A 72,089-nucleotide genomic window follows, 5' to 3' on the forward strand; every position below is an offset into this window, starting at 1 on the left:
CGTACTCCGCCTTTGACCAAAAAATGGGTTGCTGACCACCTACGCCCTGGTACGCCTAACGTACGCAGTGGCCATGCAAACTCCCCATTAAGTGCTTAATTCGTCCAGTCCAAACGTCCAAATTCCAGATCCAAATCCAAAAAGGTGCTCTTAACCATAAAGTTTCCAACTTTATGGTTATGCATGCATTATTAAGTCCCAAAACCAATTTCCTAGTTTGTCTTAACCACTTAAGACCTCTATACTTTGCATGCAAGCATTAAGTGAGTCAAGAAATCATTTTTATGACTTAGCACAACTCAAATCTTCTTAAAGGGCAGCTCCTTTGGTCTTAGAGTAGCATTTACTCATTAAGTCCAAGAAAAGGGACTAAATTCATAAAACTTCATGTGGCTAGATCTCTAAGAAATACAAGTCACGATCAAGGCTTTATACCTTCTAGAGCTTCCCAAAGAGATAAGGATCTCAGATCTACAAGCTTGCTTCTACACCAAATCTCCTCAAATAATCCTTTCTTCTTTCTTCAACACCAAGAACACACACACTCAAGCTCAACACACACTCAAGGGCTAAGGCTTACAAAAACGTATCAAGGAGAGTGGAGGCTGAAAAGGTGAGGGAAATGAGGCTATAAGGAGGATTATATAGGTCATAAACCTAATATTTAGGGTTTTCTACATTTGATGAGTACGCCCGCGTAGGTTGACGTACGCCCAGCGTACACACGTACACATGGTGTACTCTCATTCCTTCCAAATTACGGTTTTGCCATTAAGGGTTCCAATGGCTACTTCCTTCTACTATAGGGACCAGAAATGACATGAATTAAAACTATAAGGATGAATTTAGAAGTACCTGAACATCGGGGTGTTACAATTCCCCCCCCCCACCCCACTTGAACTATACTTCATCCTCGAAGTCTGCTGTGGTGAACAACTCAGGATAATGCTCCCGCATCTCAACCTCCGACTCCCATGTCCACTCGGAGCCTCTCTGGTGCTGCCATCATACCTTTACCAAATGTATTTCTTTTTTTATACAAAACCTTCATCTTCCTTTCCAGGATGGCCACCGGCTTCTCAACATAGTTCAGGTGCTCATCGACTTGAATATCATCCAAGGAAACCACTACATCCTCATCTAGTACGCACGTTTGCAGCTGCGAAAAATTGAAAGTGTTGTGAATCTGACTGAGCTCCACTGGAAGATCCAATCTGTAAGCGACCTTTCCAACCCTGGCAATCACCCGCAAAGGTCCAATATACTGGGGACCCAATTTCCCCCTCTTGCTGAAGATTATCACGCCTTTCCAATGTGAGACCTTCAGCAATACCATGTCGCCGACCTGAAACTCCAACTCTAATCGACGCCGGTTGTCATAGCTCTTCTACCGACTCTGAGCGGTCTGTAGTCTCTGTCTGATCTGTTAAATGAGCTCTGTGGTCTGAAGGACCACCTCAGTCTGTCCCATAACCCTATGACCAACCTCGCCCCAACAACCAGGGGTACGGAATTTCCTCCAATACAGAAGCTCGAAAGCCGGAGTAGCAATGCTGGAGTGATAATTGTTTTTGTAAGAAAACTCTGCAAGAGGTAGGTAGGAGTCCCAACTCCCACCGAAATCGATGACACAGGCCCGCAACATATCCTCAAGGGTCTGTATCGTCTACTCTCTCTGACCGTCGATCTGCAGATGATAAGCAGTACTGAAGTGCAACCTCGTGCCCATTTCCTCATTGAACTTCTGCCAGAACCGGGAGGTGAACCGATTGTTACGGTCTGAAACAATGGAGACCAGAACCCCATGGTGAGCAACGATGTCGAGGACATACACATCGGCCAATTTCCCGGCTGAAGAACTTTCCCAAATTGCCAGGAAGTGGACACTCTTAGTTAATAGATCCACAATGACCCAGATAGCATCGAAACCCTTTGCCGTCCTCGACAATTTGGTGATAAAATCCATCGAAATTTGCTCCCATTTCCACATGGGAACCTCCAAAGGCTGCAGCTTGCCATGTGACCTCTGATGCTCAGCCTTGACCATCCTACAGGTCATGCATCTCTCAACATACAAGGCTATCTCTCTCTTCATACACAACCACCAATAGCTCAATCTCAGATTCCGATACATCTTGGTGGCCCTCATATGAATAGAAAAGCGAGACTTATGAGCCTCATCTAACACAATCTGCCTGACCCCACCAGTCATCCGAACCCAGACCCGACCACAACGGGTCAATAACCCACGACTATTTGTGACAAATTTATCAATCTCACCTCTAATCCATACTTTCTTCCAGTTCTCTTTCCGAACTCCCTCGGCCTGAGCCTCCCTGATTAATCCCAAAAGCGGGGAATCAACTGATATCCTCATACATGACACCCCAACTGAAGACTCTGCCGACTTGTGGCTCAATGCATCCGCCACTACATTCTCTTTACCCCGGATGGTAAAGGATCTCGCAGTCATAATCCTTGACTACGTCCAGCCACCAACGCTGTCTCATGTTTAGGTTCGGCTGATCCATGATATGCCTCAGACTCTTGTGATCCGTGTAGTTGGTACAACGGACCCCATAAAGATAGTGCCTCCAAATCTTGAGGGCAAAAACCATTTCCCCCAACTTCAGGTCGTGAGTGGGATATCGCATCTCATGCGGCTTCAGCTGCCGCGAAGCATAAGTAATCACCTGTCCTCTCTGCATGAGGACTGCTCCCAAACCGGTGATGGATATATCACATAATACCATAAAGTCCTCAACTCCCTCTGGTAGGGTCAAAACCGGGCCCTCACATAGCCTCTTCTGAAGAGCCTTAAATGTTGACTGCTGCTCAGGGCCCCATCAGAAATCCACCCCCTTCCTCGTCAGATGAGTGAGGGGTACCACAATCTTGGAGAAATCCTGAATAAATCTCCGATAGTACCCTGCCAAACCCAAGAAACTCTTGATATATGAGGGAGATTTCGGAACCTCCCACTGCATCACGGCCTCGATCTTGGCCGGATCGACCAAAATCCCATCCTGGTTAACGAGGTGCCCAAGGAACTGAACCTCTCGTAACCAAAACTCGCACTTCGAGAACTTAGCATAAAGTCGTTCTCGCCTCAAAACCCCCAGAAGCTCGCGAAGATGCTCCTCATGCTGCTCTCTCGTCTTGGAATACACCAAAATATCATCAATAAACACGATAACGGAACGATCGACCATCAGCATGTATACCCAATTCATCAAATCCATGAACACAGCAGGCGCATTGGTGAGCCCAAATGGCATCACCACGAACTTGTAATGCCCATAACAAGTATGGAATGCGGTCTTCTCCACGTCATCTTCTCTCACTCTAACCTGATGATAGCCAGACCTCAGATCTATCTTGGAGAACCAAGACGCATCATGCAACTGATCGAAGAGGTCATCGATCCGCGGAAGGGGATAACGGTTCTTCACCGTTAACTTGTTCAACTGCGAGTAATCAATGCACATCCGGTGTGAACCATCCTTCTCTTGACGAACAGTATCAGCGCTCCTCATGGAGAACTGTTTGGTCCGATGAACTAATTGCCTAGCAGCTCCTGCAACGGAGATGACAACTCCTGCATCTCAGGCGGTGCCAAACGGTATGACGCCTTGGCAATCGGGGCCGCACCTGGCACAAGGTCAATCCTGAACTTGACGTGCCTCTCGGGAGGCACACCGACAACCCCACCGGAAACATATCTGCAAACTCCCTGACAACCGGGACCTCTGAGACTGAAATCGGATCCCTAACACGCGTATCCACCACATAAGCCAAGTAGCTCGCACACCCATGCTGAATATACTGATGAGCTCTGGCCGCTGAACAAAACCCTGATCCCATCCTAATGCCCTCTCCATAGATAACCATTTCTCCCCCACTTGGGGTTCGAACAACCACTCGTTGGCCCTCACAATCAATCATGACACCAAACTGGCTCAGCCAATCCATACACACAATCACACAAACATCCCCTATGGGAATAGGGATCATATCGATCGGATAAGGAACCCCGAAGATCTCCAATACACATCCCTGATACACTGATGACGCAGAAACCCCGCACTTGTTGGCAATGGAAACCCGCAACGGACACTCTAACTCCCCAATAGGCATATCAAACTCCCTACTACTGAAGGATCGTGATACAAAGGACCGACTCGCACCTGAGTCAAACAACACAAGATCAGGCAAAGAGTTCACTAGGAACGTACCTAACAGAGGTATATAATAATAAGCATAACACAAGCATAATAAAAAAATGATGGATAAAAACATATCAGTCACAACATCTAGAGCTGCTCTGGCCTCCTTGGCTGTGAGCTGGAAAACACGTCCTCGAGCCCTCGGGGGCTCCACCCTGTCCTGATTACCATCTGTGATCCTCAAAGTAGCTGAAGTTAGGGCCTGCATCGGCCTCGCAGCAAGAAATGGACACTAGGCCTTCATATGGCCCACCTGATCACAGTGATAATAAAGTCTGATGCTGAAAGCTGGAGCCTACTACCGGCAATCCCTCGCAATGTGACCCTGCTTGCCACATTTGTGGCATCCCGAAGAAGATCGACAAGCCCCATCATGTACCTTACCGCACTTCCCACAAGTGCGTCCCCTCTAACTCCCCGACCTAGAATTAGTGGTCCTAAACCGCTTCAGCGCAGGCTGCGACTGGGTCGGGGCCGGTCTTTTCTCCCCCGTCTGCAAGTCAATCTCAATCTCACGCCGCCTGACGGCCTCCTGCAACTCCAACAACGAACCATAGCGTTGGGTGGATACAAAGTGTATGGTCTCCATCTTGATCATGCTCAAGTAACGGGTCATCTGAGCCTGCTCAGAGGCGACAAACATAGGACAAAACATGGCCCTCTCCGTGAACATCTTGGTGATCTCCGTCACCAACTCCGTACCCTACCTCAAATCCAGTTACTCTTGGGCCAACCTCTCATGCTCCACCAGCGGCACATATCTGGAGCGAAACATCTCCGAGAACTGCTCCCATGACATAGTAGCTCTCTGTTCAGAAGACAATGAACTAGTAGCAAGTCTCCACCAATCCTTCGCTCCGGAACTCAGAAGGTTCATAGTGCACATGACCTTCTGGTCAGTTAGGCAAGAGCAGGTGAAAAAACATCCATCCACATCATATAGACACCTCATGGGTATGATCGGGTCCTGAACTCCATCAAAAGTCATGGGCTTGGTATTGTCGAAAACCCGATACTGAAAAACCCGTCCCGCACCAATCCCTGCAGCCGTGACCGCTGCGGTGGCTGCAACAACAACATCCTCAGACAAAGCAGCATATATGTTATCAAATAACTCCATCATCGTGGTCTTAATAGACCCAAATAGCTTCGGAATCTGCCCTCAAAAAATGGTAACAACCTCCTCATGGATAATCTCTCTGATACGGTCCTCAGTCACTACTGGCACACCCTGACTGCCTGCTCCTGATCCCGATCCGGATCCAGCCTCAAATCGTCTCGTCATCACCATACTGAAAATAAACCTGGGAGATATCAAATAACACGCATATCATATCAGGGGATCCCAACAAAGCCCTAGGGGTTGTGACTTCCTTGTTACGCATATGGGTCATGTGCTTTCAGTAGTACGGGCCCATACTACCTTCCAAAGGAAGGCTAAACATCATGAGACTAGCCGGTTATCAAGCGCATACTCTCAATCCTTACTCCCTAAAGGAAGGCTAAACATCATGAGACTAGCCGGCTAAACCCACACATTTATCCATGAAACTTACACCAACCTCGCATCACTCGTGTATGCTAATCATACATAACACTGGATCTTATAGCCAGTCGAATATCTGATCCTACCCTAATCCCTTCATCAAACAAGAACAGGAAATAAGGACAAACCAAACATTCTCATGCTATAGAATCTTAATTATGTATAACTATGATGCATACACAAAGAAATTACAGTAATGATGTCAGTTCCATTGAAGAAGAACCCTAGGCTATCAGGCATCATATAATCAGGCAATTCTTGTTGGATTAGTGTCTAAGGCTGTAACTATATTTGGTAAGTACTTGACCCGGTTATGCATGGTCCTTTTGGGTTGCCTTCACCATAGCAACTTGACAGGATGATTTGTTAAGAGAGAAGAGATATTATTAATATATTATGAGAATAATATATATTTAAGGAATAATAATATTATTTGATTAATATAAGTCATATATTAATTGAGAATTAATTTGGTGACTTAAAGAGGTTAATTGAATAAAGGGCATAAACTGTCAAATGTGTGATAGTTGTATTTTGGGCTATGTATCCTTATGGATATTGGGGTGGACGAAATTTAGGGTTTGGGAACCTTAAATTCATCCAAGCCTTGTATCTAGAAGGATCTTGGATTGCTTAGGGCCTAAGTCATTCAATTAGGGTTAAAGGAGAAACCCTAATAGCTCATAGTATAAATAGGACCCTTGGGGTGGAGAAATCGGCACTCTTGCAAGCCAAGGAACCCTAGGGCCGATTTCTATCCCTCCTCCCTCTCTCTCAAGATCATCTTCTTGCTAGTTGGTGTTTGTAAGCCATTAGAGGAGTGACAATTGTGACTCTAAGCTCCAAGAAGAAGAAGTATCAAGCAAGTAATTCAAGGTATTTTTCAGATCTGATTTCATATGACTAGATTCAATATATTACATTAGATCTAGTATTGCAAGTCTTGGATTCAATGCATGTTCAATTAGAGAAACCTAGATCCAAGCAATTAGGGTTTGCATGTACACATAGGAAAGTTCTTATGGCTCAAACCCATCAGTGGTATCAGAGCTTTGATTGATTTCTATTGAATTGATGCATTGGTTGATTGCTTGTTGCTTGAAAAATTCGATTTTGTGATTCTGACTGCTGTACTCGGCGAGTTCCACTGTGGACTCGGCGAGTAGCTCCAACTCGGCGAGTCCATAGAGGTACTCGGCGAGTTCGAGCGTCAGAAGGAGGAAGTTTCAGGATTTCTTGCTATTTTACTTGAGGATACTTGCCTTAACTGTTTTGGGTCATTAAAATCCGATTTTAATCATATATATGAGTATATTCTTGACCTAACAAAAGATAATTACCAATTAGTTGAATAATAATTTCCTTATATGATAATTGTTGATTATTTGAATTGAATTGGTAAATTGTTTTGCAAGTAACATTAAATAAGATCAAATTGAGATAATCTAATTAGATGATTTATATTATTTGTTATTTGATCCTTATGCTTTGAAAAAGTTCAAGACTTGTCCTCAAGCTTTGAAATTTTAAATTTTGTGATTAAATGTTTAATTTGGATAATTTTAAATTTCAATCCCTAGAATTTTACAAGTTTAAAATTCAACCCTATACTATTATATTATTACAAGCTTAATATATATATATATATATATATATATATATATATATATATATATATATATATATATATGTATGATTTACAATGCTAGTCTTACCGTTAGTAGGCCTCATTCACGAAGCCAGTCTATAAGGTGGGTATAAGGTTGCTGCCTATAAAATGGCGCTTAATGGGTGTACATTCACACCCACCGCTTGCTTGACTGGTGGAGGGTCGTTAGCCGAACGGGTAGGATAGGGCAAACCTCCTCTCATTAATAAGTATAATGAATCAATATAAAGTAACTAAACATGTTTTATAAAATTCCCAATCTTAGTTACTTTAGGAAAAGTGAATGGATGCAATCCCATGAAATTACACTTTGTACCCTCGCTAAGACATTAATGGAGCGCGTGTGGTTAACCGGCACATTAATTGGGTTCTAAGCAAAGGTGACAAAGGATGACTCATCGTTCGTTATAGTTCAATGGAGCGTGTGTGGTTAACCAACACATTGAATAGGTAACTGTAACAGTGAGGGCACCATGTACATTTGCATGGTTATTCACACCCACTTTGTGATCCTCGGCATCCCAGTCACAAACGAGAGGGGCATATCGAGATTTAAACATGCCATTGAAAGGTTCAATGAATCTCAAAGAAATCTAGGAATTCTCAATACATTTAAAAAAAACTTAAAGCTTATGTTTTTATGGTGAAGAATTAGTGAATCGTCATTCACTTACCTCCAAATTATTTGCATATTGGATTACGGCATCCCTTTTCTAATGTGTAAATAACGTTGTTGGGTCCTAGCCCTAATTTTTCATTTTGGGTGTTAATTAGGGACTTAATCTAATCAAACTTTATTCTTTCTATTTGTAGATGTCTAACGCAAACAACGCAGCTGCTAGCTCATTTCCTCTAATGAGCCTTTGTCAAAAAGTGACATTCGATGGAACGAACTTTAGCGAATGGATAAGATACATTCGCACAATCGCGCGTTACGAGGACAAAGAGTATGTTCTCGATGAGAAGCTCGAAAAGATCAATCCAGAAACTGCTACTCCTGAAGAAATGGCTGTCTTTGAGAACCATGAGCGTGATGCAACGAAGGTCCATTGCATCATGATAGCCACAATGAACTTAGAATTCCAAAGCGCGAGGCAAGAGCGCTATGAACAGAAGAACGTCGCCTGTCACCAAGATTGGAGTGTATTCTTTAGAGCTTAGGAATGGTTTGAATTTAGAATTAAATAATTGTTGCTACTCGCCAGATATGGAAAGAAACATCATTTCTTTTCATGGTTTATTTAGACAAGGATTTAGATATTCGTTTAATAATGAGAATGGTTCGATTTATGCTTATCTAAATGGTGTTTTATATTTTGAAGCAATGCCTTGTAATGGAATTTATGAAACTGTTATGGTTGTAGATAACCTAGGAAATGATGTGTTGTGTATGGATTCTTCCAATGGTATGGATAAAGCATCCTTGTGGCATTGTCGTCTTGGACATGTCAACAAGAAGCGCATAGCCCAACTCCAAAAGGATGGAGTGTTGGAGTCGTTCGACCTTAGGGAAGATGACACGTGCGAATCTTGTTTACTTGGAAAGATGACCAAGTCACCCTTCACTGGCACTTGTGCGAGGGGTGAGGGTTTATTGGATCTCATACATACAGATGTATGTGGACCCTTTAAATCCACCACAAGGGATGAAAATCGCTTCTATGTGACTTTCACAGATGATTATAGCAGATATGGGTATATCTACTTAATCAAGCACAAGTCAGAAACTTTTGAAAAGTTCAAAGAGTTTAAACAAGAAGTGGAGAATCAATTGGGCAGGAAAATCAAGATGCTTCGATCTGATCGAGGTGGAGAGTACCTAAGTCTTGAATTCCACGACTACCTCAAGGAATGTGGAATAGTTTCACAATTGACGCCACCTAGGACACCACAATTGAATGGTGTAGCTGAGAGGCGTAATCGAACCTTGCTAGACATGGTTCGTTCCATGATGAGCGTGCTTCACTACCTATCTCATTCTGGGGGTATGCCTTAGAGATTGCCGCCCATATCCTTAATTTAGTACCCACAAAGAAGGTTGCCAAAACACCTCACGAGATGTGGACAAGGAAAGCTCCCTCGTTGGCACATATCAAGGTTTGGGGCTGTGAAGTTTTCGTAAGACGAGAAACTCACGACAAGCGATGTATATTCATCGGCTACCCACAGAAATCCTTTGGATATCTCTTCTATAGGCCGAGTGACAATGTTGTCTTCGTTGCAAGGAGAAGGGTTTTCCGAGAGCGAGAACTCATAAGCCAAGGAGACAGTGGGAGGCAAGTCGATCTTGAAGAGATTCAAGAATCTAGCGATGAAGGAACCTCTAACACTGGCGCTCAACCCGAGGAGGAAACTCCAGTTGAACCAATTGACGAGTCCTTACCTCTTAGACGTTCCGAAAGAGTTAGAGTTCAACCCCAGTTTTATGGTTTTCATATTACTACCGAAGGGGACACGTATATTAGTGATGGTACACTAATAAATCTAGATGAACCTAATAGCTATGAGGAAGCCATGGCAGGCCCAGAGTCTGTGAAATGGAAAGAGGCGATGGACAGCGAGATCCAGTCCATGTATGACAACCAAGTTTGGAATTTGGTTGACAATGTACCAGGTCGTAAGACGGTCGGGTGCAAGTGGATCTTCAAGAAGAAGACCGACGTGGATGGAAACGTGCACACTTATAAGGCGCGATTGGTTGCGAAGGGTTTCACTCAAACTCCTGGAATTGACTACGACGAAACCTTCTCGCCAGTTGCGAAGATAAAGTCTATCAGGGTGATGCTGGCCATTGCTGCATTTCATGACTATGAAATATGGCAAATGGATGTCAAAACCGCTTTCCTTAATGGGAAGTTGGCTGAGGATGTTTACATGGCTCAGCCAGAGGGTTTTGTCAATGCAAAGCATCCCAATAGAGTGTGTAAGCTTGAGAAGTCCATTTATGGGCTTAAGCAAGCGTCTCGCAGATGGAATCTTTGCTTCGATGAGAAAGTCAAAGAGTTTGGATTTGTACGAAGTGAAGATGAATCATGTGTATATGTCAAGGCCAGTGGGAATATAGTTAGCTTTCTCGTTTTGTATGTCGATGACATACTGCTCATAGGAAACAACGTCCCGACTCTGCAGGAGGTTAAGTCCTGGCTCGGGAAGTGTTTCGCTATGAAGGACCTCGGAGAGGCTTCCTATATTTTAGGAATAAGGATAGTGAGAGAACGAAGTAAGAGACTAATAGGACTTAGTCAGAATACTTACTTGGATAAGGTACTAAAACGTTTTAGTATGGAAAACTCGAAAAAGGGAGAACTACCGATACAGAGTAATGCCAAATTGAGTAAGACTCAAAGCCCGAGTACAGAAGCCGAGATAGCTGAGATGAGCTGAATACCCTATGCTTCCGCAGTTGGCTCAATCATGTACGCTATGACTTGTACTCGCCCTGATGTGGCCTTTGCTTTGAGCATGGTCAGTAGATATCAGGGGAACCCAGGTAGAGCTCATTGGATTGCAGTCAAGAATATACTTAAGTACCTTCGGAGGACCAAGGAATGGTTTTTAGTCCTCGGAGGGAGTGATGACTTAAAGGTACGAGGGTATAGTGACGCCAGCTTTCAGACCGACAGGGACAACTACCGTTCGCAGTCGGGCTGGGTCTTTACCCTTAATGGGGGAGCGGTGACTTGGAAAAGTTCCAAGCAAGAAACAGTAGCTGATTCAACATGCGAATCAGAGTACATTGCAGCGAGCGAAGCGTCAAAGGAGGCTATGTGGTTGAAGAACTTCATTGGTGATCTTGGAGTTGTGCCTACCATAAAGGAGCCTATGGAAATTTTCTGTGATAATGAAGGAGCGGTTGCCTTGACCAAGGAACCGAGGGATCATGGTAGATCTCGACATATCGACAGAAAATATCATTTTATTAGACATCGAGTAGAAGAAGGACACCTCGTGGTAAAGAGGGTATCGTCAGAGGATAACCCAGCAGATCCGCTTACGAAGGGACTTAGCAGGGTTAAGCATTTGCAGCACGCTAGGAGCATTGGGCTAAAGGACAATATTAGTTTAGATTAGATAGTTTGGAAACGTGTAATAGATAAGTGTAATTGACATTTGATGATTAAATAAAGGAGTATTATTTATAAGTAAAGCTACTGTCTTATGTTAATTGTTTAACTATTGTTTCATTTTGCATGTTTTGACTTCCTGAGTAATTAATTATTTGATAATAATCGAATTATTCGAATAGTCCACAGTCGTTCATATGTTGGAAGTAGGTATGAATGAAGACTGTCATGAATTGGTGTGTAGATTGTCTAAAGTGTATTAGACATTGCAAAGGTTTGCTGCAACGTTCATGAGTGCTTATGAACTTGATTTGAGCATTGGAATAAACCCGCACTTGTTGGAATCACTTCATGGAATTTATCACGAGTGATCACAAGATGGTAATATCATATAGTCTTAAAACCTAGATATATGGTTTATTGTTTGTTAATTGGTTATGCATTGATAATGCGCAAACGCATCAGTAACTTGATGTTATAAAACGTATTGTTGTGTGTAACTTGATTAGTGGATAATAAATGCATATAAGTCGAAGTTTATCTGTTCCTTTTATCCTAAGAGGGTAAAAGCGATATCAGGGCCCCTCGATGATTTGATTTGACTTATGTGCCGGGCCCGGTCAGAACTAAATTGATGTGTTCGATTAAGTTCTATGTCAAATGAATCTGAGATCGAGAAACAAATTGCAGGACAATAAGTATGACCATGTTCCATGTAATTGTCCGCACGGTATCTAGAACAGAGGATTATACGATCCCTTATCTAAAGGACAGGATACTGATAAGATCAGAGTTGACAGCGTCTTTGAGAGCTACGATTGCTAATCGGATTGTGTTTGCATATATAGTTACTAGACTTATCCAAGTGCGAGACTGTTGGATTAGTGTCTAAGGCTGTAACTATATTTGGTAAGTACTTGACCCGGTTATGCATGGTCCTTTTGGGTTGCCTTCACCATAGCAACTTGACAGGATGATTTGTTAAGAGAGAAGAGATATTATTAATATATTATGAGAATAATATATATTTAAGGAATAATAATATTATTTGATTAATATAAGTCATATATTAATTGAGAATTAATTTGGTAACTTAAAGAGGTTAATTGAATAAAGGGCATAAACTGTCAAATGTGTGATAGTTGTATTTTGGGCTATGTATCCTTATGGATATTGGGGTGGACGAAATTTAGGGTTTGGGAACCTTAAATTCGTCCAAGCCTTGTATCTAGAAGGATCTTGGATTGCTTAGGGCCTAAGTCATTCAATTAGGGTTAAAGGAGAAACCCTAATAGCTCATAGTATAAATAGGACCCTTGGGGTGGAGAAATCGGCACTCTTGCAAGCCAAGGAACCCTAGGGCCGATTTCTATCCCTCCTCCCTCTCTCTCAAGATCATCTTCTTGCTAGTTGGTGTTTGTAAGCCATTAGAGGAGTGACAATTGTGACTCTAAGCTCCAAGAAGAAGAAGTATCAAGCAAGTAATTCAAGGTATTTTTCAGATCTGATTTCATATGACTAGATTCAATATATTACATTAGATCTAGTATTGCAAGTCTTGGATTCAATGCATGTTCAATTAGAGAAACCTAGATCCAAGCAATTAGGGTTTGCATGTACACATAGGAAAGTTCTTATGGCTCAAACCCATCAATTCTATCATGCAAATTCCTGAAGATCCTTAGCCAATCACTAGTATGATGTTCTAACATATCATAATATCTAATAACAGTGTGGTATTTTGGGGTCTACTTATTGGATCCGGCTGATCGTACACATCACATCCTCCTTGATTATTTTGAAAACCATTTGAAAATTGTTTAAAAATTATATGTCCTTAGTTTGAGACAGGATTCACACGCGTGTTCCGTCAATTCACTCAAACCAAGGCTCTCATCCCAACTTGTAACACCCATAAAATTCATGAAAAATTTAAACTTTTCAAACCAATCCACATATCATCATTGTTTAAAAAATACTTTTCAAAACATGTTTAATATCAGAGTTTTCCCAAAATCATAAAACAAAACATGAGGAGGTGCACGATCACGCCTTCGCCTTCACACGATCATCTGAGGTATTTGAAACATAACCCAAAACTGTAAGCCCAAAGCTTAATGAGTTCCCCTAAAGTACCAACACACGAACAAATAACACATATACAATAACAACATATTATGGGTCCAATCAACCATCGGGTTGGAATACCCATGGCCCCTCAACTATCGGGTTAGAATGCCAACATACTATGGGTCCAATCAACCATCGGGTTGGAATGCCCTAGGCCCTCAACCATCGAGTTGGATTGCCAACATACTATGGGTCCAATCATCATCGGGATGGAATACCCTTGGGCCCATTCAACCATCGGGTTGGTATGCCCCGACTTGTTGGCTTACACACAAAGCAGTGAAGCCTCAGCCACCGACCAAACATGTATACATATAACAGATAATCATATAGCAGTCTACAACCAATCAAACAGATCTATAGATCACTAAGCATTGCATCTTCCTATATACTAGGATATCGATCTAACAGATCACTATAGTACAATAGCATGCATAACAGGATATCAATCCAATGGGCCGACATTGGTGCCTTTGACCTGTAAGTGCAGTGAGGAAATCTCACCTCGCACTGCTAAATCACACTGAAAGTCTCCGACTGCTAGCTCACTAAAATCCTCGTGCTATCACAAACAAAATAATCATCCAATTAATAATTGGATTCCAACCCATAACTATCAGTCCAAAAATTAGTGTAAAAAGCCACTCTACCATTTTTCCTAGTTTAGGCCAAGGCCCAGGCCCAAACCTTCGATCCAAAAGGCCCAAAACCAAGTAATCACTTAAGACCCATATTCGGCCCAATTTTCCAAATTGGGCCCAAACTCCTACTTGGGCCTTACCCTAAGGCCCATCCCCTTCACTTAGTCTAAAACACTTGCACTCAGATGTCCAAAAGATGGCCTAATAAGGGCCCAAGCATCGATGTCCAAAAGATGGCCCAAGCTTGAAGCCTAAACTCGTTAAGCCCAACAGACTTAGTATGCGGGGCGTACTCAGCTGTATGTTAAGCTACACGCATTGGAGCTTGTACGTTGCGCGTACTGGCTTGTACGCCCAGCGTACTCCACCTTTGACCAAAAAATAGGCTACTGACTACCTACGCCCAACGTACGCCCTGGTATGCCCAACGTACGCATTGGCCATGCAAACTCTCCATTAAGAGCTTAATTCGTCCAGTCCAAACGTCCAAATTCCAGATCCAAGTCTAAAAAGGTGCTCTTAACATGAGAAAACTTCTTATTCTTGTTTGTACCATGTCCAATGACCGAGACAGAAGCAGTAGGGTTGGAGCTTTTGGTGTTAGTCAAACTAGCTTCGACGGTTTTCAACATACCATGAAACTCCATAAGGGCCTTGTTGAGATTGTTCATATTATAGTTCATGAAAAACATATGGTATGAACCAGAAAGCGACTTCAATAACATGTTAATGGCCAACTCCTTTGGAAACTCGACACCCAAATTCCCCAGTCTGTTAATGCACAAGTTCATCTTTTGAACGTATGTACACACATAGTTCCCATCGTGATGTTTACATGCCATCAAGGATTTGACAATCTCAAATCTTTCTTGGCGACTTCAAAAATAATATTGCTATTATAACATATAATTTTAAATATTTATATTACATTATTGCATACAACTCAAGTGTTTGAAACTCCTATGCAACTCAAGAGTTTTCTATTTTAAATGTAGTTTTATTCCAAATTTATTGTAATTAGTCATGCCTTTTTATTTTCCACTAAATTCGAAAGTTTTTTTTTAAAGTTATGCTTATTAATGTTTAATGTATTTTTATTTTCCACTTATTTATACACATTATAGCTATATTTGTACTATATATATATATAAGTTTTGATCAAAATATGTTTGAAAATATCTATAATTCAAATATGAAAAGAGTTGAAAAAAATGAGTTTTGTCGCATCAATGGTTATTTCAACGCGGTTTTTTTGTAACAATGTTTATATATATATATATATATATATATATATATATATATATATATATATATTAAATGTATGTTGATTTCTAAATATTCCTTTTAAATGATTTATAAGTGTTTAATAATTTTTTTTGATGTAAATGTTATACTAAATGTTGTAATGTTTTTATGTTGTTAAAAGTTGTAAAAAATTTTCATATTATTTCTTATTTGTTTTATATACAAATCAACAAATGTTTTATATATAGTTGCACAACTTAGAACAGTCTATAAAATCATCAAAAGTTATAATATTTATTTTTTCATACTACTTTTTATTTTATATATATAGAAATCAACATATATTTTATATATAATTTACACAACATAAAACAGTCTATAAAATCATCAACTAATAGTAGAAATAATCAATGATATAAACTTATTACAATTAATAAAACTAATAGGTTAACTATATGTTTTATTACGCTACTGACTTTGGTTTTTGTATGTATAAATACTAAATCACAATTTGTAAAATTTTATTATTTTAATTAAATCAGGGGCGTAGTATCTATGGGGCCAGGAGGGGCAGTGCCCCCCCCCCCCCCCCATGATTTTTGGGTTAGAAGTAGGAATTATAGTTCAAAAAGAATTAGTCATAGGTCTGCTATCTTCAATCTTGGGCTTTGGCCCCTCCCGATTCATCATCAGACTCCACTAGTCCGAATTCTCCAAGCAATGTCAAGAAATCAAAATCAGTTCATCCCCATTTTCCCAATTCGCCATTCGCTGTGTCGCTGTCTCGCCTGCTGTCGTTGTGTTGCAGTCTCGCTGTCTCGCCTGGTCTCACTCTCGCCATCGCCAATTGCCCAAGTCGTCATTCACAGAAATCAGGTATGGAATCCCGAGACCCGAATCCTGTTCTTTCTTTTCTGATTGTTGATTGTTGGTGCTGCACTACTGCTGTTGTTTGCTGTTGCTGTTTCTGAGTTTCTCTAATTCTCTACATCTCTTTTTTCTGATTCTCTCTGTCCAAACTCTAAATTAGGAATTAGAGTTTCTTTTTTAACTTGGCTGTCATTTGCCAATTTGATTTATCAGTTATGAACTTATGATTTGTTTAGCTCTTCTAGTCTTCTTTCAGATTTGATTTAATGTAAGCTCTAGGACACCAAATAGGAATAGAAAAAAATTGATTTGGTTATGCTTAAAACAAAACTGAAAACAAAGATTGCTTTGGTTATTGTTTTGATTTTTTATTTATGTTTTCACTTTTCAGTTTTCACACATTGTTAATTGTTAAATAACTTATTGGTTATTGTTATAATTTTGATTTTAATTGAATCAATTGTTCCTTCATATGATTTTTCTAGATATAATCATGGGAAAGATGAAAACCTTAGATTATTGTTTCAAAAGAAAGGTAGATGATAAAGAAACTAATCATGAAAGTGAAGAGAGTAAACGTCACAAAGCTTCAACAAGTGAGCCACAACCGCAAGAAATGGAAAATCAACAAGAGAATGAGACACAACCACAAGGAAAGGAAAATCTACAAGAGAATGAGCCACAACCACAAGAAAAGGAAAATCCTAATGAAGTTGATTTGAAGAATCTAGAAAGAGATCCCGCTAAACGAAAGCAAATGTGGGATTATCCGGTCAATTTAAGGGAACAAGTGAGATGAGCTTATATGAATTTAGGACCTTTCCAAATACGTCTTATGGAGTATCAAGCTAAAGGTTCAACGAAACATCCTCATAGATTCTAATATTCTTGGTTCAACATTTTCCCTAATTGGCTAGAGTATTCTCCAACAACACATGCTTCTTATTGTTTTATTTGTTATATATTTAATGATAAACCAAGTGTGTGTCATGGTTACGATGCATTTACTGTTAAAGGATTTGATAATTGGAAAAAAGTTAATGATGGGAAAAATTGTGCGTTCTTGAAACATATTGGTTGCTCACAACATAGAAATGCTATTGCAATTGCTGAAAACTTGATGAACCAAGCAACACACACTGAAAATATCATAGTGAAGCAAAATGAAGCGCAAAGGGGAATGGAATGGATTACAAGCACTTGTTCTTAAGGATTGTCCTTATGCATATTATGTTCACTGCTTTGCTCATAGATTGCAACTAGCCTTGGTGGCTGCTTCAAGGGAAATTATTCCGGTACACCAATTTATCACAAACTTAATTTTTACAATTAACGTAGTTTGTGCTTCCAGTAAGCGTCATGATGAGTTACAAAAGGCAAAGGCAACTGAGATTGAACAATTATTGGAACTAGGTGAAATCGAATCAGGTAAAGGATTGAATCAAGTTGGGACATTAAGAAGAGCTGGTGATACACGTTGGGGTTCTCATTTTCATTCCGTTTGCAGTTTGATTGACATGTTTGCTTGTACTCGTGTTGTTCTCCAAGGAATAATTGATGACGTATGTGCTACTTATTCTCAACGCGGAGATGCTGATGCAGCTTACTGTTATCTGAAATTATTTGAGTTTGTGTTTATTCTTCACCTGATAAAGGAAGTAATAGGAAAGAATGATATACTTTCTCAAGCTCTACAAAAGAAATCCCAAGATATTCTTAATGCTATGGAGTTAGTTTCAGTAACAAAGGAGGGTCTAAATGATTTCAGAAACAAATGATGGGAGTCTTTACTTGCACAAGTAAAGTTTTTTTTGTGAAAAACATGAAATAAATATGCCAGATATGAATGCTCCTTATACTTCTACTCGATATCAGCCTCGAAAAACAGATAATCATGTTACTTTTGAACATTTTTTTCAAGTGGATTTGTTTACAGCCACATTGGACAAACAGTTCCATGAGTTGAATAGTATATTCAATGATCACGCGATGGAATTGTTAAGTCTTAGTTCTACTTTAGTTTCTAAAGTGATTAACGTTGATCAAATTTGTCTTCTTGTTGAGAAGTATTATCCTGAAGATTTTACGGAGCAAGAGAGGATTCAATTACGATATCAGTTGGAGATTTTTAATATTGATATGACAAAGAATCCAAGGCTAAGTGGTGTATCAACTATTGCTGACCTATGCAAGCGTCTTGTGGAAACTCAGAAACGTGAGACATATTATTTGCTTGATAAAGTGGTTAGGTTAATCTTGACACTTCCAGTTTCTACCGCAACAACAGAGAGAGGATTTTCAGCAATGAAAATATTCAATAACCGTCTTTGCAATAAGATGTCGGATGATTTTCTCGCAAACAACTTGGTGATTTACATAGAAAGAGAAATTGCTGAAAACATTGATTCGAAGTCAGTAAGTTTCTAATATACACCTCAATCACTAGTCTCCATATCATGAGAATATTCGCCTAGTTTCTAATATACGCCTCAATCACTAGTCTCCATATCATGAGAACATTCGATAATAAATTACATTTGTAAACTTAACTTTTTACATGCCCTTGTTCAAACAGTGAAGATGCTTAATTTCTTTAGGGTAAGAAAAACACAAAAACCAAAACAAGCCATGTTTAATAATTCCAATTTGGTTTTGGTTCTGATTTGATATCGGTTAAAAAACAAATATTAACTTTTAGATTGAATTTTGAAATAATATAAACTAAAACAAGCGAGTGTGCTAATATATGTATATCAATTTTGTTATTATAAATTAATAGTGCACATCATCAAAACCTAATTTAAACGAAAACATATTATTGACAACCCATATTTCGAGTTCGATTTTATTGATTTGAAACCAAAAATGGAAACACAAACCCTACTGGGTCTTTGGGTTAGTTTAAGTAGTTAAACCAAACAAACTAAACCAATAAACTAATGAACATCGCTACCAGATTTTCCTAAAAAAGGTTAAGGGTTCATTTGGTATATAATTAAAAAGCAGGGTTAAATTTGAAAATATATCATAAATATAACATGGTTTGGCTATTCAGTATTCACGCTAACAAAATATTCTAAACTATTCACAACCAAACCAGTCTCTTTCTAATTCACAAAAAGCAAGTCAAACAACTGGTTGGATGCATACATTTCAACTCACCACTTGAACCTGAAAATCCAATTATGAGTCGATTATTGTTGAAATTGATTGTACTACAAAGCATTTAATCCTAATCCTATTTGTACTACACACGTCTGAAGGTACATTCAATTCGTCTTTAAAGTCGTCCAAAATTCCTTCTACTACACCCAGTTTCGCAACCTGTACATCATTCAAACTCTGAAAACCCTCTCGATTTCTTACTTTTTTTATCTCTAATTTGAATAAGGTATTTTATGACAATTGAGGGGGCGAGAGAGATTGAAGAGAGCGAAATGATGGATCATACGACACCCGAGGAAAACGACGACGGCGATTCAGTTAAGAGGTTGCCGCCGTGGAACAAGCACATCACGATTCGAGGATTGGTGGCTAGCTTATTGATCGGAATCATGTACAGTGTAATCGTGATGAAGCTTAATTTGACCACTGGACTCGTACCTAATTTAAATGTCTCAGCTGCTCTTTTGGCGTTCGTGTTCATCAGAACATGGACGAAGCTCGTTCACAAAGCTGGATTCGTAACAACGCCGTTCACCAGACAAGAGAATACAATCATTCAAACATGTGCTGTCGCTTGCTACAGCATTGCCGTTGGAGGTTCTATTGCATTCAATCTGATCTATGTAACGATGTTTTCATTTTGTTAATTGTTGATTAAGTCAACGATTTCTATAGGCGGATTTGGATCTTATTTGTTGGGATTGAACAAGAAGACATACGAACAAGCTGGAATCGATACAGAAGGAAATTCACCTGGGAGTTTTAAAGAACCTGGAATCGGTTGGATGACTGGCTTTTTGTTTGTTAGTAGCTTCGTTGGGCTTTTGGCTTTGGTTCCTCTTAGAAAGGTTTGTACCTTCTGCTACTTGACTTGTACATAATATAACTTTCAGAGTTTGAACAACTTTGAAGTGTGAATTGTTTTGCAGATTATGATCATAGATTATAAGTTGACTTACCCTAGTGGGACAGCTACAGCGGTGCTCATCAATGGTTTCCACACTCCCAAAGGCGACAAAATGGCCAGGTATCCAATTTTGCATCCACGTCGTCTTCCTGTTATCAGAATTCAGAAATCATTCAGAACAATGAATTAAAAGAATTTAACATTATTTTTATTTGTACGATTTTATACAGGAAACAAGTTGTGGGGTTCACCAAATTTTTCGGTGGTAGTTTCTTGTGGGCTTTTTTCCAGTGGTTTTATTCGGGTTCAGGCACTTGTGGCTTCACATATTTCCCCACGTTTGGGTTAAAAGCTTATGCGAACTCGTGAGTGTGTATTTTACTCGTGTATATCATTTATAAATCGTGATCCGAGGGCTTGTTTTAATATAAAAAATATGTTGTTTTTTTTTTTTTTTTTTGCAGGTTTTATTTTGATTTTAGTATGACTTATATAGGAGCAGGGATGATATGTTCACATCTAGTGAACTTGTCGTTGCTTGCAGGTGCTGTACTATCGTATGGTATAATGTGGCCGCTCATAGGTGATCGCAAAGGCGATTGGTTTCCTTCTAGTTTACCTCAAAGCAGCATGAAGAGTTTAAATGGTTACAAGGTTAGCTTAAAAAATATATAAATAAAATATTTCGATTTTTGTGGTCTAATCGTTTATTGTATTCCTAGGTTTTCATTGCGATTGCACTTATCCTAGGCGACGGTCTGTACAATTTTCTCAAGATAACCTTTTTCACTGCCAGAAACATATATTCCGCCTCAAAAAAGAACTCCAAAAACAGTAAGTTCTTAAAAGCTACATCATCAAAAATAGTCCTAGAAAAAATGTCCGGTGAGTCTTGCCCCATGTGACGAATGCAATCTTGTATTTGTCACACGAGGAATTGGAAGGACAAATTTTATAGGGTTATTATCCTATAAAGTTGCAAACACTACGCAGTCTATTCTGTCATGTCATGTTTTGTACAGACATTTTAATTGTGGTCTCTGTTAAATATACAGAACCAGACGAAAATAGCCAACCCCAAGATACCCTCCAACTAAACGAGGTATTTTTGCGAGAAACCATTCCCTTCTGGGTAGCAGCCGTCGGTTACATCCTCTTCTCTATTGTCTCCATCATCATCATCCCAATCATGTTCCCTGAGCTCAAATGGTACTTCGTTCTGGTGGCTTACATCATCGCACCATCCCTAGGCTTCTGCAATGCGTATGGAGCGGGCCTAACCGACATGAACATGGCATACAATTACGGAAAAGTTGCCCTTTTTGTCCTCGCAGCAATGTCTGGAAAAAACAACAGTGTAATCGCGGGACTTGTCGGATGCGGTTTAATAAAATCAATCGTATCGATTTCGTCTGATTTAATGCACGATTTCAAAACCGCACATTTAACCCTAACTTCACCTCGGTCAATGCTGGTCAGCCAAGCAATCGGGACTGCAATCGGATGCGTAGTGGCTCCGTTAACGTTTTTCCTTTTTTATAAAGCGTTTGATGTCGGGAACCCGGATGGTGAATATAAAGCTCCGTATGCTATTATTTACCGAAACATGGCGATTTTAGGTGTCGAAGGGTTCTCTGCGTTGCCACGTCATTGTTTACAGTTGTGTTACGGGTTTTTCGCGTTTGCCATGCTGGCGAATATTGTACGTGACACGTGGCAGAAGATCGGGAAGTGGGTCCCGTTACCGATGGCTATGGCTGTTCCATTTCTTGTTGGGGCTTATTTTGCTATTGATATGTGTGTTGGGAGTTTGGTTGTGTTTGTGTGGAGTAAGTTTAAGAAGGAAAAGGCGGATTTGATGGTTCCTGCTGTGGCTTCGGGTTTGATTTGTGGTGATGGGTTGTGGATTCTTCCTTCATCCATTCTTGCTTTGGCTGGGGTTAGGCCTCCGATTTGTATGAGTTTTTTGCCTACATAGAATTCAGGAGTTTGGTTATTTAAAGAAGACTTAGATAGTAGTTTAGAAATTGTAATAAATAGAAATTTTTGTTGCTCAAATAGTAATATTTAAATGTTGTAATAGAGGAAGCATGTCAATCAACGTTCTAACATATAGAAATTTCACTTTCTTTATTAAGTCGTTTTTGCAGTATGTCAAAATGAAACAATTGTATATAACTTACCGGATTAAGTCCTCTTCCATTAAGTCTGTTAAATAAAAAAGAAAGGAATATCTAAAAATAACAAGTTAAACTGTTATGGGTCACAATCATTGAAGGGGACATGAAAAGATGATGCACTATTTAATGAGTCTAGTCTTGATAAGCATCAAGCACAAGATGCTCTTATCTTTTGTCCAATAATTTCCATATACATCACCTTCAGTTGCAATCATACACAATAACAAGGAAAATTTAGCACCTTTTCTAGCAGCAAACAATATCGGAAGCATATATGCAATAATGCTAACAAAATAAAACTAAATAAAATAATAATATACCATTTTCGATTGCATAAGCAATTATAATAAACTTGAAAAGTGAGCATGCTTCTTGGCATAAACTTCATCACGATTAGCTTGAAATCGAAGCAGGATATCCAAAAAGACAAGATGTTTAACAGTTTGAGTCATCTTCCTTGGATTCAACAAGATATCAAAAGAGAAAGGACTTAACTAATCATATTACGTAAGAATCTATATTAGGTACCAAATGATGTGACAACTCTACATCATTCAAGAAAATAAAACTGTTCCATTTTTGTTTGATACCTTTGGCAAAACAAAGTTAAACTGATTAATTACAACGATTGATCATCAAAATTCAAAAGGCAACAACACATAGAGATGTATGAATGAAAGAGGAACAGAAATAAGAAAAATGGGGACCCAGTTGGAAAGAAAAGATATGTACCTTCAAGTGGCAGAAGAAAGCTCCAAATCCCATTAGATATCTGGACCATAGCTTGATCTTGTAATATGATTGTAATATGACATTATTATCAAGCATATCATTGCATTAAAACAAGCAAATGGATGAAACAAGATAGCTTAGAAGTCTTACCAACAAAACCAGATGAAACAGAAATATAGGGAAGAAGCTAAGAAGTTTGAATCTATCATCAGCCTGTTCTTAAAAGAGGCCAGAAACACTGAAGCTAATTCATTAGCATGAAGTATGATCACAACTTTAAGCAGGTATCCAAATAGGTTAGCTGGAGATAGCAAAAACAACTTGAAGAATTTTCACTAAATTGATGACTGAATATCAGTTGAAAGTACCACTTCCATCAGATCAAAAGTATGTAACTGGCAATTTGTCATAAAACAAAACAAAACTTTTATTTTCATCTAGAGGAATTAGGTTACAAAATCGATAGATTACAGAACTGCGAAAGAAGAAGATTTCAGTTTTCAATCAAGAAAACCTGTCTTTTGAAACACCGCGTTGCGAACACGACACAGGTCCCTCCCTTTGAGAGTACGACCAGCTCCCTCAAACACAGAAAACGTCACATACGATCTCGCCACAATCTCATGAGGCGGAACCATCTCCCCATCATCTTCCTCCTCCTCCGCCACGTTATCAGCCACTTCATCGAATTGCCCTAAATAATTAATCGGTTTGTTTTTCGGCCAAACCGGCACATTTACCGGCGCCGACTGGTGGTAAGCAGGAGAATGCTCCGAAGAACGCCTAAGCGCAACCGGAGGTATAGTCCGAGCAGCCGTGGCGGCGGATTGGGACGGACTCATCGCAGGTTTCCGTCGAACCAAGGGATGCTGATCGTCGGATAACGCAGCGTAGAGGCCGGAGTTGTATTGACGGTGAATAGGCGGAGAACTGGAAACGTTTGGTGACGGAATGTCTGAAACGTCGGAGGATGATGACCAAAATACGTCGCTCTCGTTGAACTCGAGACCACCGTTGTTGTTGTTGTTGAGATCTGGCGATTTTTCCGGTACTGTGAGTTGACCAAGAAATCGGATGGTGGGAGAAGAAGATACTGATGACGTTGGTGAGTAGGACACAGCGGAGATGCTGCCGGCGGCGGTGGATTTAGCCATGAAGGAGGCTTGTCAGTGGTCACAGAATTGGGTTGACCAACAGACTCCTCCCCCCTGTGGTGATTTTGGTGAAGAAACCACAGGGGTTCGTTAAAATGTAAACGGAAATTTTGGAAAAATAATAAAAATAAATAAATAAAAAATCAGAGGAAAAGGTTAAAATGGTAAATTCGCAATGTATGGAGCAGAAAGAGAGTGTGTTCACCGTCCTTTTAATATCTGCCGCGTGTAGTTGTTCTTTCACATTGTGTGGGTGATGTTTTTTCGCAGTTTAATAATGTAATCACTGAAAGTCTGAAACATATATTAAAATTTATTATTGATTATTTTGATAAATCGTAAAAATATAATATATTTTTTTTCGAGATGTAAGATGATGGAGCACGTCGGTATAAGTAAATAATAGATATTTTATTGTTTACCATAAATTTAAAATACAATTAATAATAAGTTAATAAACAAAAGTTTTACTGGATTGCATCAAGAGCTACCATTATCATATAATAATCACTAATTAAAAATGATAATTTGTAGGTTTATTGTTTAAAATAATAATATTCGTCTTCGAGACAAGAAGAACGAAGCATCAAGGTATAATTTAGTAATGAATATTTTGTTATTAATATAAATGTAAAATGATTTATAATAATAAATAATAAAGGAAATACTTTATTGGAATGCATCAAAGTTACTAATGTAATATAATAACCACAAATAAGAAAAACAGCATTTGTAGTAAAAGATTACGAAAAAGGGTATAGAGTTGAATAGTTTTTCTAAAACAATCAACTTTAAGATGTTTTAAATGCTGTTTATTTTCTGAATAATACACCGGCAATAGTTCGGTTGTTGTTAGCAAAGGAGGCGACAGAGATTGATGTAACTACTACATGTTCAATGTTGGTTTCCATTAAAATTACAATTTTGCACTAGTTATAACAAATCACCTGATACAAATGTGGAATGGTACAATAAGCACAGGTATCTTTACCCTAACAAAAACTTGTATAATTGATATCTCTGTTGATATTGTTATTTAGTTTCAATATATATTTTTTAGATCCACATAACTATTTTATTTGAAGTTTTTTTTGCATCAACATATATGTATTTTAATATATGTATTTGTTGTTGGTGATTTTAGTGAGATCATCACATTTAGTGTAGTAATGATCAGTGGCGGAACTTGAACAATTCATTTGGGGGGGCAAAAGTATTATAAACTAAATTAACATTCTTACAAAAAAAACAAATTGTTTTCAACAAATAAACACCAAAAACACCAAAAACTAAATTAACGTTCGAATGTCGAGATTTCCAATCAAAACGTCCTTTTCAATGAGTTTTTGATTCAGAACACCAATTTCCTCCTTGAGCTCAGAAATTGATGGGTCCGCTCCCCCTGAACTTCCTTCACCTATAGATATCCCTTTGCCTCGGGGTGAAGGGTCTGAATCTTGTTGGGCCAAAAATCTGGCAAGCCTCTCGGAGGCAGCATCATGTGCAGATTGTGGTTGAGAGGAACCCCCAGGAGCTGAAGAGCTCCCGACTTCATAAGAAGATCGAACAACACTTGGTCCTTCTCTCAAAACTTGATTGTCTTCATGGGTTGGTTGGGTTGGTGCAGCAGTTGCAGAAGATTGTTAGGCTGGCGGTGCTTGTTCTCTGATCAGCACTCCCGGCCTTGGATCGGCTCTTCTCCTTTTGAATGGAGGCTAGGAGGCTTGTTTCATAATAAGATCACTTTTAGATGGCAAAGTGGTTGGAGTAACAACTATAAGGGGAGGAATCCTTGTAGTTATATCCAGATTAGCTGAAGTGTTGGCCATCTGATCAAAAGTTGGAGGCGTCACCTTGAGAACACTACTAACTCCCTCAGTCTCCGTAGTAGATTGTACAACATCATGGACATCATCAAAAAACGCATTGAGTTCCTCATTGCTTGGCCTGAAATCATCATTCTGCTCAAAGTCGAAGAATAATTCATCATCATCAAAGTCAAGTACATTTTCCCCCAAGATTCATCACATCTTCACCTTCATCATCATCACCTGCATCATCATCATCATTCACCTCCACATCAGTCATCGGTACATGTTCTTCGGCAACAATAGCAACGGGAGGAACATGGTCTTCTTCATGCTCAGAAGCGGTAATAACATCATCTTCATGGTCTTCTTCATGATCAGAAAGAGTGACATCATCTGAGGAACTTTCTGACTCAGATGCCTCGCTAATCTCCGCAAACTGGCCAAACTTCTCCAGAGGGTACTTTCCTTGAAACACAAACTTTCCCTTGCGATTTTGCTTCATAAGACCAAAAGTGTTCACACCCAGAGATTTTAAATCCAGAGTCTCACCACTTCTTTCCAAGTCTGGGTATTTGCTGTCAAAGATCATTTGGAGAAATCTTGGATACATCAAGAACTTATCCTTCCTCTTTCCTTCTAAATTGCTCTTCATTTCGTTCAATACAAATCTTGAAAAGTTGAATTCAAGATCCATGGCAAGAGTAGCAATAGCACCAGTATTCAGTAAGGAAATCTCATCAGCACCAGATTTCCTGTCGGAGATGCAAATCACGACTGAGTGAGCAAGGAAACCCCCGTATGGTGGCAACAGCTTCTTTATTGTGGTGGGAATACTCCTTCATAACCCATCTTTTCAAGTATTTCTTCAGTCTGTTCCATAGAAATTTCAGTTTGAGACCCTGGTTGATCCTTGATTTGAAGCACTTCGCGAATCATTTGTTCAGATACTACAATCTTTCTTTCGTGGATGACTGATTCAACTGTGTCTTCACCATCTTCTCCTCCTTTATTAGTTGAAGCTTTGTTCCAAAACTGCCTGACTAAATCTTGATAAATTACAGGATTTGACTGGAAAGCATGTGCAAGACAACATCTCTTAAGTCCATGAATCATAGACCTAAATTATTGGTGTGCTGTTGGAGGATCAATCAAGAAAGCAGCAATGTTGTGATTATCGGAAAATTTCAAGTCTGCCATTTGTTCTGCACCAAACAAGCCAAGTGAGAAAACTAATGATTTAATCAATTAAAGTTGAATTTTCTCAAATTAAAAGTTGATTAGGCTTCAATTTAATTTTATTTGGATGAAAAACAAGTTTTATGGCTAAAAACAAGTTTACGGTTGGAAATGAGTTTACGGCCGTAAACGAAGTTGCAGCTGTAAACGGTTCAACAGTCGTAAACGGTCCAACAGCCGTAAACGGTGTTGATGCTGAAAATCGTTTTTGCTTCAATAATCCTGCAACGCGATCGATTCGAGTTAATTTCAACATAGTGAGGGTCGCCTTTGATGTACCTACAAGAATCAAGGGTCAATTTCCGATGAAAACAACAAATCGATGATGAAACGGTAAGAGGATTTGACGAACAGTTGAGAGAAACTGAGATGGGTTTGCGGCTGGGAACGAAAAAGTGAGTGTAGTAGGGTTTTCAGCCGGAAACCTTACCTTATATACCTGGACCATATCCGGCCCACAACCCATGGACTGTAAACCAAAAAGCTTCAAGCCCAAACCGAATACATCCAAATTTAATCAAAAATAAAACATTTTGAAGACTAAAAATTAAAATTAAAATCTAAAAAATTAAATTCAAACTAACATTTTTTTTTAATTTTTAATTTTTTTTAGAAAATAAAAATAAATAACACAAATTTCTCTTCACCATTGCTAATATTATTTTCATGGTTTTGGGATCAAAGTTTTAAGACAGCCTTAATATGTTTTTCAGTACCTCCACCTTCATGAATAGATCTGGTCAATCGCCAGTATTGTGGTCCACTTAAACACGAAAGATAGTGACAATATTTTGGACATGCTACAAGTGACAAGACTTTTGACCCTATGTTCCTAAATAATATTCCTAAAGGACCATTTGGCTGACGACGACCATGGATATTGTTTTCCACCTAAATTTAACAGCGAGATCTACAGACAACCTATTAAATGTTCAATTTTAGATGTACTAGAATGTGTTTCCCGCTTCCCGATATACCCCGGTAATCAAGGACTTTCAAAATACTCCTTACTTTAGATGAGCAAGACAATTATTAAGGAAGAAGATAGATTTTAGAAATGCATATGTCTTATTCCCAGGTCGGATCTCTTCCAATCACGCAGAGGGATTAACATATGACTAACTGGATTAGAGGGATTGAGAAATAGAATGTTGCATATGTTGTGTTCCAGGTCGGATAAAAACTTATCACGCAAAGGAGACAGCATATGACTAATAGACAGAAAGAATTGCATATAGAAGGAGATGCATAGAAACAGAGTTGCATATGTTGCAGTCCAGGTCGGATCTCATCCAATCATGCAGAGGAGGCAACATATGACTGACAGAAAGAAAGCAAGAAAATAACCTTCTACAGACCTACTTTATCGGAATTCCCCAGTCGCCCTATCAGTACCGGAATTAAGGACATGCGTCCATACATCAAGGAAAATTTACGTCACAATTCTAGATACAAATTACTTTAGTGTAGCCCGCAGATTCCCATGTATATCTCACTGCTCAATCTACCCGAGCGTCGTATTGTCAGACCAAACGGAACTATCTAAGTCAATACTTGTCAAGTCCTTTTAAATGTCAATCTATGCCTAGTCTGGTCCATTTAAATCTTTCGTGCCTACCAGCGCATTGAACAGAGAGCCTACACAGTTCAGCGTTGGTACCTTACACAAATTAAAATTGCATGTTATCACTTGGTTAATATCACTTCCCAACTAATTTCCTGCAGACAACCTCCATTAGAACATATTTTTGGATTTTTGTATTTTATGATTTTTTTTTTGTTTTGTTTTATTTCTCCCCCTAAATTTGTGCATAGGAGAGAAAGGAAAATAAATGCGCAAATTTAAACTAACCTAAAACAAAAAATTAGTCTTCAAAACGTATCATTTTGAGAAAACCCACAAGCACATCAAATCGAGCTTTGTTGAACGGTTTGGTGAACAGATCCGCCACATTATTATCAGTGTGAATCTGTTCCAAACGGATGACCGAACGCTCATAACAATCTCTAATGAAATGAACTTTGATGTCGATGTGCTTGGTTTTGGAGTGTTGGACAGGATTTTTATCTATTTGGATTGCAGCATCATTATCACAAAAGATAGGGGTTTCAAGAAAATTCAAACCGTAGTCCAAAAGTTGATGTTGGATCCAGATAACTTGAGAGCAACAGGCAGAGGCAACAACGTATTCCGCCTCAGCTGTTGAGGTTGAGACAGTTTGTTGTTTCTTGCATTGCCAAGACACCAGACGGTCGCCTAAGAATTGACATCCCCCGGAAGTTGATTTCCTTTCAAGTTCACAACCTCTATAATTGCTGTCAGCAAATGCATATAAACCAAAATCAGAATTTTTAGGATACCAAAGACCCAGTTTTGGGCTACCTTTGAGATATCTAAAAATTCTTTTGGCAGCAATTAAATGAGAGAGTTTAGAATTAGCCTGATAACGTGCGCATTAACAGACTGCGAACATGATGTCGGGTCTGCTCGCAGTCAGATACATCAGGGATCCGATCATTGATCTATGCTCTGTTTGATCTACGGATTCTCCATCAGGATCTAGAGTCAACAATGGTCATTCAACCATCAGTGTCAAGGAAACTTTAGAATCTTTAAACCCAAACTTCTCAAGCATGTCTTCAACATATTTTCCTTGATGCAAAAGGATTCCGGTTGAATCTTGTCTAACTTGCAACCCCAAGAACATGGTCATTTCTCCCAAAGAACTCATCTCAAATCTCTTCTTCATAACAGCCTCGAACTCTTTGCACAGCTTCGAGCTTGTTGACCCGAAAATGATGTCATCAACATATATTTGTACAAGAATTTAATCGACATCCACATGCTTGATGAAGAGCGTCCGATCAATCGTGCATCTGGTATAACCATGCTCAAGCAAATGATCTGTTAGAGTAGCATACCAAGCTCGAGGAGCCTGATGTAACCCATATAGAGCCTTGTCTAATTTGTAGACATGATTTGGAAATTTTGAGTTGACAAAACCAGGAGGTTGATCAACATAAATTTCCTCTTTCACAGCTCCATATAGAAAGGCGGTCTTAACGTCCATTTGATAAATGGTGAACCCCATGTAGGAAGCATAAGCCAGGAAGATACGAATAGCTTCAAGGCGCGCTACAGGAGCATACACTTCAGTGTAGTCAAGGCCTTCAATTTGCCGAAACCCACGAACAACCAGACGTGCTTTGTTTCTCACAATCACCCCATAATTGTCTTGCTTATTACGGAACACCCAGCGCGTGTCCAAAGACTTTTTACCCTTTGGTAGCTCAACCAGTTTCCATACCCCCAATTTCTCAAATTGATTAAGTTCCTCGTGCATCGCATCAACCCAACTAGGCTCATTCAGTGCCATTTCCACGTTCTTTGGCTCGATCTGAGAAATGAAGCAAGAGTAGAGACATGTATTGACATCTCCACTCTGACTCCTCGTTTTAAGTCTGTCGCCTAGGTGACCAATGACGTTTTCGATCGGATGATCGCGTTGAAGTCTGGTGGGAATTTCATGGCTGATGTCATTGATTGTGACAGGAAAGTTGTTGATGTTGATGAGTTCATCATCTGCTGAATCATCCGCCTCAGACGATCTGGAACCGTGAGAGGTGCTTGCCACGAACTCATTTTCTATTGGCTCGGGAAAGAGAAGCTCCATGAAAGATTGAGTAGTAGCGGAAGTATCTCTGGTCATGAACTCTCTTTCAGCAGGAGTAAGAGGAGTGGCTTCAGCATCAGGATTGATTCTTTGACTTGGAGAACCTGAAGAAGTACATGGAACAGCTTCATCCACCATAGGAGTCGTAGGAAGCACCAAAGGTGGTCTGTACACAACATCTTCCTCTTCATCTTCAATAACAGCCTTCGTACCTGAGCAAGAACCTGACACATCATCTGAAAACACATTAAATGATTTAAATAAAGAAGCGTAATCAAATAACCAGTCAGGACCGACTCGGGCATCTGTCTCATTCTCTTCCAGCTAGCGCACATCGAAAGATTCCACAATCTGCTTGGTTTTCTTGTTGTATACTCTGTAAGCAGTTCGTGCAGCGTATCCCACAAAGTAGCAGTCATCAGCCTTCGAGTTGAACTTGGGGTTGGACTCGGTTGTGACTGTAACTGATGGCTTGTGATTGTACAAAATTTCATATGGGGTCTTCATTTGGGCTTTGTTGATCAGGACACGGTTCTGGACGTAGCAGGCAGTGTTGATCGCCTATGCCCAAAAGAAGACCGGTAGTTTGGAATCACAAAGCATCGTCCTTGCAGCGTCTATCAGAGTATAATTGCGCCGTTCAGCAACACCATTTTGTTGAGGTGTACGAACAGCAGTGTGCTGACGCAGTATTCCCTTTTCGGCGCAAAAATGATCCAGAACATCGTTCTTGAATTCTGTGCCATTATTAGTTCTGAACACCTTCACTTTCTCATTTGTTTGATTCTCAATCATCACAATGAACTTCTTGATCAGATCAGTGATCCCACTCTTGTTGGATAAGAAGAAAACCCATGTGAACCGCGAGTATTCATCTATCACAACCAAGCAATAAGAGCTCTTGTTGATGCTGAGAACGTTGATCGGACCAAATAAATCCATGTGCAACAATTGGAGAACTTTGCTGATTGAGTTAACAGTCTTTGGCAAATGGGGCTTGCGATGATGTTTGCCTTGAGCACAAGCCACACATTTTTCAAAAGTGATAAAGTCTTTGATAGGAAGGCCACGCACAATCTCGTTTTTAGCAAGACGATTCAGGTTCTTGGCATTCGCATGGCCGAGACGACGATGCCAAAACATGGCATTGTGTTCAGAGACTTTAGATAAAAGACAGGTGACTTGTTCTGGGATATTATGATTCATGTCGATGATGTATGCATTTCCATCCCTCTTCCATTTCACCAAGATCCATTCTTCAAGGATGATGATTCCAGGCTTCAAGATAAGACACTCTTTGTTAGTGAAGTGTGTTGAATAGCCTTTGTCACAGATCTGTGAGACACTTTACAGACTGTGCTTCAGCTCGGGAGCATAGTTGACGTACTCAAAGCTAAGCACTACGTTTGTGACAGTTCCTTTCAGGGTGATCTTCCCACCTTCTCCTCTCGCGAAGGAAACATAGCCCCCATTAAAATTCGGAATGTCATGCAGTTGGGAGATGTCTCATGTCATGTGCCTGGAACAACCACTATCGACATACCACGGTCTGACGACATTCCTCCGTAGCTGTTCCTGCACGATGCGCGAGATTAATTAGATTTTGAAACCCATGTCATTGAAACACTGGGTTTTCTGTTGTTAGCAACAGAAATTTCTTTTTCACTTTTTGAATTTGATTTATTACCAGACGCACATACAAAAGACTGAGGTGATTGGACATTTAAATGATTGGGCACCCATTGATAGTTAGGTTTAGAAACATTTACAGGTGATTTTGAAACATTTTTCTTTGGTTTTGATCGTTTGGGTTTCCATCTAAGATTAGCCGAAGACCCAGACGAAAACTTTGACGAACCCGATCTTGGCTTAGCCACGTTCGGTTTCGTTAAAGTACCTATTGTATTTTCATGTAAAACCTGTTTATTATTTCCAAACTCAACCCGTTTTCTGTCTTTATTGACATTCCAATCATCATCACGAGAACAAGATCTCGAGAATTTTCTAATGAGAGATCTTCCTCGTGAATCGTTCTCTCTTCTTTGTGCATAAAAGGGAACAAATTCCCGATTTGGACAATTGCGTGCAATATGACCAGCAGTTCCACAGTTAAAGCATGTCTGTTTCTTAGCATAAAAACTAGTACCGCTCTTTTCTGGTCTAGTGTTCTAATTGACTCCCTTACTCTTCCCACAAGTGCATGTGCAAGATTCAGGTTGTGTGACAGGTGTGGGTGGAGTGTATGTGCTAGTAACAGGAACATCAGATTTATCAAACACATCACCACACTTATCAAAAACATCTGAATCATCAGACTTTGACACAGAATCATCACAAACCAAAACATCAGTTTTAGAGTTAGAAACAAAAGCATCATTGTTTAAAACAAAAACATCAGATTTTGAAACAAGATTATTATTAGAAACTCTCTCTTCAGAAGCCTGCTTGCCTTGACTTAAAGGTGAATCTGCATAGGAAGTAGAAATGTTAGTATCCTTTTCCCTAGCACTACTATTCGGCACAGGTACAACAGGTTTTTCATACACGAGATGTTCCTCTCTATCCATCTCTTCCTGGGTCATAGGGATAGTAGTGTAATTGTGATTAAAAGGAGGAGGGACACTCTCATACCCTAGACCTACTTGCTTATTGTCTTTCCGTCTCATTTAATTCTATATTATGGTTGCAACTCTCTCACTTGACACATCAAACTTTTTGAAATTAAAATCAGCATTTTCAAATCGAATTTTTAATGTGCCAAGCTCGTCAGTTACAGTGGCAAGTTGTTTCTTGATAAAATTGTAGTTCTCACACTTGTTGCTATACTCTTCCTGTAATTTTCTAAAATCCTTAGTTTTGGCCTCTAATTGTTCTTTTAGTGGTCTTTGGCCCTTCCTAAGGTTATAACCTTCGTACTTAAGGTCCTCGTTTTCTCAACGTATTAATTCGATTTGTTCACGTAAAAATTTTAACAATATCAATGCATTTTTGTGAACATGAAATTTCACTGACCTCCTTTTTCTCAGGCTCAGGGGTAGTGGATACCATGAAGGCAAACTGCAACTCCATCATCTCTTCTTCAGGATCCTCTCCAACATTCTCCTCGGTGACTTCACTTATCTGGCCCAAATGTGCATTTTCAGGTCCTGAAATGTTCAAGACCTGAATTTGGTCTTCCCAATCAAATGACTTAGCTACCACCGCCAGATTTGCAGTCTCGTTGTTAGCAGCAGCTCCCCTATTATTTCCAACCGGAACCATTGTCCTTTCATGATTTACTCTTCTATCAGGCTTCGGACAATCACGAGCAAAGTGACCAGGCTCCTGACAGTTAAAGCACCTCAACTTTCCTTTGTTGAATCCAACCTTCTTCTCTGCATTCATGCCCCAATTGTTTTTCCCTGTTTTCTTGGCAAACTGTTTAGCTCTGAAAACCGCCATTGCAATCTGTAATGTCCATTTCGTCCACATCCTCATGGTGAATCTGATCAAGATCAGCAAAAGAAATCTGAGGAGGCAATTCTCCAGCCACAAAGGCATTATAGCAATTCACCAGGCCAAAGGCTAGGGCCATGTTCTCTTCGGCTTCTTTGAGATCATAGGTGGTAATAGAAGCTTTTGAAGAGGAGGCTGCATGTGGATAAGGAATGGATGGTGGAACAACATGGGATGGTGGTTGTGGAACAACAAAATATTGATTTTGTGGAGCAATAAAGGATGAAAAGGCATTGTTCGAAGAAATCCCCAGATTAGCAGTCGAGTAGGAGTTCACATGGTTAATTTCCCTTTGCTTGTCATCAAGATCACAGGCTTTAATGATTGCCATTGTTTCTGCAAGACTGAGTCGGTTGAGATCCTTTGTCTTCTTGATAACAGAGACATTCATGTCCCATGACTTGGGGAGAGAGTTAAGCAGTTTCTTGTCAATCTCTGATCGTGGCACTGAAATTCCAGCAGAACTCATCTCAGTGGTAAGAGTAATAAATCGCTGTAGTTGAGCCTCCAATGATTCTCCAAGAATATGATTAAACATGTTGAACTTCTGTCTGAGCATGTCTTGTCGGCTCTGCTTCATGTCTTCTTTTCCCTCACAAACTTCAATCAATGCTTCCCACAGAGCTTTGGCTGAGTCATACTCCCTGAATCCTTGTGCAATTTCCGGAGAAAGCCATTGTCAGTGTTGCGAGAGCCTTTTCTTGCTCTTCAATTTTCTCGAAATCCGCATCTGTGTAATTTGCAAAATCTTTATCGATAATTGTTCCATTTTCAAGAGTGGCAGTGATTCTAACTGGACCCTTCAGAATATTGCGCCATATTTTGAAATCCTTCATTTTAATGTATTTCTCCATTCTGTATTTCCATTCAGGAAATCCTTCAGCTGACAGAAGACGCGGGATTCCTGTAGTAGTTCTCATGATTAAGTCCAACTCCTGATGAACTGTCATGTTTTGTGGTTCCATTTTTTTAATTTTCTTAATTGATTGAAAACAAAACTTATAAAGAAAGCACAACCGAAAAGAAGATTACAACCGAGAACAAGGTTTACAGCCCAAGGAGAGTTTACAGCCAAAAAGGGTTTACGGCCGTACACGAGTTTGCAGCCGAAAAAAGTTCACGGTCAAAGCAGTTTACAGTCAAAGAGCGGTTTACAGTTGAAAACGAGGGTTTACAGTCGAAAACAGCACGTTTGCAGTCGAAAACAATTTACAGCCGTAAACAGATGAACAATTTACAGCCGAAAACACCCAGAATTTGATGAAAACAGTTGATTTCGAGCAGATCTTCAATCCCTTTGGCCTTGAAATCACGATCAACAGCAGGAACTCAGTAACCAAGCTTGAACAATCACGAAAATAAAGAATACTCCAACCGAAAACACAACTTGAACGGTTTTGACACTAGTATGGCTCTGATACCAATTGTAAGTCCCCAAATCTGGAACCAACTAGTGATCAAACACAAGAAAAAGCAATAATCAATGAGAACAAGAAGGAGTAGAAGCAAGAATGATCCAAATTGCACACGTTTCTATTGAGCCGCAAACGTCTGGTATAATGGACACACACACATACAACCGTCGTACATTCTGACAAGACTGACATATATATATATATATATATATATATATATATATATATATATATATATATATATATATATATATATATAGGGAACATGAACCGTAAACAGTTCACGGCCGCAAACAGCCTTGCGGCCGCAAACACCAATTGAACCGAAAACCCCTGTTTTCGGTTCACCCAATCGCAAACCCTATAAACACCAAGACAAAGACTAACAAGACTCATACAAATGAATGCCTAGCCCAAACCAACAAAATATGACCTAACAGTTTTAGTATTTGGTGAAGCCCTATGATGCCTAAAGTGGTAGTAGCTATCAAGTAGAAGCTCTGCCCGTGCAACTTCCAGACTTTTGTCAGGAAGAATCTCTGCAAGTTAAGCTACACTCTCATTCTTTCAGTGTAACTTATATTTATACTCATAAGTCAATATTATGAACCTATAAATAAAATTTATCAGTAATTGCAGTTATAATACTGATTGATCTACTTACGTGAGAGGTGTCTAGAATGGTAAAGTTGGCTTAGTTGTTGGATCTCAGAAATGCTATATGCCGAAATGGTCCTGCCTCCCAACTGTCCTTCCTAGCTGATCGTTACTTGATAGATCTTGATGTAGACATTAAGATCAGTAAGGAATCTAGACTATAATTATTATGGTCACCAGGATTATGAATGTCGACTAAGGTTTAGTACTTCATGCGTCTAGGTCTTTTCAAAGTACGAAGCGAAGCACTACCGAAATCGTCAATCACTTTTATCAAGTGAGTGCATAGTTACCTTCATCTTACACATAGATATGAATTATCTAGATAATTACATGCTTTATGTGCTTATTATTTGTGCCGAAAATGTTATGTGTTAGATAAAATAATATGAGATGGCATTTAAGTTGATTTAATCATATAAGTATTATAAACTTATAAATATGTATTGGGTAATGATAGTGGATGGTATATAGGAGATGATAGATATGTTATAATAGATAGGTAATGGTAAATAGACGATGATAAATAGGATATGACTAGGAGATGCACTGATCTTGACTTGCGATGTTGCTATGTAGTCATCTACCAGAGTATAGATGACGACCACAGACTAATCTAAACAGTCCAGTGGAAACACCGGAAGGCTCATAACCTGTAGGTGATGAATTACGAGTTCCGGCGACGTAGTAACTACGTATTCATGTGATGTATTGGGGGAGTAATCCCCAAAACTGTATTGTTCATGCGATGTAGGCGATGATAGGTAGATACGATGTAGATGATGACCCTTAGGATAATTCCTTCGGAATGAATAAATAAGAAAACGGGGATGGGTAATCGGGCTAATTGTTTGACAGGAAATATGTGAATAAACAAATTAACTATATTATTGTGGGTTGAAAACCCTATGTATCTCACTAGGTTTCCCAACCTGACCCACTCAGTTTATTTGTATCACAAGTATCTATACGAAGATACATTACACTGAGATATTAAAGGAGATGTAGATTATTAGTGTAAATTAATGTAAGGTCTGTTTATGCTTAGGTTTTGTATCAGTTATGACATCCTAAGTTTTGAAATGATATCACTATCGAACATTTATTCGGAAATGTTTAATGTTAATAATATCTCACATTGAAATTATATTTTTGGGACCAATTCCGCAACAAAAGAGATACTCTGTTTTAAAATAACAATAAATAAAATTTTTAAAATGACTGTAAATTTAGGAATGTCACAACAGTCAGGCGTTGCATGAACTTTCTTTGGCTGATGTTCCATTCATGAATCCTTATGATTGTATTTCTTTGTTTAACATTATTACGAGGGACGCCGTGAAGTATGAGCCTGTCTTTCAGTTTTTGAGAAGAATGATATGGGCTTATATTCTTGAAGTTGCAAAGATGGATGTTGAAATAGCAGCGGTTCTTAATCGGAAACCCATTATTAAGGCTTTCCCTCCTCCTAAAAATCTTGATAAATTCTTATCTGAATTTATTGAAAAAGAACTTTGGGAATTGCATACAAGATGAAAGAGAATGAAGTGGTGAAGCACTGCATGATGTTTCTGAGAGATAAACATTTATTTTAAACTGCCACTTTGAATCAACACCTTGCAAAAGTTGAAGCAAACAAGTCAAATACTGAAGGAGATATGAAATGTGTTTCGGATATGATCAAATGGTGGATAGTCATTCGGATGACTTTATTGAATACTATTTCAAAGATATTTGAAGCAATGAAGAAAACGGAAGAAAAGACCACAACAGCAACTTGACACAAAGAGGGAGATTGTTAGGTTTCATAATTTGACTGTGTCTAGTTGTATGCGTTGTTCACTACTTGGTTGTATTGTCTAATGTCTTTTCTTTATTCTGAATTAGGGTTGTAATCCCGATTTTGGAATGTATTTAATCTTAGGTTTGCAGTTATGATCTGTCGACTTATGATTCCTTTCTAATGCTCATCTGACGCCTATATATAGGAGCATTAGTTAGTAGAGAGGGTAGAGTTTTTGACACAGAATAGTTCAACACAAGTTTTGTAACGAATTGTTCTCCTGATCCTCTAATGCAAACAAATCTTATTTACATATTCATGTTCATCCAAATCTTTTGCATCGTCATATATGACATTTTCATTATAGAATCTATCATTCCTATTCAGTTTCATCAATTAGAAACGAGAATGGAATTGGGATTATCTAAAGATCCAACAAAATATGGGCTTGAATCGGTAATGGATTGAACAATAGTTTCATTTGAATATGATTCTAACATTTTAATTGCAAAATGAAGATGATTTCAAAGTAAAATTGATTTCAGAAGAAAAGAATTGAATCCAACTTTGTTAAACATATTAGAAACGAGAACGAAATGGAGATTAAAGGAAGATCAGACAAAATATGGGCTTGAAGCGGTAATGGATTGAACAATAGTTTCATTTGAATATGATTCTAACATCTTTTAATTGTAGAATGATGACTGCAAATTGAATTTAATTTCAAAAGAAAAGAATTGCAGAAGGAAGATGAATGTGGAATCGACTAAAATGATACCATGTTAGAATGTATGAACTTAAGATTAAAAGAAATACACATTGAAAGAGTTTTCGGAACCGATACTAATTAAGAGGAAGAAGTAATAACAATTAACAATAATCTAGCTAATCATTTAATTGTAATCTAACAAACTCTATGAAAATACCAAAAATACCCTTTATACCAACATAGTACAAATGAAAAGTAAAAGAGATAGAGAAAAGTGAGAGGGGAGGTATTGTGCATTCTCACCGTGGATGATCAACAAATACAATGAAAGATAGAGGGAGCGGTGTTTACACCGATTACCCAGGATGCCACATAAATTCAGAGAACTCAATAATGTTATAACCTATTTACATATTTGATAGCATTATAACTTATAACTTATAAGGTAGAAGTCTTGTATCATTAGTAGCCACCGCACTAGATTCACATGTATTTATAATAGTCGATTGGACGACCCACTAATATTAAATTTATTAGTATATAGAAAATAAACATGTGCTTTACAACATAAATGTCTATTAGTCAAAAGGGGAAGGGGAGCCATCGCCCATTGGAGTCAAAACGTGCGTGCTGGGGAGCTATCCACGATTCAGTATCACATATTTATACTGAAGCTCCTTTCATGTCTTTCTACCTGCGTATTCGTATCGAGAAGAGAGAGACAGACTGTCTTTATCGCTCGTAAGCAGATTGATTCCTCTTAATTCGTCTCTGTTTTCTTAGATCCATACTCCTTTTCCTACTACAAGTAAACTTTTTAGATCTGATTCGTTATTGTATTCTATGATCTAATTGTTTTTGTTTGTGCAGCAGCAGCAGCAGATATATATATATATATAAATATATAAATGGCGTCGGATCGGAAAACTTTCGTCTTTTCTGAGGTCTCTAAGCACGACACAGTTGATGACTGTTGGCTAATCATAGCCGGAAAGGTCCGTTATTTTCTGATCTGATTGCTTTTGTCTGATTCTCTACTTTATATTTTTATAATTTTGTAATGTCTGAATTCAAATCGATCATTGTTTGATTTTGAGGTTTGGTAGTTTGTTAAGTTGTTAGCAGCTAGCTTCTGTAATCCGATAGTAGAATTTAAGCGAATCTAGATAAAAATTACAACTCAAATTGAAATCCTGGATAACGAAGAGAAAGAATATATTGTTGAATTTTACCTTATCTGATGTTTGTAATGATTTGGTGTTGTTTGAACTTTGAAGAATCCATAACTTATAAAAGGTTACTACAAATCCTTGCTTCAAGTCATCCTTGTCAAGATTTTATCATCATTAGGAGAAATTCTTAAATCATTTATGCTAAAAACCTTTCTGCCATTTTTCTTCTTGGATTACAATCCCAAAATAATGCAAATTGTGTTATTGGATCTTGTGTATAATTCCTACTAAGATTTTGTAATTTAGGGCTCAAATTGTTATAAAATAGTTGTTTAAAGTTTAAACCCCAAATACAACAAATATAAATGAGCCCAATAATTTTTTTAACTTTTAGACTCACGGGCCCCACTTAGTAAGCCCAATAAGCTCTTGACGGGCCGGAATTTTGAATTCCCTCCAGTTTTTGTTATATTTACCGCCATTTAGTTTCAGTTATATGCAGTCAATTTTTTTTTTTTTTTTGAACTTTTGCAATATATGACAAATAGTTTGTTCCCCATTTATAACATTAAAAATATGATTTTTTTTTAAATACTTCTCACGGAATTCATAAACTGCATCAGGTTTATGATGTAACCACGTTTATGGATGATCACCCTGGTGGACAAGAACCTATGCTAGCAGTAGTTTGTAAGTTTAATCCATCGATCACTCCAACGTGAGACTGAACAAAAAACAGTTTTTTTAAGCTACATTTTATGTTTCAGGCAAAGATGCGACAAAAGATTTTGAGGTTCTTGGGCACAGTGATGAAGCTAAAGAGATGATGAAAAAATATTGTATAGGTGATGTTGACCAGTCAACTGTTCCTTTGGATCATACAACCAATCCAGCTATTGATTATAGCTACAAGGCAGAAGGGAGGGGTCTCGGATCATCTGGCAAATTATTACAATTTTTAGTGCCGTTTGTGATAGTTGGGTTGGCTTTCATAACTAAAATCTACACCAAACAAACTTCTGCTTGATGGGTCAAGAATCATATGTTTATTCAATTACAGTTGGGCGTTTGCCCAACAATTTATATAAGTGATATGTATTTTTAAACATTTTATAATTTACTTCTAGAATGATGTATTTTTTTAAATGGCATACCACCTCAAAAGATTGTAGTTTTAAGGGTAAAGTGAACCCGGAAAAAAACTAAAAAAATCGCAGCCCAAAATCAAACTGATTTGAAAAACCGATGATTTGGGTTTTAATTAAAAAACAATATCTTAGATTCGGTATGGTTTCTTTTTTTATAAAACCCAAAACAAAAATAACAAAAATGGCATTCACAAGATCCAAATGATTACCATTAGACAATCTTGATGTGTTGGAAATTTAAAAGGAGATAGCAAATTGGTAATTCCTTTGCCTTTTAAAACTATAAGCTTGTTTTTCCATCATTACATTGTAAAAAATGGTGGGGGGCCAAACCTACACGCGTGACTAGCCGTAGTCGTGGACGCGAAGTTCACAAAGTGATGCGATGTAGGCGTAATTTGCATCATTTCCACCAGCTAAGGAACTTTTATTTTTAGTGGGTGAAAGATCGGTTTGGACCAATCCAATAAAATGAACCATCAGTCAATAGTTTGACATTATGTAAGAGATACATAGTAGATATATCTTGTGGCCATGACGGCCTCTAAAGTCCCATGATTGCCATATAGCATGCTATGATTTGTGTTATACGCAATGCTTCATATTCGCAATCATTCAAGAAATTTGAGCATCATCGGAAGAAAGAAGAAAGATAGAGTTTTGCTAGTTCGTATGTTAGGCCGGTCTAGCATCTGAAGTAGCATTGAGCTTATCAGAACACTTCTTCTAGTTGTTATGCTAGTTTGATCTAGCAACCGAACTAGCATTAAGTTGGTCAGAACACTTATGCTATTTTGTCCGCTAAATGCATTCTATTTCAATCTAACAATTTGGTCCTTCAGGATTACTTAGTTTTGCGACATAAATTAGCATCAGAAAGATGGTGTTTGGCCGATTTAAGGATTTTTTAGGTCATTTTGACCAGTTTCTTGGCTCTTATTATCTCGAGCGATTTCTTTGAAGATTAAGGGTTTTGTATCTTCATTTTGGTCACTTGTAAGTAATTTGTAACCCCCATTTGATTGTTGATTAATATAACAATTTGTCTGTTTCTTCCCCTTGATGTACACAATCACGTTGATTGTGGACTCACATTAAATACATGTGTCTCGTAATTTATTTACTTTTCATTTATAGTTGCTTTATCCTGATACGTGTAGCTCTCATCATCAGTCATTTTATCATATTTCATCATCCCGGTTTACTGTCCGTTTTGTTGTTGGATTTTACACTTGTTTATAGGACCAAATGTTTGATATCTATTTGGGATATGTTTGGATTGCTAAGGTAATCATTTGGATCCTCCATAAGATCCTTAACAAGTGGTATCAAAACTTCTAGCTTTTTGTTGGAGTGCATTTGAGCTTTCCTTAGTTTTAGGGTTTGCTAATTTTGGACTAATATTTTGGCCACCAGATTATCATGATCATATGTTGAGGGCTAATGCGATCAGACGGAGGGGAAAACGTTGTTCGATTGAGCTGAAATTTTACGGACGTCTTCCCAACTCATCAATCTTCGACCTCACAAAAAATGAGCGGATTTGAACAAGTTTTGATATGATTTTGTGTAGTTAGTTTTTATTTCCAATATTGGGTGAATCTATGGAATAATTAATTGATTATGAATAGTTTTGTGTGGTTTTGATGGTATGCTATGAAACTATTTTCTAGTAAAACATCTATTTATGTTTATATGTCTTTAATCATGAGTTTAGATATGTGAATGTTTAATTAGTTGGTTAATTTCTTGATTACGTAATAGATCATCAAATTAACAAGTAACAAATGGTTCTTGTGATTGCTTATATCATGAAAATATTTCCTCCAACATAGTAGTGAAACCATTTTGACTCCTCTTGGATTTGGTGGATTTTAAATCTTAATGCTAGTTAATTTTCATTAATTACATGTTTCATTGAAATTGTGACTTTAACTAAGAAAATGTGTTATGAGCTTCTCTAACCATTGTATTAACTAAGAAAAATCTAGGTGATCTCAAGCTTCTTAGATTGCTATAGCCAAATTAGTATCCATTAAACTCATTTCACCACAAAATTATGATGATTAGTCAAATAGTTGAACTTGCGATTTATCCCGATATTGGAACGTTTTATTTTATAGATTTTTTATTTTTCCATTTTTGTTATTTTTGTAAAATAGTTTTTATCGCATTTAACATTTTGAACCCCCCCCCCCCACCCCCCAACCCCCAATCATTGTATATTTTTATTTCGTAGAACTGAATGCATAAATTTGATTCGAACCAATCAATGTGGATTCGATCCCTATTACCGTTACTACAATTCATTTTTGTATGTCGTCGTATTTAGGTTTTTTTTATTTGGTGGTCTCGACACCCACCAGTAGAAAATATAAGATTGAAATGCAATCAATAGCCCTGATTTCTTCAATTTAGAATTAAAGGTTTTCTTTTAATAATATTTAGAGATTTCCCTTGATTATGTCATCAAATTTTAGCCGTAGCAACATAAACTTTTCCATTTAACACCGACTTAAGGACGAGGTTTCTTTGGGTTGGTTCTCGGAGAATAATAGGAAAATCAATTGGATGTCTTAGGACTTGGTAACTCGCCCAAAAGAGAAATGGGGTCTTGGTGTGAGAGATCTAAGATCTCTAAATATTGCTTTCCTTGCGAAATGGTGATAGCAAAATGAAATGGAGCATACTAGCCTTTGGATTACGTGTATTAAAGCTTTTCATAATATTGTTTGCATTTATGGAAAGCCTTTAGCGAAACAGGGTCTCCCGGGAACTTAGCTTTCCATTTATCAGTTTCACTTGGAGCTTGAAGGGTGGGGAATCATTCTTGGTAATATTTTCGAGAGGTGTATGTAGGTTGGAAATCATACTTTCTTTTGGAAAGATAGATGGTGTGATGATGTAATTTTAAAAGATATCTTTCCTGAATTGCATAAACTTGAATCTTAGAAAATTTGTGTTGTTTCAGACAGGTTACCAAGAGGTGTGGGGGCGGATATCCAAGGATGCTTGAAGAGAAATTTGAGGTGCGGGAAGGAGTCTGATGAGCTATTGAATCTGTCGAAGTTGGTGGATGATGTGCAGCTCTCGACTGCCTCTGATTCTTGAAGGTGGAAAGGAGTTGGGTCAGATATTTTCTCAGTGCAAGCTCTTAGAAGAATGATGGTTGATGTATTACCGGATCCTCTGATGCAGGTTAATGTTAGGTGGATAAGTTGGGTTCCCTTAAGAATTTAAGTGTTTTGTTTGGCGGTTGTTCATTAACAAAATTCTGGTTGCTTGTAATTTGGTTAGACGAGGAAAGAGTTCAATTTCTACTTGTTGTCCTCTTTGTAACATCGGGGTTGAGGAAGTAGATCATGTCTTCTTTTAATGTTGTTTCTCTCGAGAGATTTGGGACTGGTTTTGCTCGTGGAATGGTTTGTTGTCTGTGACTCCTTCAAGTAGATTGAATCTGCTTGCTTTGATTGAAGCCACGAGGTTGGATAAGAAGAAGTACAAGCTAGATGTGCCTTGCTTTATGCTGTTTTTTGGAGTACTTGGAAGGCAAAGAACTCAGTGGTGTTCAAAAATTCAAAGTATTCTCTTATGAAAACCACGAATGAGATTTAACTTACCTTTTTTAATTGGGTTAAGGTAAGATCAAAGTTTTATTTTTTATGTTGGTATGACCAGTGTATTTCTCCTATTATTGCTTGTACTTTGTAATTTCTAACATCTGGCTAGCTTGTTTTTAATATATATTTACCGACGGCTCCCTCAACCTCAATAAAATGGCATTTGATTATTAAATTAAATATGGTTTGTAATGTCTTTTAGTGTTATTTAGTTATCAAATCCTGAAAACGAAATACGACCTCAAACTTTTCTAAAATAAGGAATAATCTTAAAAAAGAATCAAAAGTCAATATCAGTATACAAGTAAATCATTATGTGCCATGGCCAGTCTTATTTGATACACACATTATTAATATTTTTGACATTTCACTTTTAGAGTTATCCTTATATGAAACGGCATAATGCGAAGAACAATAAAAATATATAAATATGTTTTATTATGTACAGAAAATCTCCTATTTGATCATATTCTTGTTTTATGTAATTTATTATGAGGTTTAAAGGATGGTGTTAAATTGATTCTCATGGATAAAACATGTATGTGTATGACCGTATGAGTAAGATGAACGTTTATTTAAGATTTTCATGTTTAAATTGTAATGTACATTAATCAAATATTAACTAAAATAATCATATTTCATATTAATACTAAAGAAAATAAGCTAAAAATAATTTATTATTTTTAAATGACCAACTAGCCCGGAATGGACTATTTCGAAAGTATAATTCTAACAAAAAAAAACATTTCAGAATTCCAGATTTCGGATATAAAAAAAATATATTTCGGAATTTCAAGAATAAGTCTAAAATTCTCTAAACAATTCTGAAATTTCGAGAAAATATTTTATTTTTAATTAAAACTTAACAAAAAGTTAATGAAAATAAAAAATGAGAAGTATATATATGATACATAGGCTTAAACATATATTTGATTAGAAAACAGTACATTAGAATAGACATTTCAGATATAAATAAAAGTATATTTTGGAAAAAATGTATAAATGATAAAAAATTACAATTTATAATTTTTTTATCAGTCTGTAATAATCTATTTTAGACAAAAATGATTATTTTTATAAAACAAAATCTCCAAAAAAGTCCTAAAGTTTTGGGACAATTTATGGTCTGGTTCTAAATTAAATTTTATTAACGAAAAAGAATAGGAAAATGGTTATTGTAATCACTTTAACCTTTTTTTTACCTTTTCAGCGGATTACTAATCCTGTTGACGGGGTGCGTCAAGTGGACTGATGCACTGACGTGGCCTGCCCTTCCTTTACAATTGAAAATTTCAGATTTTTTTTTAGAAAAGATGTCTGCCAACAGTCCATTTGGCGCTCCACCTCAACTAGGTAAGGCTGCTGGGAGTGGGCTGCGGTTCGGACCGCACTCTTGCCACCTGGACCGCAAACACCGCTTTCCTGCGGTTTTGGCCGCAGTGTGGCTAGAAAGGACCGCGTGCTGTGATTGGTTGCTGTCATGTTGACCGTTGAACGGTCCTTGCGACTGAATTGATTTAATTTTTTTTTACTTTACTCTATATATATACTTACCATTTTTTACATAACCTTCAACCAAAATCCTTACAATTTTACTCTCTTTTCCTCCAATTTTTTTGAAAATGTCTTCTTCCAAAAGGCCAAGCAAAGAAAAAACATCCGTCAGAAACACCACAACCCCAATACCTTCATTTGATCAACCGATTTTTTCACCTCCGCAGTGTGACTAATTTCTAGTTTTTTTTTCAAGTTTTTAATCGTTTGGTGTGTTTTTTTTTTAATAAGTTGTAGGTTTTATGTTTCTAATCTGTTTTTCTAAATTTTTAGTTTTTTTTTTTAAGTTAAGCAATGTATGGTATTTGTATTTTTAATTAATGAAATATTATCTATTTAAAATTATGTTTTTTTATTAAAAAAGAAGTTTTATTAAATTAAAATAGTTAAAAAACAAAAAACAAAAAAAATTTAGAAAATAAAAGTGTGGCAAGAAACCACACTTGTGTGGTAAACAATGACGTGACGCTTATGTGGCGGTGAAGGGAGTGCGGTTTCGGTGGTACCACTCCCTCCAGCCTAACATGTTGGAAAGGTAAAAAATAATAATAAAAAAAACGGTTAAAATATTACAATAGCTGGTTAACATTTTTTTCGTTAATGAAATTTAATTTAGGATTATATCATAAACTGGTTCAAAACTTTAACATTTTTTTTACATGTTTCACTCTTATAAAATACAAAATTTTGATTTTGATTTTATTTTAATCACTAATCTTTTTCTACTTAACCTTTGATAACAAAAAAATAATAATAATAATAATAAACTAAATAGACATTAAAACCAAAAAGAAAAGAAAAGAAAAAAGCTCCGGCCTACTCTTCATTTTCAGAGATGGCGTTCCCTTTGCATTGTGCATACAACCAACAACTTCATTAAATAATTATATGATTTATTTTGTTCATAATAATCATCTCTCATATTGGGGGTGTCGTCATTGGGTCAAAATGAGGGTGCTCCTAGCTACTCATGTTTAAATACCCAAAACCCCATTCATGTCTTTCAATCTGATTTTGTGGAATCAACTACATTCGTATCGAAGAGAGAGACACAGTGTGCGTCTGTTGCAAAAGCTTCATCTCTCTATCATTCGTAAGCAGATTGTTTCCTCTAAAATGTTCTCTGTTTCCTTTGATGCTTAAACTGAACTTTTAGATTTGAATTGTTGTTATATGATTCTTATAGTATAGTTTTGTTTCTGCAGTAACTGATATAGTAATGGCGCCAGATCAGAAAACCTTCGTCTTTAGTGAGGTCTCGAAGCACAACAAAACTCTGGACTGCTGGGTTATCATCTCCGGAAAGGTCCGATGTTTTCTGATTTGATTCTAGTTTAACTGATTCTGATGTTCATATAATCCTATGGTCATTTTTTACGCGAATTGGCCATAATTCGTTATGATAAGTAGATATTCCCCTAATTCAGTGTTCGATTCCATTATAATATCAACATGAATTGAATTTGTGACAATAAATAAACAGCACTACGTGCTGCATTAACCTATATGATGTTTATATAGATTTTGTGCTTGAAATCGATCTGAATGTATTGAGTATTGACAAACATAAACTGTATCAGGTTTTTGATGTAACTTCATTTATGGAAGATCACCCTGGAGGTAGTGAAGTGCTACTAGCAGCAACTGGTATGTTTGTTTAATTTCTATCTCCATTCAAAACTGAATGAAATTCACATTTTTAATGTCATGGAGTTATTACAGGTAAAGATGCTACGAATGATTTTGAAGATGTTGGACACAGTGAAGAAGCTAGAGATCTGATGGACAAATATTACATTGGTAAGATCGACAAATCAACTGTTCCAGCAAAACGTCAATACGTTTTATCTGAAAATCAGAATTACAGCTCAAACAAGAGTGGATTCATCGTCAAGATATTACAGTTTTTGGTGCCTTTTATGATTTTGGGATTAGGTTTTGCAGTCAGAGCTTACACCAAAGAGAAATCTGATTGATTTTATGTCGTGTAGTTTAATAAAAAATGCATCATTAGATTATTCAAATTACAATTTAGTGGTGCAAAAGTATTTTGGGCAAATTTGTGTTGTTTGTTCTTTGAGTTAAATGCAAGAGTCCAGAGCCTTCTGAGGCCTTGTGCGAAAATCAAAGTGAGATCTCATAATTTTTTTTGTTAAATATTATTAAATAATTTTGATACCGTTAAATTTAAAACAAGAAAGTTGCTAACATAAATCTTGTAAATTACTACTACAACATCACGTCTTTACTCATATTGTTTGTAATGTTCAAACTATTGATTCCAATGAACCAATAGCTTGATCAACTATGTACACAAAATACTGAATCATGAATGACTATTGAAGTGAAAGTTCATGCACCCGTTTTGATGACCTAATGACACTCTAGTCAAACTATCTTTTGTTATTATTATAATTATTATTATTTTAATTTCTAAATAAACACCTGATCAATTCCTAAATCAGATGTTATAGCTTATTCTCTCGATAGTCTCTAAAAAACTCAATAATTGCTTTCACACTACTCATTGTCTCATCAATACTCATAGTGTCATATTGAAGTTGTTTTCGTTATTCCCTTTAGCTAATATAGGATACCTTATAACCATGTCAGTTATAAAGTCAAATTTGTCAACTTAATACCCTTTAGCTAATATAGGATACCTTATAACCATGTCAGTTATAAAGTCAAATTTGTCAACTTAATATCCTGGATTCCTGTTAGACAATTAACTTCACTTTTAATCTTTATATTTGTCTCTTTATCAACAAGTTTATACGAAGCTTTTACTATTTTAGGAGTTTGAGTCAATATTGTTTTTACACTTTCAATACTACTTTCTCATCTTGCAGTTGACAGATTTTGAAGTGAGACTTTGTTTGGCCTAATTGTCACTTAAAATTTATGATTAGAATTTGATTTTTTTTTCTATTAGAGTTTTTGGGTAAAGTGTATTTTATGAAATATAAAATTGTTTGCTAGAATTTATATTATAAACAAATTTGTATTTTTCTTTGCGTATACTAGAATTTATAATAGAAATATATATTTTTTCTTTGGATATAGATATTTTTCTTAAACTAGTGATAAATTTTATAATTTAAGATTAGATTTTCATTTTTTGATTTTCTTTGTTTTTTTTCATGATTGAAATGACTTCAAGATTGCAAACAAATGTTACATTATGTATATGAGTAACTAACACAACTAATTTTCTTTAACGATAACATATAAAAATGTATTTAACAAAAACACATATACTATAACTATAGATTTGTCCAAAAATCCGGAGGTCCCCTAAAATCGGAGACCCCGTGCGACTGCATCGCACGCACACCCCCAAGGTCACCACTGTAAGAGTCCAAAAAAAGCAACCCATTACCCCTTCCAATCTGATTATTTTATCACTAAAATGTTTAAAATAACAAATCCAAATATACTACAAATTACAGAACAATTAAATGATTGATCTCTAAAATTATCAAAATAAGACAACATGCATTTCGTTCAACAAAATGAGCTTTTAATTTTTTGGTTAAACAAAAAGTTTTAAATCCAAAAGCTAGTTCAACTAGCATGCAAAACCTTTTTTAGATTTTAATAAATTGATTTAAATACTTTTAAAATAAATGCATCATATCCATACTTTTTTTAATTATCTTATACAATTAAATATAAATATATTTAAACACTTACAACGTCTTTATTTGAAAAACCCATATCAATAGATTTTATAATTTATTAATCTTCACTAACAAAATAATAAATATTTATTATATATTAATATTTATTATATGAATTTATAAACCAAAATTAATATCAAACAATAATATTGTTTTTTAGAATGGTGGAAATGTTTGACATGGGTTCTTATGAAATTGAAAAATTTTATTTACTTTAATTGTAAAAAAAATTATCATTTACTAATATAGTAATATGTATAAATTTTTTTTACCAATTGAGAAGCTTAAGCGGTGCACCCGGTATTAAAATTTAGAAGGTTTTTAACTTTTTATAATTATAGTTTAGAAAAATTAATTTATCATTATATTTCAATTTTTATGTACATATGTTTTTTTATGTAATTTTATATATTTTAAAAGTTTCCAACTACTTATGTCAAACACTATTGTATGAATAAAATTTATAGCTTCCAGTTATGCTTCCAGCTTTCAAAAAATAACCATCTTAGATTTTTGAATTTATTTTTTAATATACAAAACAGAATATTGTTCACAATACTTACAAAATGAGATATACTTATTATTTGATGTTTGAATTTATTATGAGCATGGTTAAGTTAAAATGACCACTTTAAACCATAAGGTGTGTTCGGCAATCACCATACAACTTTCAAGAGCTTTTCTTTTTAGCTTTTAAGAAAAAAACTCGAAATAAAGTTTCGTTTGACAGTAGAAGCTTCTAGCTTTTAACTGAAATAAAAAAAAAAATTATTCCAAAAACTATATTATGTAGCGTCTAACAAAAGACTTTTATATTTTTGCAAATTGACTTAACTATCATTTTTAAAATTATTTTTCTATTTTATATTTTACAGAGATGTCCTTTTATGCAATTTAAGTATAATTATTTTTTGTATTTGGTTGATTGGTCAGTAGTCATATCATATGGTCAAAATGATAATGTTTCCATGGCATGGTAGATAAAAAAATATTTATTTTTAAATGACTATAATAACTATTTTTAAATTTTTTTACCATAAAAATGAAAAATGACCCAAATAACCACTATTTTCGTAGTCAACCATCTGCGAAAATCTGGTTGACTGCGAAAATATGATTCTATTTAAAAATTTTAAGATTTCCGCAGATCAACAGCTGTGAAAATCTATGTTGACTGCGAAAAAAATTCCAAATTATTGTAAGTCACCATTGTGATTGGATAACCTCAATGATATGATAATTCTTATAAAGTTCGCATGCGAAAGCGGGTTTTTTTTATGTTTTTTTTTTATGTTTTTGTAAGACACTTTGTGATTGACAAAACCCAAATAATATGATAATTGTTATGAAGTTTGTATGCGGAAACTATGCAGTTTTTTTCATAATTTTCTTCTAATAGCCTACTTGGAGCTAAAAATGTATGACTTGTCGATATCCAAATTTGGAGTGTGATGTCCATGGAAAGTCGTTATAAAAAACACAATTAAAACAAATCAGCTCAAACGGAGTTTGTATGCAAAATTTATGAATAATCAAAATTGACTTTAGAGCTAAAAAAAAATATGATTTTTAGACATCCAAATTTAAACTGGAATATGCTCATGGAAAACCCTTATTACAAATAAGTAAAGAACATAATGAAAAAAAAGCAACTCAAATAGAGTGTGTATGAAAGATTTATAAATGTTCGAAGTTTGAAAAAACAAATCGCAGCCAACTATGAAATCTATATTTTGTAGATGGCACAACTACTAAAATTGTGTCTATTTTGGTTATTTTCTATTTTTTTTTGTCTATTTTGTATAAAAACTTTTTAAAAATCACTATTTTTGTTATTTTCTCCTATTTTTATATATTTAACCTTCACCGGCCTATTATTATTATTTATTAAGGATTTCCACTTCGAAAAAGATTTTTTAAACACCCAATATATGGTTCGTGAACAAATCAAGAAACAAGAGGTTTGGCAATTGTTAGTGTTTTTAGGAATAAATCCAAAGTCGATTGATTATCTCCTCACCTTAACCTAACCAACAAAGTTTATTTTGATCTGATATAAAAAATCTGTTCTCTCTAAGAATAAAGACAAAATTACAAAAATAATCCCTATAGTTTATCAAAAGTCAGTCTCGTTTAATTTTTTTTTATGCAAATGGTCATTTTGGTTTGCAAAACTACCTTTTTTACTAACTCCGTTACTATTCAGCCGTTAGGGACTAAGTTCGTAAGGGCATTTTTGTTTTTTCAAGTATAAAGGGACTGAATTCGTGACATTTGATAAACCAAAATGACTATTTTTATAATTTGTCTTAGAATAATATAAATTTTAGAAAATGAGAGGGGTAAACCAAAGGGACCATTTTATAATTTGTCTTAAAATAATATAAATGTCAAAGCGAGAGGAGTAAGATTCAAATTTGTGACCTCTTCCATATCTCCTTTGATTAGCTAAAGCCTTACCTAAATAGGCTACAACCAAACTTGTTTTATATTTCCAAAAACTAATTAATATTACCTACAATCGTAAATATATTAATAATAAAAAAAATTAAAAACATGTTTAAAAAAAAATTATAAAACAAAATATATTTTAGTGTACTGTAAAAAAAATTATAAACAATTTATTTATTTTTTTTATGTATTTGTTATACGTAAAATATACTTTTTTATGTATTTAAAAAAAATACGTTTCATATAATATGTTATTAAATTGCTATGATCCTAAAACATATTATTACGTTTTCATATAAAAATAAGTTTTTTTTTCTTTCACATAGAAAAAAAAAATTCGTAATTATTTTATGTAAAATATGTTTTTTTGTATATTTAAAAAATATGTTTTCGTATAAAATGTTATTACATTGTTATAATCCGAAAATATACTTTTAAATACATAAAAAACATAATAATGTGTTATACAAAAACGTAATCCTAAAAAAGCATAAAAAAGTTTTTTTGTATATATTTATTTTATGTGAAATATGTTTTTTATGTATTTAAAAAATACATTTTCGTATAGTACGTTATTACGTTGTTATAATCCTAAAACATACTTTTACGTCATCTTAACGTATTTAATTGATTTAAAACAAATATGCAAGTATTTTTTACGTAAAATTGTTAACATTATAACATATTATACGAAAACGCATTTTTACGTTATGTTAACGTCTTTAGTTTATTTTCCATAAAAAAAATATGTCGTTTTGCTTTGATCCTAAAACATATTTTTACGTTATGTTTTAGGATCATAGCAATGTAATAACAACATACTATACGCAAACGTATTTTTTTATATATTTAAAACATACGTTTTTGTATAATATGTTATTACGTTTTTTTAGCTATTTAAACATATATTTTCGGATTATAACAATGTAATAACATTTTATAAGAAAACGTATTTTTTAAATATATAAAAAAACATATTTTACATAAAATAAATAATTAAAAAAAACATTTTTTTCTACCTGTAAAAAAAATAAAAATAAAAGTAATTGTAAAAATATATTTTGTTTTATTAAAAAGAAATTGTAAAAATATATTTTGTTTTATTAAAAAGAAATTGTAAAAATATATTTTTTTAACTTTTTATTATTAATTTATTTACAATATTAATTAGTTTTCGATAAAATCAAACAAGTGTGACTTTTGACGAAACACGGGACCATTTTTGTAATGTTTTCAAGAATAAATATGAAGAACAACACTTTTATTTATAAACTAACTCATTTAATTATTGTATCATTGCCAGATTGAAGTGGATCCCGTTCATGTAAATAAAGTGTATTATTGTGTTTGTATGTGTTTCACGTGTATGTTGATTTGTACGATTAAATCCGGTTAAAAAAGTTATTTATATCAATGCTTAACTGGTTACTATATGTCCTAGTTTAATAGGCTGAGATGTTTTTTTTGGAATAATATACTAACCTTCATAACCTTTTTGTGAAAGATAATAACTTTTTCATTGTGGTCGTTAGATTGTCACACATATTAATTAAGTCCGTTAAGTAATCAATATAAAGTTATTAATTCTTCTTAAAAATGATTAATTATGTTGCTTAGACTATGTGTTAACCGAAATAGGACCTTAAACAAAACAATCTTAAGTGGCATAATCGTCTTGTACCAAAGTCAAATATCACATTTTCATTTGCCTTATGATTTTTTTTAACAACAAATAGTTACACCTTTTAATCATACTCCTAAGGTTATCCGGATGGCAACAACCACGGACCGTGACCACCACCCCGGTGGTTCGTGATCGGCCATGGACGTGGTTGATTGTGGTCACCACCACATCCCACAACGACCAATCTCTTCTTTCTTCTTCTTCTTCTTCTGCAAAACCTTTCGTGGTTAGTGATATGTAGACCAAAGCTGATGTGAAAGAATGTTGAAGGAGAAAGATGTTGAGGTGGATGGTGGTTCATGAAGACCATTCTTGATGGTTTATTTCTATAAATTTGTCCACGACAAGACTTAGGCCTCGTTTGTTACCGTCTGACTGGGACCGAATCAGTGATTTGAATTGACTCGGTCAGACAAGATGTGTTTGATAGAAGCTTTCTCAATCAGAACGTCTGGCCCGTCTCACTTTCTCGGTCAGACTTTGAATAACACTGACTGAAAAAATAACGCTCATACCCTCTCTTTTCTTTCTTCCCATCGTGGCCTAAAAGCGATACCAGCAAGGAAAATTGGCCGCCTCTCCATCGATAGCTCTCCATCGCCGTCGTCCCTCCCTCAGTCCGATTACCGGCCAGAAAGACCCTCCCTCCGTTCGAGCTCTCGCGAGAAAGACGTCAAGACAGGTAAATAATCCTTGTTTTTTTCTGTGAAATCAGAAAATCATTTTTCCTTCTCTTTTGTGTATGATTTGTAGAATCAGAAATTGGTTTCGAAATCAGAAAGTGTTCTTGGTCTAATATTATAACATCTGAAATTGGTTATAAAATCAAAAATTCGTCTTGCTCAAATGTTATGAAGTTTGAAATTATTTGTTTAAATGCTATGAACTCATAATCATTCTTTGATCTAATGTTTTGAAATCTGAAAATTGGTTGTGTATAAGCTATGAAATCAGAAATCAGAATTTTTTTTGTTTATAAGCTATGAAATCAGAAATCTTGTTTGTGTATAAGCTATCAAATCAGAAATCATTTTTTTTTTGTTTATAAGCTATGAAATCAGAAATCTTTTTTGTTTATAAGCTATGAAATCAGAAATCTTGTTTGTTCTAATGTTATGAAATCAAAAATCCAAATGTTATGAAATTGTTCGGGTATATGTTGGCAATGTTGACCTTAATTGTTCTATTATTATTTAGGATGATGTTGATTTTATTGGTAGAAAATTGTTTTATGTTTAAAATTGTTCTTGATCTTGATAAAAGTTATGATAAATTACTTTAAATATTAATGTTTTAGGATGTTGGTTTGGAACGAAAGTGAGGACAAACCTTTTTTTGATGGATGTATCCATGAACTAACCACTATTGGTCGAGAGGGTACTGAGCTTAAGGCAAGTTCATGGAAGTCAGTACGCAAAAAATTGATAAACGAACACGGTAAAGAGGTTGATCAGAAGCAAATGAGAAACCACTTTAACTACTACAAATCAAAATATGTTGCTTGGGTGAAACTGAAAAACAAAATCGGCAATATATATGATCCTATAAAAAAATAAATTTAATCTGACCGATGAACAATGGAAGGAATAGGGGAAGGTAATATTTTTATAACAAATACTAGTATGATTATTTTTATAACAAATACTAATATTTATAAAATTGTAAACAGTTGAACAAGTTCGTGTTGTCATTGAAAACTAAACCCCTGTTGTTCCCTGATCTTTGCACCCAACTATTTGAAGGTGTTAGTATAGGGTCTTCGTTTTCCTCTTGAGAATGGTTCCTGTAATGAAAAGATTAGCAGCAAACGATGTGGCTGAGGCTCGAGTTGGACTCGATTCCCTTAAACAGATTCTCCGTCTGTTCCCAGGGTACAACAACCTTAGCAGTATTGTGTACTGCCGGATATGACGACTTGGCTGAAAGAATCGCCGGAAGCAGGAGTACAGAGAAGGAGGAAGAAGAAGAGTATTTTCATCCGTGTGTTTGAATGAGACGGCCAAGGTCTTCTTTTATAGTTGAATCTTGAAACGGAAACAAATCACTAATTGATTGAGCGTTTAATGGCAATAAATGTCATTAATTACGCAATTAATGCATCCGTTACAGAATTCAAAAATAGGGACCAAAACTGTCAAGTTTAGCAAAAACAAGGGTAGCGCGCGCCCGAGTTTTCGGAGCTGCATTCGTGTCCGCAGGTCGCGCCCATGCACGAGTTCGGTGTTTTTGGTCTACGGAACCAAGATTTGCACCCCCCCCCCCTGCGCGCGGGTAGGAATTGTAGCATAACCATAGACACAAGCTTGTAAGCCTTCCATGCAATGAAGCTTATAAACCTTGTTGAGTTTGGTCTCTCTACCAATGTGGGACTCATTCCCACATTCCTCTCTTTTGCTAAACTTATTCTCAAATACCCATCTTTGAGTATTGATATCTCATTCACTTATACTCTATTTTGGACATATAATATATCGTTTCAAAGTCCTCATGGAGGAGAACACAAACCCACTTAGAGTTCGTTATATATACAACATATGTATATATTTATATATGTCCACAGTTAGTAAAAATATAAATATTTATACTAAATTTCCAACAATCCCCCACATGAATGGAGATCGATCTCTGCACATCCAATTTCCAAACGAAATTTTCAACAGTTGAATCCTGCATAGGATAGGTAGGTATTACCCTTTGAACCCTCCCTTAAGAAGTTACACTTAATCTCCTAGCAGTTAGTAGATCTCGATGTCTTTGAACTAAGCTGCCATTTATGTAGACGACAATGTAAATCTCACAGGATTCTCCCTGACAAGGTCATATCCTCATAGACGTGTTCGTTTTGGTCATAAACACTAGCCTGGTTCTGCAAGAGCTTTAGGAATTGTGCCCCTATAATTCCCCTCGAAGCGACCCCACTTCTCTCTCACATAGGTGATTCCAAGAATCATTAAAAACCATATGTTTAGCTTAATTTTATCACTACATATAGGAATGGACTAGGAAGTCATGTTAACTCCCCGCAGTGACATGCCTCACTCATACAATTAGGTTATCCTTTTGAACCCAGATCTTGGGATCTCCACTCTTCTGGGTAAGGTTTCCTTCGTATGAATTTATTCATTCATGCGCTTTAGTCCCATTCCTCTTGACGACTTATAAACTACATCTCTACTTAAGCCTTTTGTAAGCGGATCCGCAATGTTATCCTTTGACTTCACCCAGTCAACCGTGATAACCCCCGTAGAGATTAGTTGTCGTATCGTTTTATGTCTACGTCTAATGTGCCTTGATTTCCCATTATACATTGTACTTTGAGCTCTACCAATTGCCGATTGGTTATCACAATGTATACATATGGCCGTTACCGGCTTAGGCCATTCGGGAATGTCCTCTATGAATTGACGTAGCCACTCCGCCTCTTCAGCACAAATATCTAAGGCGATAAATTCAGATTCCATCGTGGATCTAGATATAAATGTTTGCTTGGATGATTTCCATGCTACAGCAGCACCTCCAAGTGTAAACACATATCCACTTGTAGATCTGGAATCTTTTATGTCAGATATCCAATTTGCATCTGTGTATCCTTCGATAACTGCTAGATGTCTGCCATAATGCAGTCCATATTCTCGCGTGTATCTCACATACCTCAACAACCTAGTAATACTCTTCCAGTGTTCAGAACTGGGTTTACTAGTGTATCTACTTAGTCTGCTCACAGCATATGCTAAGTCAGGTCTGGTACAACTCATTAGATACATCAGACTGCCAATAATTCTTGAATATTCCACTTGATTAACACTATCACCTCTATTTTTACGTAGATGTTGACTAGTGTCAATTGGAGTTCTAGCTATGCTAGTGTCTCCCTTAGCAAATTTTTCAAGAATTTTATCCACATAGTGTGTTTGACTTAAAATCAAACCACTTTGGGTTCTTGTGATCTTCACTCCAAGAATCACATCTGCTAAACCCATATCTTTCATGTCGAACCTGGATTTCAACATATCCTTCGTGGATCTTATTATCTTGTCATCACTACCAATGATAAGCATATCATCGACATACAAACACAAGATGACATAACCATGAGTGGTGTTTTTCACATAGATACACTTATCACACTCATTGATTCTAAAGCCACTTTCCATCATGACTTGATCAAACTTTTGATGCCATTGTTTAGGAGCTTGTTTTAATCCATATAGAGACTTAACAAGTTTACAAACCTTGTTCTCTTGTCCCGAGGCAATGAAGCCCTCAGGTTGCTCCATATAAATTTCTTCTTCCAACTCCCCATTTAGGAAAGCCGTTTTTACATCCATTTGATGAACTTGCAAGCTTCTGATAGCTGCAATGGCAAGAACTAATCTAATGGATGTTATCCTCGTTACTGGCGAATAGGTATCAAAGTAGTCTAGACCTTCCTTTTGTCTATAACCTTTGATTACTAGTCTTGCCTTGTATTTATCAATATTGCCATCAGGTTTCATCTTTCTCTTAAAAATCCAACGGTAACCTAGTGGCTTGCTACCTGGAGGTAGATCCACTAGTTCCCATGTGTGATTTTGTAAGATAGATTCTACCTCATTTTTGATGGCTTCTTTCCATTGAGGTCCCTCAGAAGAAGTTACCGCCTCTTGGTAGGTTTTAGGTTCACTTTCCACCACATAGGTAAAGAAATCATCACCAAATGATTTTTCAACTCTAGCCCTCTTACTTCTTCTGGGTTCTATCTCTTCCTCCTCGGATTGAGCTTGTTCTTCCTCTCGAACAGCTTCGTTGTTTGGTAAAGATGGGCTTTCAACTTCCTTGTTCAAACAGGGAAACACATCTTCAAAGAATGAAGCATTCCTTGATTCCATTATGGTATTCTTGTGTATTTCAGGATTCTTAGAATCATGCACAAGAAACCGATAAGCACTACTACTTTGTGCATACCCAATGAATACACAATCCACTGTTTTAGGCCCTAACTTTTGTACCTTAGGTGGTGGCACTACAACTTTAGCTAGGCACCCCCACACTCGTAAGTACTTATACGATGGCTTTCTTCCCATCCAAAGTTCATACGGTGTTTCATTCTTTTCTTTGCGAGGTATCTTATTTAAAAGATAGTTAGCCGACAAAATAGCTTCCCCCCACATTGACTGGTTTACACCTGAACTAATTATCATGGCATTGACCATTTCTTTCAAGGTACGGTTCTTTCTTTCAGCAATCTCATTGGATTGAGGTGAATAGGGTGATGTGAATTCATGACGACTTCCATTTTTAGCACAAAAATCAGCATATGGAGAAACATATTCCCCACCCCTATCACTTCTAACCACTTTAATTCTCTTGTTGAGTTGATTCTCAACTTCATTTTTGTACAAGACAAACTTGTCTATTGCTTCATCTTTACTCTTAAGTAAATATATGTAGCAATATTTCGTGCTATCATCGATGAATGTAATTAAGTATTTGTTACCACCTTGAGTAGGAATTGACTTTAGATCACACACATCAGTGTGAATTAAATCAAGAGGTTCGGTGTTTCTTTTGATTGTTTGGAAAGACAATCTAGTTTGTTTGGCTTCAACACATGTGGGACATTTGTGATTTGAGTCAATATTAAGTTTTGGTATGTATTCTAGTTTAATTAATCGCTTAATTGAATTGTAATTTACATGTCCTAAGCGACCATGCCAAACATTTGAACACTCAAGCAAATAAGTAGAACTAGAACTTTCATTATTCATTTTGTTTGTCACCATTACATTCAATTTGAACATGCCATTCAAGGCATATCCTTTTCCCACAAACATACCATTCTTGGACAAAACAAACTTGTCCGACTCAAACACTAGCTTAAAACCAAATTGGTTCAACAAACCACCCGACACTAGATTCTTACGAAGTTCAGGAACATACAATACATCCCTAAGCTTCACTTCTTTCCCCGAAGTCATTTTTAGAATGACATCACCAACACCTTTGATATCCGCGGTAGCTGCATTTCCCATGTAGAGCTTTTCATCATCTTCAACTTCTTTGTAGGTGTTGAAAACACTCTTGTCATGACACACATGACGAGTAGCTCCCGTGTCAATCCACCACTCCTTTGAATTTGTATTCATGAGATTCACTTCAGAAACCATAGTCGTGAGATCAGTTATCATGGCCACCAACTCCATGTTATCATTCACCATGTTTGCTTGACGGTTTTCCCTCTTAGGTTGAGGGCACTCCGAAGCCTTGTGACCCGGTTGGCCACAGTTGTAGCACTTGAACTTCTTCTTGAAAGTTCCTGCCTTGGGGCCTAGGTTTTTTCCCTTTGCTTTCCCTTTGTGAGGTCCCTTGCCTTTGCTTTTGGAAGTTTGACCAGCTTCCACCATATGAACCTTAGAAGATTCACCTTCACTGCCTTTCTTCAAGGCCATTCTATTGTCTTCTTCAATGCGAAGACGCACCACCAGTTCCTCCACAGACATCTCCTTTCACTTATGCTTAAGGTAATTTTTGAAGTCTATCCAACCAGGAGGGAGCTTTTCAACCATTGATGCAACTTGGAATGATTCATTAAGATCCATCCCTTCTGCATTGTTATCATGTATGATGACCTGAAGGTCTTGGACTTGACTCATAACAGATTTCGAGTCAACCATTTTGTATTCCAAGAACTTAGCAACAACATGCTTCTTAGTTCCAGCATCTTCTGTCTTATACTTCCTTTCCAAAGATTCCCATAGTTCTTTAGCAGTTGCAACTTTACAATAAACATTGTAAAGTGCATCAGCCAGGCCATTCAACACATAGTTGCGGCACAGAAATTCTGAATGCTTCCATGCATCCACTGCATTCACAGATTGAGCATCAGCCTGCCCCTCAGCAATTACAAGAGCAGTTTCTGTTAGGAATCGAGCCAGGTTCAAGGTGGTCAAGTAGAACAACATCTTCTGTTGCCACCTCTTGAAGTTCAGACCAGAAAATTTTTCAGGTCTCTCAGCATGATTAGCCATGATGTTTGGAACTGGTGTATTTGGGTTCACAGGAGGGTTAGCACCAGCAGCAGGAGTTCCAGTAGCAGCGGGAGTTCCAGACATTCTGAAAGAATCGTAACCATAGTTAAATAGATTACAGGAAAAAGTCGATACAAAATCGATTCAGAATAAAAGAAAAGGAAAAAACGAAATGGTTAGAACAAAGAATAATATGTTTAAGACTGTTAGTATAGGGTCTTCGTTTTCCTCTTGAGAATGGTTCCTGTAATGAAAAGATTAGCAGCAAACGATGTGGCTGAGGCTCGAGTTGGACTCGATTCCCTTATACAGATTCTCCGTCTGTTCCCAGGGTACAACAACCTTAGCAGTATTGTGTACTGCCGGATATGACGACTTGCCTGAAAGAATCGCCGGAAGCAGGAGTACAGAGAAGGAGGAAGAAGAAGAGTATTTTCATCCGTGTGTTTAAATGAGACGGCCAAGGTCTTCTTTTATAGTTGAATCTTGAAACGGAAACAAATCACTAATTGATTGAGCGTTTAATGGCAATAAATGTCATTAATTACGCAATTAATGCATCCGTTACAGAATTCAAAAATAGGGACTAAAACTGTCAAGTTTAGCAAAAACAAGGGTAGCGCGCGCCCGAGTTTTCGAAGCTGCATTCGTGTCCGCAGGTCGCGCCCATGCACGAGTTCGGTGTTTTTGGTCTACGGAACCAAGATTTGCACCCCCCCTGCGCGCGGGTAGGAATTATAGCATAACCATAGACACAAGCTTGTAAGCCTTCCAAGCAATGAAGCTTATAAACCTTGTTGAGTTTGGTCTCTCTACCAATGTGGGACTCATTCCCACATTCCTCTCTTTTGCTAAACTTATTCTCAAATACCCATCTTTGAGTATCGATATCTCATTCACTTATACTCTATTTTGGACATATAATATATCGTTTCGAAGTCCTCATGGAGGAGAACACAAACCCACTTAGAGTTCGTTATATATACAACATATGTATATATTTATATATGTCCAAAGTTAGTAAAAATATAAATATTTATACTAAATTTCCAACAGAAGGGTCGACCTCAATCGTCTTTCAAAGTTGGGGCCATCTTCTACACTCCCTCGTCCTATAGAAGAGTTTAGTGCCCATGATTTTGATGATGATGTTCCAATGGAAACCTCAACACAACACGTAGGTGCAAGTGAAGAATCTTCAGGGCTTTCAAAAAATACGGAAGTTGGTGGAAACAAAAGAGTTGGTGGAAAAAAAAGATGCAAGGGCATTAGAAGTTGAAGATGAGATTGTCAAGCTTGCAAGGTCGTTAGTGGAAAAAAATGAAAGAATTGAAAAAAGTGAAATGGATAAGGATGTTGATGCATGTATGGAGAAATTGAACAAAATGGAATGGGTAGAAGAAGATGAAAGACACAAGACCGCTCTTTTGCTATTTGGTGAAAGTGTCTATGTTAGGAAAGTTTGGTTACGACTTTTGCCTACTAGTTGTGAGTCGTGGGTGATGAGTGTGGGTAGGAAGTTTGGTTACCTTTGATTATTTTTACTAGTTTTTTGGTGCTATGTTTGATGACTTTTTTGGATGTTACTTTGGATGATGTTTACTAGTTTTTTGTTACATGACTTTTGTTACTTTGGATGATATGTTATTGGATATTGAATATGACTTTTGTTATTTACTAGTTTTTTGGTACATGATTTTTTTTTTACTTTAACATGTTATCTGTAATCGTTTGTAACAGGTCAAGTATGGTTTATGATGGTGAAGTTGTAGCTTTTCTTTTACTTGTGTTTTATTGGTTGAGGTCAAACTGGCGCAGGCTAATCAGAATTCATAGAATAAGAGATAATGATTCAAGCGGGTATGCGTATATGCAAGATTTGATGTATGGAGACCCTAAACAATGTTATGATATGATGCGTCATACACAAGAGGCATTTGTATTATTTTGCAACCATTTTACCCAAAAAAATTGGTTGCAAGCTAGTAGGACAATAAGCATTGAAGAGAAGATGGTTATGTTCTTACATGTTAAAGGACATAATGAACGTTTCCGCATGGTTATGGGAAGATTTCATCACTCCACACAAACGATTTATCAATGTTTTCACGAGGTCCTAACTGCAATGATGTGTTTTGCAAAAGAGATTATAGTACCAACAACTCCTAATCCAACAAGACATAAATCAGAAGGACATACACGGTTATGAGAGATTTTTTCCGGAGCAATAGGTGCATTAGATGGAACTCTTGTACATGCGCCTGTACCCGTTGACCAACAAACTCGTTATAGGGAAAAAGAAAAAGGAGAATCTTTTCAAAATGTAATAGGAATTTGTGATTTGATATGATATTCACCTTTGTTTGGGCTAGATGGGAGGGTATAGCACATGATTCAAGAGTTTTGAAAAAGTTGCATTCAATTCGACTTGTGGATTTCCATTTCCTCCACCAGGTTTGTAATTTCTATATAACTTTTATTATCTATCTTCTTTATATAACACGTGTCCACTCATTTGCAGATAAATATTACCTTTGTGATGCCGCATATACAAACACTCGCGGGTTTATGGATCCATACCGCAATACTAGGTATTGGTTAGCGGATTTTCGAAGAGGCGGACCTTTAACTAGAGAAGAAAGGTTCAATTATGTTTATGTACAACTTAGAAATATTATTGAGCGTGCTTATGGGGTCAAGAAGTCATTCAATATATGTGTGTTTTGCGTGATCAGATTGCAAATCAACTACTTTCACGTACTTTACATTAAATTATTATGTTATATTAAATTTCATTATGTTTTATTTGGATATTAAATGATTTATGTTTAATTTACATTTTGTATGACAATTTTTATTTGGATTTTTAAATGACTTGTGTGTAATCTACATTTTGTATGACAATTTGTATGTTTTTATAATTATTCAGCAACTTCATCCATCACTATATAGAACAGCAGAGTAAAATAATCATTTTTCATTAGCCAGCACATTCAGTCAGATGTACAATTAAACAACATGATTTCTTACTCAATCAGGATTTCTTACCTAAACAGACATTTCCCAGTCAACACTTTCTCAGTCAGCAACTATCAAACGGGGCCTTAAACCCTCAACCACTTAGAAAATGACACATTTCTTATTTACCTTGATACTATTACAACAAAAGCCCTTTCGTTGCCTCATGATTCGTTGAAGCTCTAAAATGCTACACTACATTGATGGAACCTGCTACTCATTTTGCTGATTTCCTTTGGCGGAAATCGTGTCTATACATGTTTTGTTTTGTTAGATAATATTCTTTAGGCGTTGTTTTAATGCTAATTCTGTACCAATTTCTTTTATTGTATATGTACACTTTTCCTTCCGTAGTGTATTTTTTATATTAAATAAATTCGTTTCAAAAGTGGTAATGTAAAAAAAAACATTAAGTTTTCAAGTTTTTATCTGAAAAATCGTTGTTTTATTTTATTTCCCAAAAAAACATTTATATTTCTAAATATATTTTTGAAAAAAAAACATTTATGTTAAAAATACTTTTCAAAAAACATCATTTTTAATAAAAAAAAATGAGAATACAACGTAATTGCTGACAATCGAGCAAATGTTTCTTAACCACTAGGGCGAGGATGAATCGATTTTTGAGTAAAACAAAAAAAACATAACCGAAAATTTTGGTTTTTGACTTAAAAAGTTTTTGTTAGAGAATACAACATGATTTTTGATATTTTGGTTGGGTCCTTTTTCTTTTATATATATATATATATATATATATATATATATATATATATATATATATATATATATATATAGGTTCAAATGTTTCTCATATCTATTGTGTGCTAGAATGCACCAATAAGAATTTAGTAAATGATATCCATAATTATGTGTATATTAAATGACATCCATAATTATAATTCTTTTTTATGGAAACTAATTAAATTCGTTATTAATATCACCAATCATATTCTGTCAGAATTAGTTCGTATCTTGAAGATTGACATTGTATTCTAGCAGAATGAGAGTGTATTCTAGTAGAATACACTCTCCTTCTTCATATTCTATGCAACTTTATTGTATTTTAAGTGAGTGTATCCTGAAACAAAACACGAATCCATACATAAAAACCTAGATGCAAATTCATTCTAAAAGAATGTTATTGATGACAGTTTTCATAAAAAGAGAATTATAATTATGGATATCATTTAATATACATACAATTATGGAAATCATTTATTATCTATCTTTATTTAATTAAATAATTATTTAATTTTACTAAATTCCTATTGGTGCATTCTAGCACACAATAAATGTAAGAAACAAATTACCCTAGCCCTATATATATATATATATATATATATATATATATATATATATATATATATATACAGAGAGAGAGAGAGAGAGAGAGAGAGAGAAAGAGAGAGAGAGAGAGAGAGAGAGAGAGAGATAATTCAATTGAGAAAAAAAAGGTTGAAACCGAAGAAATGAGAACATTACAGCCCTACACTTTTATTGGAAAATGAGAAACCGAAATCAAAAAATCAGTGGTTTTGTATTTTTAAATTCATACCCCAAAACGAAAGCTTTGTTTTACTAAAAAACCGAAATATTTTCATCATTGGTTAGCAAACTATGATGCATGGTCAGAAACTATGTTGTATTCTTAGAAAAAAAATCTATGGTCAGAAACTATGTTGTATTCCTAGAAAAAAATTTAGAAATGATGGTTTTTGAAAAGGTTTTTTATATGAGTGTTTTTTCTAACAGTATTTAGAGTAAATTATACAATTCGTCCCTCGCACAAGTGTCAAATTGCATGTTTAGTCCTTATTTTTAAAAATTGACTCGGGTCGTCCTTCTAATATTTGTTTTTCACTTGGACCATCCCCGATGGACATAAAATGACTTTTTTACCCTTTCTATTTCTTTTTTGATATATATATTTTTGATTTGTTTATTATTAACAATTAAAAAAAGGGCCCACACCAAAAACCTTTAATCTTTACCCTAACCCCACCCATAATCCTCTTTGCTTTCATCATCAGTGTCTTTTCTAGTTGAGCTGCCGGAGCTAGAGGGAGATGGGTTGTCGAAGACATCACCTGTAACATCCCAAAATTCAAGGATAAAAATTTCATTTTTATTATAATCAAAACACTATTGTAACTTTGTCCAAACATTGGAAAGCATTTCAAATAAAACAATTATCAGAGTTCATTCCCAAAGATTACATATTGCGGAAAACACTGGTGTATGTGCTGCGATCGTCCCGAGCTCTTTCATTTGAAAACTGGAGTACCTGAAACATAAACTGAAAACCGTAAACGCAAAGCTTAGTGAGTTCCCCAAACACCACATACCATACATATCAAACGAGCCATACATGTCATACATAACCATGAGCCATACATATCATTCATATACCATAATCAATAAAGGTGTTATGTGCCATCTATAGTCTTGCCATTATGTCATGAGCCACCTCGTGGTCTTTCTTGCTAGGCCGGGGGCCAAAACCCTGGGTCTTATAGACAACTGCTAGGAGCCACCTCCTGGTCTTCCATGCAAGTATCACAAAGAGAACTAGCATACAATCTACAACTACTTAGCTAACAATTACCAGAGTTCAGACTCTGGTCTTGCATACAAATTGGCAGGAGCCGCCTCCTGGTCTTTCATACAAAATGCCAAGGGTTACCCCCGGGTCTTCTTACAATACATAAACCAAATGGGCCGGCTTTGGTGCCTTCGACCCATAGAACAGTGAGGAGACTCACCTCGAATGCAGAAGCTCACTGAAAGAAATCCTTAGCTGTTGCCCTGATGACTTCCCAAGCTATCAATACAAAAATATCACCCAATTAGCAATTGGGTTTCAAACTATGATCCATAATCCATACTCGGGGTAAAATGACTATTTTACCCCTGGTCCAACTTGAACCAAAACCGAGGCCCAAACCAATAACGAAAAAGCCCAAAACTATCAGATAATAAAAGCCCACTAATGGCCCAATTTTCCAAATTGGGCCCAACCCCCATATGGGCCTTATCCAAAAGCCCAACAATTCCTTGGTCAGTAGCAAATTTCAGAAATCCCAAAGACACCACAAGGCTCAAGCCCATTGGGCCCACAAAGGCCCAAATCCATTAGGCCCACAAGGCCCAACAAGGAATCCCATAACCTAGTCCAAGAAGGTGTCCAACTCCAAAAACAATTCATCAGTCCAGAAGTCTAACTTTCAAGGCCCAAGACCCAAATCCAAGGCCCAAAGATGACAAACAAGCCCAAAATGGCACTGGGCCATTTACGGTGGGCGTACACACTGGTATGCTGAGCGTACTCCCAAAATCTACAGTACGCGGGGCGTACTTACGTTTACGCGGGGCGTACCTGCTATTTCTCTAAAAATTATTTCATGACTTAATCCGTTAAGTCCTTCTATAAAAACCTCAGAATACCTTCCAGCTAAGCTCTTAATGCATAAAGTCGGCACCTTTATGCATTTACATGACTCAATGGGACCCAATAACCATTCTAATCCATTAAAACCCAACAAGAACATGCATGGACCATATCTAAGCATCAAGCAAGCATTTTTATGAACTTATGACCTCAAAACGGCTAAGAGTAGCAACTTAAAGCTCCTCGAGTGGTGTCCAACCACTAGATCTCACCCATGAGGTCAAAAAGGGACCAAAACCACATAATCTTAGATCTCAACTTCTAATGAGCAAGGTCAGGACTTTTTACCTTTAATGAGCTGAAAATGGAGCCAAAGTCGAGATCCACAAGCCTTCCCCTCGATTCACCACCTTGCACAAAGCTTCCACTTATGGATATTCACTAAAACCCACCAAAGATGCACATAAAAATGCTCACAACACTCTAGGATGAGGCTACAGCTCGAGATTAGGGTTTATGACAATGGAGGATGAAAGGGAGGCTCACACCTGAGACTTAAGGTGTTTAAATAGTGAGCCAACCCTAAAATTTAGGGTTTGGGGATACTGCACACTACGATGGACGTAGTTCCAGTACGCTGGGCGTATGGCTCAACCTCCCGCATCCACTTTTCCAACACTACGTTGGGCGTACCCCAGCTTACACTGGGTGTACTTACGCGCATGCCACCTTTGCATGCATGGGTCCGAAATGCAAACTTATTCCACCAAGGGCCAAATCTGCCAATAACTTCAAAATACCATAACTCCCTCATCCTAGGTCTGTTTCCAACGAACCTTATATCCACGAAAAGGTGGCGAGAAGTGATGGGTTTTGAGCACTACAACAATCCTATGGTGTACATGCAAAACCCTAAAGCTTTTGGATCTAGTTTGTCTAATGAACATGCAATAATCATCCAAAGCTTATAAACCCTAGATCTAGCATACAATAATCGAATTAACATATAAATTAGGGTTTAGATCTTACCTTTCAATTGTTACAAGAGTTCTTTGATCTTCAAGAAGCTTAGTGTCACAAGTGTCACACCTCTAATGGCTCACAAACACCAAGAGCAAGAGAATGATGAAGATGAGAGAGGATGAGAGGCACCAAAACGTCTAAGAACCCTTAGGGATTACTTCCACACGTTTTTTGGGGCCTTAGGGGTTCCTTATATACTTAGGCTATTAGGGTTTTCAACCAGGAAACCCTAATCTGACTGCTTAGGCCCTAAGCAGCCCATGGACTCCTTCCTTAGAAGCCTTGGACGAATTCTAATGGGTTTCCCCATAGATTTCGTCCACTCCAACTTCTATGGAGTCCCTTATCCCAATATCTAACTATCACACAATTGACAGTTCTAGTCCCTTTTATTTAATTAATGTCTTTTAGCCACAAAATTAATTCTTATTAATTCTTGACTAATATTAATTAAACAATATGATTTCTCTCTTAATATATTATTCATATAATATATTAATAAATCATAATAACCTTTCTCTTCATAAATCATCCTATCAAGTTGCTTTGGTGAAGGCAACCCAAAAGGACCATGCATAACCGGGTCAAGTACATACCAAAATAGTTACGGGCTTAGACACTAATCCAACAGTCTCCCACTTGGATAAGTCTAGTAACTATAGTGCAAGTACAATCCGATTAGCAATCGTAGCTTCTTAAAGACGTTGTCAAACTCTGATCTTATCAGTAACTTGTCATTTAGATAATGGATCATATATTCCTCCATTCTAGATATCATATGAACTGAGACATGGATTATAATCATACTCTCTGTTCATGTGTTGTTTCCCGATTTCCAATTTATGACGACTGACAACAGACTACAATTGAACACATCAACTCAGTCCCGGCTTGGCCAAGCGCTTAGGGTGTCAACACAAAATCATCGAGGGGCCCACAGATATCGCTTTTATCCCACCTTGGGTAAAAGGAACGGATAAACTTCAACTCAATGCTCGCTTGTACCTACTCATCAAATCACACACAACAATATGTTTTATAACACCAAGTTACTGGTGTGTTTACATATTATCAATGTGCAACCAACTTGCAGATTACAACTCACACGTATCGGTTTCAAGAATATAAGATATTATCGTCTCACCAATCAGTTGTGATAAAATCCACGAAGCGATCCAAGTGAGCGTGGGTTTAATCCAATGCTCTAATCTTATAGGAGCACTCATGAACCCTGTAGCAAACTTTTGCTATGTCTTAAACACTTTAGACAATCTACAGTCAGATTCATTACAGTCTTCGTTCATACCTACTTCCAAAGTATGATCGACTGTGGAACATTCGAATAATCTTATTATTCAGGAAGTCAAAACATGCAAAGTGAAACACAAGAATAATCGAATCCAATATGGCCCCAAACTTTTAAGTATAAATAAAACTCCTTTTATTTAGTCACCATATTGATTACACATTATTCGTTGTTTCGGGTAATCAACTTATTACTTGAATTATAAAAACAGTTGTCCCATGCTCCAAGCATGCACTGTAACACCCCATTCCTAGTACGAAAGTAATTCTCTAAATGTTTATTTTATAAGAGCTACTTGACGAGTTGGTAGCCCTAACTCGTCGAGTAGGTGCGAGTTGGACCGCGGGGTTTAAGTGGGCTACTCGACGAGTCGGAAATGGACTTGGCGAGTAGGTCCATCAGGAGGAAACCCTAATCCTTAGGGTTTGCACCCTATTTAAGCATCATTATGAGTCCTCACCCCAGCCTCCATCACCTCCACAGTCCATGCTTAAATAGGGTTTGCACCCTATTTAAGCATCATTACCCTGAGAGTAGTTATCAGTATTTGATTTAGTGTTTTTGGGATTTGTAGCCGGGGAGTTCCGGAGCAGCAGTCAGACAGTTTCAGATTTAGCATCTCAGCAGCCAGCGTTTCGAGGTGAGTTTTCCTTCCAGTAGGAACGGGTCTACGGCCACAATGTCGGCCCGTTTAGTTAGCAGTAGTTCCGGACTTCGGTTCGATGCGGTAGTGCAGTGTGCTTGATGTCTTTGTGATTCAAGCATGTCTTTGTGTTATGTGTTCCAGACTTCGGTCTGATGCAGTATGCAGTATATGTGTTTATGCTAATAGTTATGATTATGCTATGCTATGTTCAGTCAGTTCCGGACTTCGGTCCGATGCAGAGGGCAAGGCCCTGGTTAGTTCCGGACTTCGGTCCGATGCAGTTTCCGGACTTCGGTCCGATGCAGAGGGCAAGGCCCTGGTTACTTCCAGACTTCGGTCTGATGCAGTTTCCGGACTTCGGTCCGATGCAGAGGGCAAGGCCCTGGTTAGTTTCGGACTTCGGTCCGATGCAGTTTCCGGACTTCGGTCTGATGCAGTGGGAAAGGCCCAGTAGTTGCTTTATATGCTATTGTATGGTATGTGGTAGTTGGGGGAGCTCACTAAGCTTCGTGCTTACAGTTTCAGTTTTGGTTTCAGGTACTTCAGCTAACAAGGGGAAGGGCTCAAGATGATGGCATGGCACACACCACAGTTTTAGCCTGGGAGTTAGAATCTGATATTTTTGACATGATATTGACATTGTTTTTGATTTGATACATTTATTATGACATTTGAGATACACGACTCATGGTTTTATTATATGATATTTGATATTATGGTTTTAGTAATGTTTTCAAACGTTTGGGTTGTATTTTTGGGATGTTTCAAATTGGTATCAGAGCCTTGGTTTGAGGGATTCAAGCACACTCTCGGGTGTAACTGGACTCAAACTAAGGAAATGGTAAAAAGATTTTCAAAAGAAAAATGTTTTCAAAGGAATTTTTGAAAAAGAAAACTTAAAAAGAAAAGAGTTTTTGAAAAGAGAAAAAGGGTGTGGTGCATGCGATCAGCCGAGCTCAAGTAAGTACTCCCCAAATTACCAATACAAGTTTATGCTATGATTATCAGTTTCAGTTTCAGTAGAACAGCATGCTAGAATAGGAGTAAGGATCTAGGAGGATGCCTTATGTGCCTGTTATA

The 72,089-nt window shown here is 36.7% G+C and overlaps 5 protein-coding genes across 8 annotated transcripts; 4 read left to right on the forward strand and 1 right to left on the reverse strand.

Moving 5' to 3' along the window:
• The first annotated feature begins 17,554 nt into the window (after positions 1-17,554).
• Positions 17,555-18,818, forward strand: LOC145139222 (uncharacterized). Its single transcript, XM_079073127.1, has 2 exons — positions 17,555-18,143; positions 18,232-18,818. Exons 1-2 carry the CDS (start codon positions 17,555-17,557, stop codon positions 18,816-18,818), a joined length of 1,176 nt encoding a protein of 391 aa, XP_078929253.1.
• A 659-nt stretch (positions 18,819-19,477) lies between these two features.
• LOC145138711 (metal-nicotianamine transporter YSL3-like) lies at positions 19,478-22,600 on the forward strand. 2 transcript variants are annotated; one of them, XM_079072744.1, is made up of 8 exons: positions 19,478-19,654; positions 19,783-20,153; positions 20,232-20,404; positions 20,486-20,583; positions 20,694-20,828; positions 20,928-21,117; positions 21,186-21,297; positions 21,519-22,600. In XM_079072744.1, exons 2-8 carry the CDS (start codon positions 19,790-19,792, stop codon positions 22,439-22,441), a joined length of 1,995 nt encoding a protein of 664 aa, XP_078928870.1. In that variant the 5' UTR covers positions 19,478-19,654; positions 19,783-19,789; the 3' UTR covers positions 22,442-22,600. The 2 variants fall into 2 exon arrangements, with proteins under 2 accessions (XP_078928870.1, XP_078928869.1); XM_079072743.1 differs by lacking the exon at positions 19,478-19,654 and having other exon boundaries at positions 19,685-20,153.
• A 1,177-nt stretch (positions 22,601-23,777) lies between these two features.
• Positions 23,778-24,751, reverse strand: LOC145138712 (uncharacterized). Its single transcript, XM_079072745.1, has one exon. The coding sequence runs from the start codon at positions 24,527-24,529 to the stop codon at positions 23,876-23,878; it is 654 nt and encodes a 217-aa protein (XP_078928871.1). The 5' UTR covers positions 24,530-24,751; the 3' UTR covers positions 23,778-23,875.
• Positions 24,752-39,921: 15,170 nt separating this feature from the next.
• On the forward strand, positions 39,922-41,627 carry LOC145138715 (cytochrome b5-like). 3 transcript variants are annotated; one of them, XM_079072747.1, is made up of 4 exons: positions 39,922-40,050; positions 40,180-40,304; positions 41,105-41,171; positions 41,249-41,627. In XM_079072747.1, exons 2-4 carry the CDS (start codon positions 40,218-40,220, stop codon positions 41,506-41,508), a joined length of 414 nt encoding a protein of 137 aa, XP_078928873.1. In that variant the 5' UTR covers positions 39,922-40,050; positions 40,180-40,217; the 3' UTR covers positions 41,509-41,627. The 3 variants fall into 3 exon arrangements, with proteins under 3 accessions (XP_078928873.1, XP_078928874.1, XP_078928875.1); XM_079072748.1 differs by having other exon boundaries at positions 39,923-40,050; positions 40,183-40,304; XM_079072749.1 differs by having other exon boundaries at positions 39,933-40,050; positions 40,200-40,304.
• A 6,098-nt stretch (positions 41,628-47,725) lies between these two features.
• LOC145138714 (cytochrome b5-like) lies at positions 47,726-48,960 on the forward strand. Its single transcript, XM_079072746.1, has 4 exons — positions 47,726-47,896; positions 48,009-48,109; positions 48,384-48,450; positions 48,526-48,960. Exons 1-4 carry the CDS (start codon positions 47,800-47,802, stop codon positions 48,777-48,779), a joined length of 519 nt encoding a protein of 172 aa, XP_078928872.1. The 5' UTR covers positions 47,726-47,799; the 3' UTR covers positions 48,780-48,960.
• The last annotated feature ends 23,129 nt before the right edge of the window (positions 48,961-72,089 follow it).

Source organism: Lactuca virosa, chromosome 9, assembly GCF_052849685.1.
Source record: "Lactuca virosa cultivar CGN04683 chromosome 9, Lactuca_virosa_CGN04683_v6, whole genome shotgun sequence".
Taxonomy (NCBI): Eukaryota; Viridiplantae; Streptophyta; class Magnoliopsida; order Asterales; family Asteraceae; genus Lactuca; species Lactuca virosa.

What these genes read in the sequence shown, in the direction of transcription:
- LOC145138711 (XM_079072744.1), top strand. Translation starts at nt 19,790, where the DNA reads ATGACAATTGAGGGGGCGAGAGAGATTGAAGAGAGCGAAATGATGGAT. An exon ending in CTTTGGTTCCTCTTAGAAAG is followed by an intron (nt 20,405 to 20,485) that starts GTTTGTACCTTC and finishes ATTGTTTTGCAG; the next exon opens with ATTATGATCATAGATTATAA. An exon ending in TTAAAAGCTTATGCGAACTC is followed by an intron (nt 20,829 to 20,927) that starts GTGAGTGTGTAT and finishes TTTTTTTTGCAG; the next exon opens with GTTTTATTTTGATTTTAGTA.
- LOC145138714 (XM_079072746.1), top strand. Translation starts at nt 47,800, where the DNA reads ATGTCTTTCAATCTGATTTTGTGGAATCAACTACATTCGTATCGAAGA. An exon ending in GCTTCATCTCTCTATCATTC is followed by an intron (nt 47,897 to 48,008) that starts GTAAGCAGATTG and finishes TTGTTTCTGCAG; the next exon opens with TAACTGATATAGTAATGGCG. An exon ending in AGTGCTACTAGCAGCAACTG is followed by an intron (nt 48,451 to 48,525) that starts GTATGTTTGTTT and finishes GAGTTATTACAG; the next exon opens with GTAAAGATGCTACGAATGAT.
- LOC145139222 (XM_079073127.1), top strand. Translation starts at nt 17,555, where the DNA reads ATGAAGCGCAAAGGGGAATGGAATGGATTACAAGCACTTGTTCTTAAG. An exon ending in AGTTTCAGTAACAAAGGAGG is followed by an intron (nt 18,144 to 18,231) that starts GTCTAAATGATT and finishes TAAATATGCCAG; the next exon opens with ATATGAATGCTCCTTATACT.
- LOC145138712 (XM_079072745.1), bottom strand. Translation starts at nt 24,529, where the DNA reads ATGGCTAAATCCACCGCCGCCGGCAGCATCTCCGCTGTGTCCTACTCA.
- LOC145138715 (XM_079072747.1), top strand. Translation starts at nt 40,218, where the DNA reads ATGGCGTCGGATCGGAAAACTTTCGTCTTTTCTGAGGTCTCTAAGCAC. An exon ending in GGCTAATCATAGCCGGAAAG is followed by an intron (nt 40,305 to 41,104) that starts GTCCGTTATTTT and finishes AAACTGCATCAG; the next exon opens with GTTTATGATGTAACCACGTT. An exon ending in ACCTATGCTAGCAGTAGTTT is followed by an intron (nt 41,172 to 41,248) that starts GTAAGTTTAATC and finishes TTTATGTTTCAG; the next exon opens with GCAAAGATGCGACAAAAGAT.